The following is a 56,953-nucleotide window of genomic DNA, read 5'->3' on the forward strand; positions in this document are numbered from 1 at the left end:
TCATAAAAATGTTGATCCCCCATTCCTTTCCCTAAGACCCAGCCCTCCCTCAAATATTCCCTCCCACCCCTAACAGAACTGTGTCCTTAATAAAACACTTAAATACATCATAAATAGTAAATTATGAAAAAAAAATAGCAAGAATTCTTTCCTTCTTGTAAAAAAGAACATGGCAGCAAAGACAGGCAGCCAGAAAATGGCCGGGGGTGTCTAATATAGACAGTTATTTGGGGTATGGGCTAACATATTATCAAGGCAGGGTGGGACAGAGAAGGGATAGAACAAGAATTCAACAATCTGCCTGAGATACCAGGCCCCCTTCTTCCCCTGACAAGAGTGGAAGAATCAGATGGAAAACCACAACTCTTGTAGATGGGGAGGAGAGGGTATATGTAGCCCCCATTTCCAACTTCCCTGCATGAAGACAGGGGGGTAGGACATATGGTACAGCAATGACCTCACCAAGGCAAGAATCTGCTGTCTCCCCATGAGTTTAAGAAAATATTACTGGTCTCATAGATACGGACTGCCTGATAAGAGAGGTGTCCCCTCTTTACCTTAGCTCCACAAACAGGAGAACACTGTTGGAAAAGATGAGAAGAGCAAAAAAATCTCCTTTGGAGAATGACCTAAAATTCACTTAGTAAGTCTTCACATTTAAAAAATCAACCAGAATATATTTCAAATTGCAAAACAGTAATAATTATTATAGCCTGGCAGTGAACAGGATCCTGCCTAGGAAGGGCTATAATCTCCCAGCCCATGGCTGCCTCCTGTTTTAACAAAAGGGGTAAAGATTACCCCATGTCCCACTCTCCATTCCTTCAGCCTTAAGAAATTCATCAAGAAAGGAGGAGCTTAAAGAGGAGCTGCTAGGCCCGGCACGGTGGCTCAAGCCTGTAATCCCAGCACTTTGGGAAGCCGAGACGGGCGGATCACGAGGTCAGGAGATCGAGACCATCCTGGCTAATGCGGTGAAACCCCGTCTCTACTAAAAACATACAAAAAAACTAACCAGGTGAGGTGGTGGGCGCCTGTAGTCCCAGCTACTTGGGCGCCTATAGTCCCAGCTACTCGGGAGGCTGAGGCAGGAGAATGGCGTGAACCCGGGAGGCAGAGCTTGCAGTGAGCTGAGATCCGGCCACTGCACTCCAGCCTGGGTGACAGAGCAAGACTCCGTCTCAAAAAAAAAAAAAAAAAAAAAAACAAAGGAGCTGCTTCTGGCTGAGCAATCACTACTCTTCTCTTCACAAACACCATGGCTCTTCTGAGGGAACCCTACGAATAGGCATCTTGTCAACACTTCTGGAGTTTTGATCTGAAGCTGGCTTGAAACTGTGTGCTGTGCGCTTTTTCCTTTTTTCAGGAAAAAAAAAAAAGAAGAAAGCTGGGAGGTGGTTAAACTCCCTTATCCCCCCAAAAACCTTTACAGAGATTACAGGGGTATTCTTCCAGGGATCAGGGAGAAATAACTAAGGTGGAGATAATGTGCCAGCTATTCTGTCCTGAGGAAACTAAGAGTCCAGTTCCTGGTCAAAGATGAGGGGAAAGAAAACTGCCAAGTACAGCAATCCCATTTCCAGCATGAAGAATGGGGGGTCTGAAAAAAATTCAATTGTGGAGGCCAAGGGTTAGCCAGTTGAAAATCCGTACCAGCCAACTCTGGAGTGGAGGGGATGCTTCGGTCCTCAACTGTCTGAGGCACTAATGCCCATTCATGAGGAAGGGGAAGGAGAGGAGGTTCTTCTTCAGCAAGAAGATGGAGGAGGAACTCCCCTCGCTTCTATTACACTCCTTTTTTGATGACCAAGTAGAAGAAAATTCAGCATTGCTGGGGCAAGGGCTGACACATCTTGGGATCACAGAGATGGCAGAATCTTGTTCCAGGTCTTCTGAGGCTTTGCGCTTACTGTAAAAGGAGAGTGTAAAGTTAAGGATGTGGAGTATGAGATTAAGCAGGGATGGAATTCAAGCGTTAAGAAGTTTCTATTTCAGCTTCAGCCTCCAAGTATCAGGTACAGAAGATTTTTTTTAAAAAACAAGATGGCGGCCGAGCACGGTAGCTCATGCCTGTAATCCCAGCACTTTGAGAGGCCACTGCACTCCAGCCTGGGGGACAGAGCGAGACTCAGTCTCAAAAACAAAAACAAAACAAACACGATGGCTGGGTGCAATGGCTCACATCTGTAATCCCAGCACTTTGAGAGACCAAGGCAGGCAGATCACAACATCAGAAGTTCGAGACCAGACTGTCCAATATGGTGAAACCCTGCCCCTACTAAAAAATACAAAAATTAGCCAGGCATGGTGGCGTAGGCCTGTAGTCCCAGCTACTCGGGAGGCTGAGGCAGGAGAACTGCTTGAACCCAGGAGGCGGAGGTTGCAGTGAGCCAAGATTGCACCATTGCACTCCAGCCTGGGCAACAGAGTGAGACTCCATCTCAAAAAAATATATAAATAAAAAATAAAAACAAAATAAAAAATAAAAAACAAGATTTAGGAGGTACCCAGATCCTCTAATCTTGCCAATTAACTTCCTGCTCCAGGCCATCAGTGACCCTCTTTTTTTTTTTTTTTTTGAGACGGAGTCTCGCTCTGTCGCCCGGGCTGGAGTGCAGTGGCCGGATCTCAGCTCACTGCAAGCTCCGCCTTCCGGGTTCACGACATTCTCCTGCCTCAGCCTCCCGAGTAGCTGGGACTATAGGCGCCCGCCACGTCGCCCGGCTAGTTTTTTGTATTTTTTAGTAGAGACGGGGTTTCACAGTGTTAGCCAGGATGGTCTCGATCTCCTGACCTCGTGATCCGCCCGTCTCGGCCTCCCAAAGTGCTGGGATTACAGGCTTGAGCCACCGCGCCCGGCCCAGTGACCCTCTTTATACCCTGCAAAATGTTCACCTCCCACACATCCCAGACACTCACATGGGTGAACTCTGACTCTGCAACTTCAAGCTTTTCCAAGGTTGTACTAATAGGCGAAAAAAACAGAAGCACAGAGAAAAAGAATTAGAAGACAATAACAAAGGACTCCCCTCTTAAATCTTATACTGCTTCTCTAATTTTCACTTCAGAATCAATTTAGAATTTGGAAAGAAGAGGCTAAAAAGCTACTAGATTTTGAAGCATACTGTTTTATTTACTTATTTTTTTGAGACAGTCTCACTTTGTCACCCAGGCTGGAGTGCAGTGGCGCCATCTCTGCTCACTGCAAGCTCCGCCTCCCAGGTTCACGCCATTCTCCTGCCTCAGCCTCCTGAGTAGCTGGGACCACAGGCGTCCACCACCACACCCAGCTAATTTTTTTTTGTATTTTTAATAGAGTCGGGGTTTCACCATGTTAGCCAAGATGGTCTCGATCTCCTGACCTTGTGATCCACCCACCTCGGCCTCCCAAAGTGCTGGGATTACAGGCGTGAGCCACCAAGCCCGGCAAAGCACACTGTTTTAATTAACTATATTTGGCTTCTTGAATACTATAAAACATTTCCCAGTACCTGCCCTCTTCTGTTTCAATCTCCAGATGTGGTAGGTACCCTCTAAGATTCCCCCCAATGATCCCTGCCTCCTGAGATCCATGCCATTGTGTAATTCTCTCCCCTCTTGAGTGTAGGCTGCACTTAGTGATTCTCTTCTCGTGAACAGAATGCGGCACAGGAGATGGAATGTCAATTTGGAGATTAGATTATAAAAATACCATAGCTTCTTCCTGGACTCATGCTCTAGCCCCTGCTTGCCTGCTCTGAGGAAATTCAGCTCCTATGCTAAGAGCTGGCTATGGAGAGGGCGATGTGACAAAGGAACTGAATACTGCCAACAACCATATAAGTGAGCTGAGAACCTGATCTTCACTCAGATAAGCTTTTGGATTAATAGCTTGACTGTAATCTCCAGAGAGAACCCGAGCCAAAGGCATCCAGCTAAGGTACAGAAACTGGGATAACAAATTTTTGCTTTCTTTTTTTTTGAGATGGATCTCACTGTTGTCCAGGCTGAAGTGCAGTGGCACAATCATGGCTCACTGCAACCTCTGCCTCCCAGGTTCAAGCAATTCCCTCACCTCAGCCTCCTGAGTATCTGGGATTATAGGCACGCATCACCACGCCTGGCTAATTTTTACATTTTTAGTAGAGACGGGGTTTCACCATGTTGGCCAGGCTGGTCTCGAACTCCTGGCCTCAGGTGATCCGCCCTCCTTGGCCTCCCAAAGTGCTAGGATTACAGGTGTGAGCCACCACACTCGGACTGAGATAACAAATGTTTGTTTTTGACAGCTAAGTTTGGGGGGTAATTTGTTACACAATAATAGATAATACAGATTTTTGTACCTGAAATTGAGGTGCTGCTGTAACAAAAATCTAAAATTTGGGGGTGGTGGCCCGGTGCGGTGGTTCATGCCTGCAATCTCAGCACTTTGGGAGCCTGAGGCAGGCAGATCACCTGAGGCCACGAGCTCAAGACCAGCCTGAGCAACATGGCAAAACCCCGTCTCTATCAAAAATACAAAAATTAGCCAGGCCTAATGGTGCATGCTTATAATCCCAGGTACTCGGGAGGCTGAGGTAGGAGAATCGCTTGAACCTGGGAGGTGGAAGTTGCAATAAACCAAGATAGTGCCACTACATTCTAGCCTGGGTGACAGAGGGAGACCCTGTCAGCGGAGATTGCAGTGAGCCAAGATTGTGCCACTGAACTCCAGCCCGGGCAACAGAGTGAGACTCCATCTCAAAAAACAAAAACAAAACATTGGGGGTGGCTTCGAGGAGCATTTTAGTGAAAAGTTAGTGTCCTGAATATGCTGTTTATAGAATTTTGGACTTAAATGGGGTTACCAGTGAGGGCTTAAACTGAGAAAAATTTTATTGGAAATTGAAGGAAAGGAGATCCTAGTAAGGTAGCAGCATAAAGTTAGCAACAATGTGATTTGTGATTATGTGAAAAGTAGAATATGTGCCTGAAGAATTGGACAATCTAGCTAAGGAGATTTCCAAGCCAAGTCCTGAAGGTGCCACCTGGTTTTCTCTTGATGCTTATAGTAAAATGTAAGAGAAGAGAAAGAAATTATGGGAAGGACTATTAAACAAACATGCCAGAACTTGATAGGTTTTGAAAATTCTAAGCCTCTCCAGAGAGCAAACGATGCTAAAATTTTTTTTTTTTTTTTTTTTTGAGGCGGAGTCTCGCTCTGTCGCCCGGACTGGAGTGCAGTGGCCGGATCTCAGCTCACTGCAAGCTCCGCCTCCCGGGTTCACGCCATTCTCCTGCCTCAGCCTCCCGAGTAGCTGGGACTACAGGCGCCCGCCACCTCGCCCGGCTAATTTTTTGTATTTTTAGTAGAGACGGGGTTTCACCGTGTTAGCCAGGATGGTCTCGATCTCCTGACCTCGTGATCCGCCCGTCTCGGCCTCCCAAAGTGCTGGGATTACAGGCTTGAGCCACCGCGCCCGGCCAATGCTAAAATTAAGAAATGACAGGCCACATACTGTGGCTCACTTTAGGAGGCAGAGGGAGGAGGACTGTTTAAGACCAGCCTGGTTAACACAGTGAGACATCATGTCTACCCAAAAAAACGAAAAAGGCTTTTGAGTAAGGATAAGCTCCAGGGCACTGCCAAGAAAATGTGGTCTAAAGATGAAGCCAAACGTGACTGTGAAACATTTCATTAAGACCTCAGAAAAACAAAAGGTATTGGTTCAGAGTAATGTCAGCCCTCAGTATCTGTGGGGAACTGGTTCCAGGACCTCTCCTTGAATATCAAAATACACAAGCACAAGTCTCTTACATAGATTGCATATAACTTATGCACATCCTTCATATACTTTATTTTTATTTATTTATTTTTTTGAGAAAGGGTCTTGCTCTGTCACCCAGGCTGGAGTCCAGCGGCACGATTTCGGGTCACTGCAACCTCTGCCTCCTGGGTTCAAGCGATCCTCCTGCCTCAGCCTCCTGAGTAACTGGGACTACAGGCACATACCACCACGCCTAGCTAATTTTTTTATATTTTTGGTAGTGACGGGATTTCGCCATGTTGCTCAGGCTGATCTGAAACTCCTGGGCTCAAGTAATCTGGCCGCCTCTATCTCCCACAAGTGTTGGGATTACAGGTGTGAGCCATCATGCCTGGCCCTCCATATACTTTAAATCATTCCTAGATTATTTATAACTAATGCAATGTAAATGCTATGTAAATAGCTGTTATATTGTATTGTTCAGGGAATAATGACAAGAAAATTCTGTACATGTTAAATACAGACACAACCACTGTAGGCCTAACTGTACAGTACATGTCAGCAACAACATAACATTTTCAGAATTTTTTTTTTTTATTATTTTTTCTTTCTTTTTCTTCTTTTTTTTTTTTAAGGGACGGGGGTCTCATTTTATTGACCAGGTTGGTCTCAAACTGCCTCAAGCAATCCTCCCACCTCAGCCTCCCAAATGGTGGGATTATAGGCATAAGCCACCACACCAGGCTCTCAAGTATTTTCAGTCCACAGTTGGTTGAATCTGGGATGTGGAACCTGTGGATATGGAGGGCTGATTGTGCTATTCAATCATACAAAAGGCTGTTCAAAAGATTGTTTCACAGATCCTTTCAACCGAAAAGCAGGGTCTGTAAGAAGCTTAGGTCTCATGAAGAAGATATTTATGAGTGTGGCTTTTGTCTAATGGAGTAAATCCCAAGGAGAATCACAGGAGGCCCACAAAATCTTCTGTATCAGTAGAAACACTGCCACCTTGGATAAAAAAGACAGAAACAGTACAAAATAAAGAGACCACTAGTTCCCCCAAAATTCTACTGGAAAGAAGCAGACTGAGAAAAGAACTCAGGTAAAAACACACTCTACCTTTGATGAAAAAGGAAGACTCAGAAGACAAAACCAAGAGTCTAGAGGGTAGAGCCAAGAACCATGGAGAATTATTCTGCTTTGAGGCCTAATAAAAGAAACTCCAACATTTCCTGGATTTTGGAACAGCTAATAAAATCAATGACTCCTTTTTGTGCCTCCCATTCTCCCCTTTTACGTACAGAAATGTGTATATTGGTTATCTAATGCCTGTCTCACCACTGTATGCTAGGTATAAGGGGAAGGAATAACTGTCTCTTTAGTTCCACAAGTTCACAGATTGAGAAGAACTGTACTTAAGGAGCTGTGCTTAAAGAACTATACCTGGGGTGCTCATCCAAACCTGGACCTAATTTAAGTAATAAAACTCTGGACTTTGAGCTAACGTTACAATGGCATGAGAGTTCTGGAGATCCTGGAAGGGGTCAGTTTATTTTGGACATGGAGGTATGTAAATTACTGGAGACCAGAGGGCAGACTATGACAAGCAGTTTCTAAGATGGCTCGCAATGATCCCTGCGCCTCCTGGTATTCACACCTATGGGTGTGAATCCCTTCCTCTTGAGTGTGGGCTGCATTTAGTGAACAGAATATAGCACAAGTAGTAGAATGTCAATTCTGAGATTAAGTTATAAGAGGCTACAGTTTCTGCATAGGCACATACTCTCTTGTTCACTGTCAGATAGGCCAGGTGCCATGTTCTGAGCTGTCCTATGGAGAAGTCCATGTAGCAAATAACTGAGGGAAGCCCCCAGACAACAGGCAGCAAGGAACTAAGGCCTTCAGTTCAGCAACCCACAAGGAACAGAATCCTACCCGTAACCACATAAATAAGCTTAGAAGCAGATTCTCCTATTTGAGCCTTCAGATGAGACCCCAGCCCTGGCCAACAGCTTAAATGCCACCTCATGAGAAATCTTGAGCCAGAGGACCCAGCTAAGCTGGGCCTGGATTCCTGACCCACAGAAAGTATGATATATGTTTGTTATTTTAAGCCATTAATCTTTGGGGTAATTTATTACGATGCAATCATATTATAGAGGTTTCCAAGGACTTGAAAAGAGAAGATTATATGGAGAAAGGGGCCAATAAACAAACCTTGTAGTTAGCATTTGCAAAGTCTCTCCAACTATAGGTGAGAAACTGGGGTCAGGAATAGGTGAGCCCTCACTGATTTCCTCCAAAGGTGGAGTCTGAGGTAAAACATCAGGACGACCAAGGTGAACGCCTAGAAAAAAGAAAGAGAAGATAGGGTATGGTAAATACAAGGAAAACTATGTAGCAGCTTGGCTTCCTGGATAGAAATGGGAGCAGAGGTCCTAGCCGGACAAGGTAAAGGCTCAGAAGGAAGGGACGGAGTACCCAATCACATGGAGACCCCAGCCATAGTGCTGACCTGGCTCCACTTCCGCCTTTGTCGTCACTTGTGCCTTGTGTTCCCCAGAGACCGATGGCTGGTAAGTAATGCAGGAGTTGCCACTGGAGCCTACTCGCCGAGAGAAAGATGAGCCAGACCGAAACTTTTTGGAAGGAGAAGGCTTCACTTAAAAAGGGAAAGAGAGAGCCTACTTAGCAACCACTACCAAGACATCCATACAAGTAAATTGCTAGTATCCCCAATATATACCCAAAGTTGGTCTGAAAAGTGAAAAGGCTAATGTCAACAAAGATGGGCTCTATGAATTACTATTCAGAGAACAAGGTGTTAGCTCACTTCACTTTCCAAGAGGCATAAAACCTAGAGGAAAGGAAACATATCCACACCTACCCCTCCAACATGGAGCCTTGACAGCTGCTCTACTTCCATCAGATGAAATGTACCCTAATGCATAATTCCTTTTTTTTGAGATGGAGTTTTGCTCGTTTGCCTATGCTGGAGTGCAATGGCGCGATCTTGGCTCACTGCAACCTCCGCCTCCAGGGTTCAAGTGATTCTCATGCCTCAGCCTCCTGAGTAGCTAGGATTACAGGCATGCGCCACTATGCTTAGCTAATTTTATATTTTTAGTAGAGACGGGGTTTCACCATGTTGGTCAGGCTGGTCTCGAACTCCTGACCTCAGGTGGTCTACCCACCTCTGCCTCCCAAAGTGCTGGGATTACAGATGTGTGCCACTGCCCCCGCCCACTTTTTCTTTTCCTTTTTTTTTTTTTGAGATGGAGTCTCACTCTGTCATCCAGGCTGGAGTGCAGTGGCGAGATCTCGGCTCACTGCAAGCTTCGCCTCCTGGGTTCAGGCCATTTTCCTGCCTCAGCCTCCCAAGTAGCTGGGACTACAGGCGCCCACCACCATGCCAGGCTAATTTTTTTTTGTATTTTTAGTAGAGACGGGGTTTCACCATGTTACCAGGATGGTCTCGATCTCCTAACCTCGTGATCCGCCCACCTCGGCCTCCCAAAGTGCTGGGATTACAGCACTGCGCCTGGCCTCCCTTTTCCTTTAATAGTATCCTATAGTAAAACCTGAGAAAGATAACTTTTTTTGAGATGAAGTTTCTCTCCTGTCACCCAGGCTGGAGTGCAATGGCCCTATTTCAGCTCACTGCAACCTCTTCCTCCCGGGTTTAAGTGATTCTCCTGCCTCAGCCTCCTGAGTAGCTGAGATTATAAGTGCGCACCACCACCCCGCTAATGTTCATATTTTTAGTAGAGATGGGGTTTCAACATGTTGGTCAGACTTCTCGAATTCCTGACCTCAGGTGATTCACCTGCTTTGGTCTCCCAAAGTGCTGGGATTACAGGCATGAGCCACCATGCCCGGTCAAGAAAGGTAACTCTTGGCCGGGCGCGGTGGCTCAAGCCTGTAATCCCAGCACTTTGGGAGGCCGAGACGGGCGGATCACGAGGTCAGGAGATCGAGACCATCCTGGCTAATACGGTGAAACCCCGTCTCTACTAAAAATACAAAAACTAGCCGGGCGAGGTGGCGGGCGCCTGTAGTCCCAGCTACTTGGGAGGCTGAGGCAGGAGAATGGCGGAAACCCGGGAGGCGGAGCTTGCAGTGAGCTGAGATCCGGCCACTGCACTCCAGTCCGGGCGACAGAGCGAGACTCCGCCTCAAAAAAAAAAAAAAAAAAAAAAGAAAGGTAACTCTTTCACTCTACATCTTCTTAGCACGTATGTGCCCAGCACTAAATAACTGACCTTGTATATTTATCATTTTGTAAAGATTGAAATGATTTTTTTCCTTATCTTTTTAAAATTTTTTGTAGAGATGAGGTCTCATCATGTTGCCCAGGCTGGTTCCAAACTCCCGGGCTTAAGTGATCCTCCTGCTTAAGTCTCCCAAAGTGCTGGGATTATAGGTGTGAGACACTGCACCCAGCCTGGTTTTTCCATATCCCTTAAGACTATCTGGCATGCCTAGGTCCCCTCTCCCTTGCCATGTGACTAATGATGCCTAATAGGAGAAGAAGGGAAAGAGAAGTTAGAATTTGCTGTGGTAGCAGCATGGAAGATTTGCAAAAAAAGAACATTGGCACTTTCTAAACAAGAAAGTTGAGGAAAGAGACTAATAACATGTGCTAAGCAGAAATCAGTAAATGCTTCTCTAACCACTTGAGATAGAGTAGAAGATAAAACAGAGATACGCAATGGTAACCTCATTGTTTATCTCTGTACATAAAAGTCTGGCTCTGCCTATCTCTGTGGCATGGATCCTACATCCACAACTACACTTTTTTTTTTTTTTTTTGTAAATCCCAGTTCCCCAGAAATGGCCCTCACCTCATTGACATACGCAGGAAGAACCAAGGGGGAAACAGCAACTTGGAAACGACTGTGACAGACTGACTAACACAAAGGATAAGAAATGGCTCTCATGGGATGTAGGTGGGAGGAGAGGCCTCTGGCGTTGGCAGCTCCCTACCAGAGGTAGGAGTTGCCAACTGGGCAGGAGTAGGCAGTCACTTGGTAGAAACCACTTACAGGGAATCTTCTTAAATACTGTGTTGCACATGAAGCGCTGGAACCGTTCAGCGTAGAAGCCTGGGCGATGCACTGAGACAGTGTCCTGCAGAGCAGAAGAAAGGCTATAGAGTTAGAGGGAGGCCCAGCAAGAGGACCTGTAGTCCAAGTGCCATCTTCCCCCAGACTGAGCCCCTAGCAGAAGGCTAAAACCCACAAATGAAATAAATGGAAAAGGCCGGGCATGGTGGCTCACGCCTGTAATCCTAGCACTTTGGGAGGCCGAGGTGGGCGGATCACCTGAGGTCAGGAGTTCGAGACTAGCCTGTTCAACATGGCAAAACCTCATCTCTACTAAAAATACAAAAATTAGTCAGGCATCGGTGGCCGGGTACCTGTAATCCCAGCTACATGGGAGGCTGAGGCATGAGAATCGCTTGAACCTGGGAGGTGGAGGTTCAAGTGAGCTGAGATCATGTTACTGCACTCCAGCCTGAGTGACAGAGCGAGACTCCGTCTCAACCCAGCACTTTGGGAGGCCAAGGTGGGCAGATCACTTTGGGGTCAAGAGTTTGAGACCTGCCTGGCCAACATGGTGGAACCCCGTCTCTACTAAAAGTACAAAAATTAGCTGGGCATGGTGGCGTGTGCCTGTAGTCCCAGCTACTCGGGAAGCTGAGGCAGGAAAATCACTTGAAACTGGGAGACGGAGGTTGCAGTGAGCGAGATCACGCCACTGCACTCCAGCCTGGGTGCCAGAGTTAAGACCCTGTCTCAAAAAAAAAAAAAAGAAAAAATTGCAAGAAACCGAGGAGGCCAATCAGAAGTGATGGAGGCAGAAGTGGGTAAGAGAGCCTCTAGTATTGCTACTTACCCCATCATGTACCAGGGCTTTCCAAGAGTGCTCCAACTTCTTAACAAACCTGCAAGAAAAATGTACATCACCTCCTCATGTCATTTTTCAATAAATGATCTTAGTAACTTTATATTTTAGGGGGTTAAAGGGCTAATAGAAAACCTTGAAAAGACAGAAGCTGAGAAAGCACATCTACTAGTACACTGGTTTTCCCAAGAACAGACATAGCAGTGATGGTTCATCATGGAGACCAATGTTGTTTCTAGGTAAGTCAATTATTCCCCCATGGGAAAAGGTCAATTTATGTCCCTGGCAAATCAGGAACATGAATATTTATTATAAAAGGAGAGCTGAAGGAACAGATGGGCAAGACTGCAAAGGGTAGTTAAAACTGGATGATAATACTGAACCAACAAACCAAGTACTGTCCAGTCCTCATTAGTACTTAAAACCTTACAGGAACAAAACCCGGGTCTAACATTTCTAGCTCCTCCCTGATCATCACTTCATTGCCTCTTAGTTCCACAGGCTGATACTTTTTACAGAACACAGTGACCCTCCTGTTTTTCCTCCATGGAAAAGGGCAACATTTCGAGCTGTATCCCAATGTGGAGCATGACTCATCTCATAGGTTTTTGCAAAGAGCCAGACAGATGGCATATTCCACCCCGGTGCTTCCAAGACTGACTCAGCTTTCCACAGAAGGTATACATTATGTCTGGGGAGATGGGGAAGGGAGGGTTATAAAGGCCAGGGAAAGAGGCAAAATCAAGGAAATAAACCATCTGAAAACTAATGAAGTAAGTAACCAGACTGCAACTCACTATTCTTGCTTCTGGAAGAACTTGGCAACAAACCCATCTAAAAGAGAAACATGAGTGGTTATCTGTATCCACCCTCTCTTAATTTGGGATCCATATGCTCCTCACCTGTAAGACTGCAGAATGTCAATGATGCCAATATAAAGCAGAAGCCTTTCCCCTTTACTATTCCGGGCAGGGATGCCACCCATACTGGAAAAGGCAAAAAGGAAAGGGTGAGAAAATCTGTTGGCTAGTTTAGTCAGATCAGGACAGGGAAGTGAAACCTAAACATAACTGCCTCATCCTCCATAAACCAGGAGATCAGACAATAAGTGATCAAGAAAACAAAAAGAGAAAAAAATATATTAAAAAAACAGTAGAAAATGAGATCCTTTCTCTAACCCCAGGAACTCTCTAGAGTATGTATTATAATCTAGTTTTCTCCAAATCTCCTTGCCTACCTCTTCCACTCTGATTCCACCAAAGAGAATCTAAAATTCGGCCGGGCGCGGTGGCTCAAGCCTGTAATCCCAGCACTTTGGGAGGCCGAGACGGGCGGATCACGAGGTCAGGAGATCGAGACCATCCTGGCTAACACGGTGAAACCCCGTCTCTACTAAAAATACAAAAAACTAGCCGGGCGAGGTGGTGGGCGCCTGTAGTCCCAGCTACTCGGGAGGCTGAGGCAGGAGAATGGCGGGAACCCGGGAGGCGGAGCTTGCAGTGAGCCGAGATTGCGCCACTGCACTCCAGTCTGGGCGACAGAGCGAGACTCCGCCTCAAAAAAAAAAAAAAAAAGAGAATCTAAAATTCCACTACTCAGCAATTTTGGGAATGCTCTCCTAATTAACTCAACTTTAGTACTTTTGCTATCTTAATTTATGCCCACTAAGACACTCTTCTTGACAGTCATGTTACAGGATATCTTTTTTTTTTTTTTTGAGACGGAGTCTCACTCTTTCCCCGGGCTGGAGTGCAGTGGCCGGATCTCAGCTCACTGCAAGCTCTGCCTCCCGGGTTCACGCCATTCTCCTGCCTCAGCCTCCCGAGTAGCTGGGACTACAGGCACCTGCCACCTCGCCTGGCTAGTTTTTTGTATTTTTTAGTAGAGACGGGGTTTCACCGTATTAGCCAGGATGGTCTCGATCTCCTGACCTTGTGATCCGCCCGTCTCGGCCTCCCAAAGTGCTGGGATTACAGGCTTGAGCCACCGCGCCCGGCTGGATATCTTAAAAAAATAAACAATCTAAGATATTTGTGGTATTTCAGTAATTACACTTACTAGATAGATCCATGATGAAGAAGGATGCCTTCCACAAAGAAGTCTATAATAATTTTTTTTTTTTTTTTGAGACAGGGTGGGTCTCATTCTCTTTGCCCAGGCTGGAGTGCAGTGGCATGTACAGTGGCTCACTGCAGCCTTGACATCCTGGGCTCAAGCAATTCTTCTGCCTCATCAGCCTCCTGAGTAGGTGGGACCACAGGTGTTCACCACCACACTTGGGTAATTTTTGATTTTTTGTAGTGATGAGGTCTCATCATGATGGTCAGGCTGATCTCAAACTCCTGGACTCAAGTGATCCACCTGCCTCAGCTTCCCAAAGTGCTGGGATTACTGGCATGAGCCACTGTGCCCAGACCATTAATTATTTTTCATTAAGTTCTAATATATTACTAACAAAAAGAGAAGATTAAAAAACGATAATAAAGTTCTAATATAATTTGCAGACACGCATCTAAGACTATAATTTTTTAAGTCTTTAATTCTTGAATAGCTCTCCTTCCCACATACATTATAAACCCAAAATTAATCTTCTTTTCCTTTTACATTAAGAAAGCTCATTCAGGCCGGGCGCGGTGGCTCAAGCCTGTAATCCCAGCACTTTGGGAGGCCGAGGCGGGTGGATCACGAGGTCAGGAGATCGAGACCATCCTGGTGAACACTGTGAAACCCCGTCTCTACTAAAAAATACAAAAAACTAGCCGGGCGAGGTGGCGGGCGTCTGTAGTCCCAGCTACTCGGGAGGCTGAGGCAGGAGAATGGCGTGAACCCGGGAGGCGGAGCTTGCAGTGAGCTGAGATCCGGCCACTGCACTCCAGCCCCGGCGACAGAGCAAGACTCCGTCTCAAAAAAAAAAAAAAAAAAAAGCTCATTCAAACTCACTCTATACTTCTATAAACATTAATGTTACTGATCCAACTGCTGAGTCAAGGCTACTCCTTTCCAGAAGCTGGGTCCCTTCCTAAAGAAAAAGTGCTGTGGCAGGGCATGATGGCTCACGCTTGTAATCCCAGCACTTTGGGAGGCCAAGGTGGGTGGATCACCTGAGGTCAGGAGTTCATAGACTAGCTTGGCCAACGTGATGAAACCTCGTCTCTACTAAAAATACAAAAAATTAGCTGGTTGTGGTGGTGGGCGCCTACAATCACAGCTACTCAGGAGGCTGAAGCAGGAGAATCGCTTGAACCCAGGAGGTGGAGGTAGCAGTAGGCCGAGATCGTGCCATTGCACATCACCCTGAACAAGAATGAAACTAAAAAAAAAGAAAAAGAAAAAGAAAAAGTTTCGTGGGCCTATGCTCTCCTCCCTAGTGGCCCTGAGCCCACTCACTGGTCATCAGTCTCCATGGTGCCACCCCGTCGAGCCTCTCCCTGGATGGATTCCATGGCTGTGGAATACAGAGCCTTCTGGGGGGCCGGTCTTCGAGTGTCAACTGAGTACTGTGTTTCGCTGCTTAAGGGCTCTCGTTGTGCATGATCTATATTATGGATTGACATCAAGAGGCTATAATCCATTATCTTGAAGCTCTGCAGCACCTAACGGAAGGAAAAAACATGATCTGAGCCTTGGGGGAAATAAAAATATTTTGTAGGATCTCACCATTTTTTTGTTTTTTTTGAGAAAGGGTCTCAATCTGTCACCCAAGCTACAGTACAGTGATGTGATCTCGGCTCACTGTAGCTGCAACCTCCCAGGCTCAAAGGATCCACCTATCTCAGCCTCCCAAGTAGCTGGGACTACAGGCACACACCACTACACCTGGTTAATTTTTTATTTTCGTAGAGACAGGGTTTCACCATGCTGCCCAGCTGGTCTCTAATTTCTAGACTCAAGGGACCTGCCTATCTCAGCCTTCCAAAGTGCTGGGACTATTGGTATGAACCACCATGCCTGGCTTGACAGCTTTCATGATGTAATTATTTAATTTAGTCTTACAGTGAACCTGTAAGGCTAAACACAGGATTATCTTTTGCCTCTTCCTACTTTTTTCCCTGGAGAAAAGTATGTTAACCTCCTCTGGCTAGATTTTATTTATTTATTTATTTTATTTTATGCCCCCACCCTTTTTTTTTTTTTGGAGACTAAGTCTTGCTCTGTCGCCAGGCTGGAGTACAATGGTGCGATCTCGGCTCACTGCAACCTCCAACTCCTGGTTCAAGCGATTCTCCTGCCTCAGCCTCCCAAATAGCTGGGATTACAGGCACGTGTCACCACATCCAGCTAATTTTTGTATTTTTAGTAGAGTTGGGGTTTCACCATGTTGGCCAGGCTGGTCTCGAACGCCTGACACGGTGATCTGCCTGCCTCAGCCTCCCAAAGTGCTGGGATTACAGGCGTTAGCCACTACGCCCAGCCTGGTTAGTCTTTATTTACATACCCTTAGCTTTCTCTCATTTGAGTACACATAATTTTTCCAAGTCCCACTGCCTAGCCCACAAGATCGTCTTTGTTCTTTCCATGTATGTCTCCATGAAGAGAACACTACCTTCTCGAGAGAACAAGGAGTATGTATTTGTGCTGTGAAGATTCCACAATGAGGTTGTGGTAAAGTACACTTTGTGACAGAACAGATCTGTGGTAGGACCTTGTATGACTAGCTTCAATTGAGTTAAACATTTACTGAGTCCCCACCATGTACAGTGTACTTGCCTCCTTACAGAGATATAAAGATATTAAAGAGAGAGTTTCTGTCCTCAAGGACATTATACATTTAGAAAGGGATACAAATGTAAAATAAACACAGTACAGTTTAATATGTGCAACACCGGGAAGTGTTCACATGATAGAAGAGTACAGAGGTCAAGAGTGATATCTAGGCTGGGTGCGCTGGCTCACACCTGTAATCCTAGCACTTTGGGAGGCGAAGGCAGGCAGATCACTCGAGGTCAGGAGTTCAAAACCAGCAGGGCCAACATGGTGAAACCCTGTCTCTACGAAAAATACAAAAACTAGCCAGGCATGGTGATAGGCACCTGTAATCCCAGCTACTTGGGAGGCTGAGGCAAGAGAATCGCTTGAACCTGGGAGACGGAAATTGCAGTGAGCCGAGATCATGCCATTGCACTCCAACTTGGGCGACAAGAGTGAAACTCGTCTCAAAAAATAAAAAATAAAGTAAAACGTAGATACATTTATCTGTTAATGACAGGGGCAGCATGAGAGGATGAAATAGGATAAAAAGTTAAGGTAGCTTCTTAAGAAACAAAGCTAGGGAGATGACAGTCAGAAATGGTTAAGTGCCAAACATGTGAAATCCCTATTGAGAGCAACAGCAAATGGACTGAAGAACGATATTGAAAGCCCAAGTGGGGTTGGACATCATAAATCTGTAGAGATGCCAGTATACATGCTTGTATAATATTCTTCAGCAGCACTCAGCTTCCAAAATATAAATTTGGATTTGGCAGCCAGGACCAAAATCTGAGGAAGGATGATGCTGGTGTGAAAATAAGCAGAACATTTGACTATGAGGCCCAGGCTAGCTAGAGAAGGAAATAAATCCCACTGTGGGAGGATAAATGGGGAGAAAGTAAAACTGTAAAGGAATAGCAATGAACTAATTAAAAGTTATTTTAAATACAGCCCAGGACATACAGTGCTAAGGAACAGAGTCCCATCTCCCACAAACTTAATGCCTAAGAACAATCAAGCTGTTTTAGTAACTCAGATTTTTTGGTGTCAAAATAACAAACTCACCAAACAGTCACGCTGCAGGGTCTTACAGAGAGCATTGTACATGTCAGCATCCAAAAAAAGACCATCAGGGATGTCTTGTAAGAAGTCTAGGTCTTTAAATGTGGGAAGAGGCTTCTCTCGCTCTTTCTGGGAAGCCCGCCGTTTGTAGGTTGAGCCTTTGAGGTCATATTTGATATGCATTTTTACCGATCTTGGTAAAAGATTGTTCATCACCACAATTCGAATGTTCTTGCCACCTGCCTGCACACAGTACAGTCCATAGAATTTAGGCAGCAAAGTCCGAGGGTTCTGGTTGAGGTTCTGAGAACACAAAAGTAAACAGAAGTAGGAGAACAACTTAGCTGATTTTCAGTGAAACTTGAGGGCAAAAGTTACCACCCATCCTCCCATTATCTCCTATATGAGATTCAGACACAATCTGTCTGCCCGTAAACCTACATCATATATGCTTTAAATTTCCCTATACATCTATTTCAATGATAAGTTCACCATCAAGTTGTGCCACAGACTCTTCAATACAGAAATCAGTCAGGATACCAATGTAAGATGGATATATTTCTTCAGAGAGATCTGAGAGAAAACGACACCCTCTGCCCTGGGTATAGTATATTCCTGAGGGTAGTAAGGCAGGTAAGGAGAGTTACCTAACTTCTCCAGAACCTCCAATAGCAATCAGTCACAGTAAGGCTGCAGAGAGTATTATCAAGGGAAATAACCTACTTCGCTCCCCAAACTAGAAGCTGAACTAAGAACAGAAGACGAAAACAGCCAGGTGCAATAGCTCATGCCTATAATCCCAGTACTTTGGGAGGCCAAAAGGAGGATCACTTGAGCTCAAGAATTTGAGATCAGCGTGGGCAACATAGCAAGACCTCATCCCTACTAAAAATGTATAAAAATTAGGCCGGCCACAGTGGCTCATGCCTGTAATCCTAGCACTTCGGGAGGCCGAGGCAGGCGGATCACGAGGTCAGGAGTTCGAGACCAGCCTGATCAACATGGTGAAACCCTGTATCTACTAAAAAATAAAAAATGAGCTTGGTGTGGTGGCACATGCCTGTAATTCCAGCTACTCAGGAGGCTGAGGCAGGAGAATTGCTTGAACCCAGGAGGTGGAGGTTGCAGTGAGCCAAGATTGCACCACTGTACTCCAGCCTGGATGACAGAGCGAGACTCTGTCACGAAAAAATAAAATAAGTTTACAAAAATTAGCCAAGTGTGGTGGTGCGTGTCTTTAGTCCCAACTACGTGGGAGGCTGAGGTGGGAGGATCACTTGAGCCTGGGAGATTGGCAACACTTAAAATAGAATAGATAAACAAAACCTCTTTTACCATAGAAAGGCAAAAGAAATGGGGTGAAAAGCACAAAACTGAACTACACTCTTTTTTTTTTTTTTTTTTGAGACAGAGTCTTGCTCTGTTACCCAGGCTGGAGTGCAGTGGCACAATCTTGGCTCACTGCAACCTCTGCCTCCCGGGTTCATGCCATTCTCCTGCCTCAGCCTCCCCAGTAGCTGGGACTACAGGCCCCCGCCACCACGCCTGGCTAATTTTTTGTATTTTTAGTAGAGACGAGGTTTCACCATGTTAGCCAGGATGGTCTTGATCTCCTGACCTCATGATCTGCCTGCCTCGGCCTCCCAAAGTGCTGGGATTACAGGCGTGAGCCACTGCACCCGGCCTGTACTACGCTCTTGAGATAGAAGTGCTGACACAGTTTTACCCTGCTGAAGACAGCCTGCCTAGTCCTGCCCAGAAGTGGGCAGCACAGGTGGACGGTGATTCTCTCTCCCTTACCATGTAGTATCCTGGAAGCAGCTTCTGCAGAAACTCCGCCTCTTTATGTTGGACTGTCTTAATAATGAACTCATCGTCACTGGACACATAGAAAAGGGAACCACTAGCTCCAGAGCTGCAGAGTTCAATCAGCGGCTCACTGCAGAGTGAATACTGGGGCAAACAGAGAAGAACTAAGAGATTTAGACACATCAGGGCCTTGCCCAACACAAAAATCATCTACAGATGCAATTCTTTTCTAAATAAAAACCAGAGCAAGACTGTGGAAAAAAGGGGCCTTCCTTTGGGAATATCCCTCTGATACTGGAGTCACAGGGTCCTGATATCCAGATGCTTACCAAGTAATCATCGGGCCGGATACCAAATAGCTCCCGGAAGTAGCGGAAGGCAACAGGTGCATAGGTCTTGAAACGAAAGTCATTGTAGTGATGAGCAGGGGTCAGGTTGCTCCCTTCACTGTGGGGTTAAACAGAGGTAGCCATAACTTGCCAGTCCTATCATCCAGAAAATCTACCTTGCGAAGACACTCAAGAGTCACCTCATGGTGGGGGGAGTGGGGGAATACATTCCTCCTAAGAGAATCAGGGCCCTTAGATGAGTCACTTAGTGAGACAATGGCACGGCATGGACAGCAAGACACAAGAATAAGAAGGAGTCACACTGCCTCCTATCCAATGCATGAGGTTTTTTTTTACAGGTCAATCCATAGGACAGAGGCTAATGGAAACATCTAGAGGATAGCATCTGCTCTCCGAACTCTCTAGTCCTACATCACCCTGATTATAACCAGGTTAAGAATTGGACACATGCCTAAACTGTCAGACCTGAACCCCTAAAACTGCCCTGGGCTGATTTGAAAAGGCCACATTTCCAGGACATACTCCTGAACATTAAACCCTGTACCTGGGGAAGAAGATACTCTCCACCACGTAGAAATCTTGCATGAGGACATCACGCTCTGGTTTGGTACTCAGGCTCCCCACAGTGTGGGTAATGCCTAACTGGATGGCACCTTTCAAGGCTGATGAGGTTGTCTGAGAAACAAGAGAAATTAGAAGAAAATTCCTACTATAAGTAGGACCATAACAATAAAAATTCAGAAGGGAGAAGCTAGAAGAAACACTTTTAAAAAATGTCCTTTAGTCTGAGCAATAGTTCAGATAAAACTGGGACAATCCAGTTTCCCCATCCCTATGCTGTACTCTGCAATTAAGCTTAGTAAAGATTGGAAGGACAGTGAGGATACAGAATAGCAAAGCTGGACTCTCTGAGCCAGCCTCAGCTAGGCAAGGTGCTCCTGTTGGCCCGCCTAAACAAGAGTTCCTTATCTGTATTTGGAAGACACATAGTATTGACAGAACATTCTTAGTTCTCACTCCTAAGGTTTCTGCCCCCAGAGTGTATCTGGAGCCCTCTAAACATTTCCTTCATCTGATATAGAATGTAACTAAAATTAACCAATATTCCTGTTTTTTTTGTTTTTTGTTTTCTTTGAGAATGAGTCTCGCTCTGTCACCCAAGCTGGAATGGAGTACAGCAGCGTCATCTCGGCTCACTGCAAACTTTGCCTCCCCAGTTCAAGCGATTCTCATGCCTCAGCCTCCCAAGTAGCTGAGATTACAGGCATGCACCATGATGCCTTACTTATTCTTTATATTTTTAGTAGAGATGGGGTTTCACTATGTTGGTCAGCCTGGTCTCAAACTCCTGACCTCAGGTGATCCACCTGCCTAGGCCTCCCAAAGCTCTGGGATTACGGGCATGAGCCACCATGCCCAGCCCTAAAATTAACTAATATTCTGATCTGACTGGCTGGTGGCAGAAACTTCAGTCCTCTAAGGAAGAGCCTGACTAGTGACTCAAGGACAAAAAGGTGGGGTGGGTGCGGTGGCTCACGCCTCTAATACGAGCACTTTGGGAGACGGAGGTGGGCAGATCACTTTAGGCCAAGAGTTCAAGAACAGCCTGGCCAACATGGTAAAACCCTGTCTCTACTAAAGACACAAAAATTAGCTGGGTGAGGTGGTATGCACCTGTAGTCCCGGCTACTCGGAAGGCTGAGACAGGAGAATTGCTTGAAGCTGGGAGGTGGAGGCTGCAGTGAGCCAAGATCACACCACTATATTCCAGCCTGGGTGACACAGCAAGACTCTGTCTCAAACAAAAGGACAACAGTGTGGTAAAAGAGCTCCTAACTGAAGAAGAAAGCATGAAAGACAAATTATTTCTGAGAGCAGTATTCAGATTTAGAATTACCAAACTATGGTCAAAACACAAATACAAGAGCCCCACTCTTACAATCCAGGATTCCAAGCCCATGGGAAAGTATCGCATCATCTAGATCTTTGCTGTCTGATAACAGTAGCCACCAGGTACACATGGCCATTTAAATTTAAGTTAATTTAAATTTAAAACTTCATTTCCTCAGTCTTACAAGTGTGGCTTTTAGCTACCATATTAGATAGCACAGATACAGCACATTTTAATCATCGCAGAAACTTTGATTAGACAGCTTTGCTCTGTTTGCCTCATCCCCAACCTCTACCAGACATTACTTATATTTCTACTTGGTCCTCAATGGGCATTAAATTACAACTAGTTTTGGTTTTTTTTTTTTTTTTTTGAGACGGAGTCTTGCTCTGTCGCCCAGCCTGGAGTACAGTGGCGTGATCTCGGTTCACTGCAAGCTCCGCCTCCCAGGTTGACACCATTCTCCTGCCTCAGCCTCCCTAGTAGCTGGTGGGACACCAGGCGCCTGCCATCACGCCCAGCTAATATTTTGTATTTTTAGTAGAGACAGGGTTTCACCATCTTAGCCAAGATGGTCTTGATCTCCTGACCTCGTGATCTGCCTGCATCGGCCTCCCAAAGTGCTGGGATTATAGGCGTGAGCCACCGCGCCCAGCCTACAAATAGTTTTCTTAATGTACAAATAGGTCAAAGGAAAATAATTACTATTGTTTTTAAGTGTCTGCCTCCCCAGTTAGAATAGAAACTCATCTTTTTATTTCACTATTCAACATATAAAAAGAGCTGGCTGGGCGCGGTGGCTCACGCCTGTAATCCCAGCACTTTGGGAGGCCAAGACAGGCGGATCACGAGGTCAGGAGATCGAGACCATCCTGGCTAACATGGTGAAACCCTGTCTCTACTAAAATACAAAAAAAAAATTAACCGGGCATGGTGGTGGGCGCCTGTACTCCCAGCTGCTGGGGAGGCTGAGGCAGGAGAACGGCGTGACCCGGGAGGTGGAGCTTGCAGTGAGCCGAGATTGTGCCACTGCACTCCAGCCTGGGCGACAGAGCAACACTCCATCTCAAAAAAAACAAAAAACAAAAAACAAAAAGAGCTAAATGGTCGAGTGCTGTGACTCATGCCTGTAATCCCAGCACTTGGGGAGGCTGAGATAGGCAGATCACCTGAGGTCAGGAGTTCAAGACCAGCCTGACCAACACAGAGAAACCCTATCTCTACTAAAAATACAAAATTAGCCAGGCATGGTGGTGCATGCCTGTAATCCCAGTTACTTGGGAGGCTGAGGCAGGAGAATCACTTGAACCCAGAAGGTGGAGGTTGTGGTGAGTGGAGACAGTGCCATTGCACTCCACCCTGGGCAGCAAGAGCAAAACTCCCTAGAAAAAAATAAAATAAAATAAAAAAGCTAAATAAGCCAGATGTGGTGGCTGAGGCCTGTAGTCCCAGTTACTCTGGAGGCTAAGGTAGGAGGATGGCTTGAGCCCAGGAGTTCAAGGCTGCAGTGAGCCATCAACGCACTCACTGTATTCCAGTCTGGGCAACAGAGCAAGATCCCATTTCTCTTTTTTTTTTTTTGAGACAGTCTCGCTCTGTTGCCCAAGCTAGAGCACAATGGTGCAACCGTGGCTCACTGCAACCTCCACGTCCCGGGTTCAAGCTATTCTCAGGTCTCAGCATCCCAAGTAGCTGGGATTACAGATGCCCACCATCATGCCCGGCTAATTTTTGTATTTTTAGTAGAGACAGGGCTTTGCCATGTTGGTCAGGATGGTCTTGGACTCCTTACCTCAGGTGATCCACCTGCCTCGGCCTCCCAAATGCAAGATCCCATTTCTTAAAATTTTTAAATGAAGAGCTCAGTAAAAGTAATTGGCATGAGCCTCAGAGCCCATTCTGGGGACTGTCAGGTCCTTGACTGAGAATGAGTCAGTTCACCTCTGCTACTTGGGACAATGAAATAGAGAACGAACACAAAATTTACATAGACCAGAAATATATCTCCAAGAAATCTTCACACCCCATATTAGACAAACTACAGTTGCTAAATGGGAGACTGAACACTGTCCCCCAGGAAGCCTAAACCATCTGCAAATTAGTCCAGAACTCAAGAATCTGGATCCCTCAAGGATCCAGGATGCTTCTGTTTTCCCTTCACCAGCTCACTCTCCACTTTTTCACTATTACTGCTCCTTTCCAGTCCATTTGATATTCAGAGCTCAAAAAAGCAGATGTTCTAGGTACTATTCGCCAGCTAAATGACTGTCTTTGTGGGGAAAAAAAGGGGGCGAAACACAGTCAATCACCCCTGTGACTCCAGCACTTTGGAAGGTTTAGGCAGGAGGAATGCTTGAGGGCAGGAGTTTGACACCAGTGTGTGCGACACAGTGAGATCATCTCATAAAACTAATTTTTTATTAGCCACATGCGGTGGTATGCACCTTTAGTCCCAGCTACTCAGGAGGTTGAGGCAGGAAGATCACTTGAGCCCAGGAGTCGGAGGTTACAGTAGCCTCCCGCTACCTGCCTGTGATCATGCCACTGCAATCCAGCCTGGGTGACAGATTGACACCCTGGCTCTAAAAAAAATTAAAGAGGAAAAGAAATCTGACCTATTGCCTGTATTTGTATAAACAGGCTGGGCTGGGACCTGGCCCTCTATTGATATATATCCAGCAATGGAGAAAAAGAAAGACTGTGAGAGACATGGCTCCCTATGGTAAGATAAGAATGGTTTTCATGTTCTTCTTACATATTTATACCTAACAGGGAAACCCAGTTTCTTCAGCTCAGTAAAATAGCAACCAAAGCCAGATTTGTTCACTAAAAAATTCTTTTTTTTTTTTTTTTTGAGATGGAGTCTCGTTCTGTCACCAAGACTGGAGTGCAGTGGCACAATCTGACCTCACTGCAACCTCCACCTCGCAGGTTCAAGCGATTCTCCTGCCTCAACATCCCGAGTAGCTGGGACCACAAGCGTATGCCACCCGGCTAATTTTTGTATTTTTAGTAGAGGCAGTTTCATCATATTGGCCAAGCTGGTCTTGAACTCCTGGCCTAAAATGATCTGCCTGCCTCGGGTTCCCAAAGTGCTGGGATTACAGGCCTGGGGCACCATGCCCAGCCAAAAAAATTCTCATTTAAACATTCTTCTTTTTTTTTTTTTTTTTTTTTTTGAGACGGAGTCTTGCTCTGCCACCCAGGCTGGAGTGCAGTGGCCGGATCTCAGCTCACTGCAAGCTCCGCCTCCCGGGTTTACGCCATTCTCCTGCCTCAGCCTCCCGAGTAGCTGGGACTATAGGCGCCCGCCTCGTCGCCCGGCTAGTTTTTTGTATTTTTTTAAGTAGAGACAGGGTTTCACCGTATTAGCCAGGATGGTCTCGATCTCCTGACCTCGTGATCCACCCGTCTCGGCCTCCCAAAGTGCTGGGATTACAGGCTTGAGCCACCGCGCCCGGCCTCATTTAAACATTCATATACAAAAAGGAGGCAATTTACCCTTTGAGAAATAAATTCTAAAGTCTAAGCTGTATTATGCGCAAAAGCTTAGGATACCAAGAAACAGGACAGTCAGTAGGTAGAGAGTAATTTCAAGGAAACTGAGTTCCCAGAGTAAGCTGCTGAGCTCCTGGAGTAAGATGAGAAGGTTCCATCCAGACATACCTTTTTGTATGTTGTCTCTCCTGAGGAATCAACACTTCGATGGCCTATTTTCTTGATGGGCATGCCAGAGGCATAAGGCACCTAGAAGAAGAGTCAAGATTATAATACAAATTCCCATGTAAGATACCAAATAGCTACCACAATGATGCATCAAAATAAACTGAAACAATATACTCTTTCTAGATTAAAAACATTTTACAAAACCTTCAGAAGATCTATCCCACACAAATATACAGCTATAATGTTGGTTCCCAATGAATTAAGTGGCTAAAATACCACAGAAGAAAACTCCAAAGGACACATATTTTCCCTTTGGTCCTCAGAAGACACAGAAAATAAAAGTGAATATTTTTATTCTTTATTTTTTTGAGACTCTGCACAGGTGTGAGCTACTGCACCCAACCAAAGGTGAGTATTTCTAAATACCAGCAGAAACATAGCCAGGTGATGGCCGGGCACGGTGGCTCACGCCTGTAATCCTAGCACTTTGGGAGGCTGAGGCGGGTGGATCACGAGGTCAGGAGTTCAAGATCAGCCTGGCCAAGATGGCGAAACCCCTGTCTCTACTAAAAACACAAAAATTACCCAGGCACGGTAGTGGGCACCTGTAATCCCAGCTACTCAGGAGGGTGAGACAGAGAATTGCTTGAAACTGGGAGGGGGAGGTTGCAGTGAGATTGCACCACTACACTCCAGCCTGGGTGACAGAGCGAGACTCTCTCAAAAAAAAAAAAAAAAAGGAAAGAAACATAGCTGGGTGCTGTAATCTCAGCTACTCAGAAGGCCAAGTGGGGAGGATCATTTCAACCTAGCAGTTTGAGACCAGACTGGGTAACATGGTGAATCTCCAACTAAAATATAAAAAATTTGCCTGATACGGTGGCATGCGTCTGTAATCCCAGCTACTCAGGAGGCTGAGGCGGGAGAATCACTTGAATCCAGGAGGCAGAGGTTGCAGTGAGTCAAGATCACACTACTGCACTCCAGCCTGGGCAACAGGGTTCGACTCTGTCTCAACAAAAAAAAGAAAAGAGGCCAGGTGCAGTGGCTCACACCTATGATCCCAGCACATTGGGAGGCCAAGGCAGGTGGGATCACCTGAGGTCAGGAGTTCAAAACCAGCCTGGTCAACAGGGTGAAACCCTGTCTCTACTAAAAATACAAAAATTAGGCGAGCATGGTAGCGTGCACTTGTAATCCCAGCTGCTTGAGAGGCTGAGGCAGGAGAATTGCCTAAACCTGGGAGGTGAAGGACACAGTGAGCCAAGATCGAGCCCAGCCACTGTACTCCACACTGGGCAACAGAGCAAGACTCCATCTCAAAAAAAAAAAAAAAAAACCAGGCAAGAAAGAAGACAGGAGTAAACCAGTACAGCAGTCTAGAAAGCTAGAACGTTATCCCTAAGAGCCAAGATGCCAGAGCAACAGACATGAAATTCCTCTTCATGATATCAATACGCATTAAGTTAATAAGCCAGAAGACTGAGAGACTAGTGGAAACAGGATGTCACAGGTTTTTTTTGAGATAGGGTCTTGTCTCTGTCACCCAGGCTAGAGGGCAGTGGTGTGATAATGGCTCACTGCAGCCTCAACCTCCTGGGCTCAAGCAATCCCAAGTAGCTGGGACTATGGTGTGCACCTGGCTAATGTTTTATTTTTTGTAGAACCAGGGTCTCACTATGTTGCAAAGGCCTGTCTCGATCTCCTGGCCTCAAGCAATCCTCCCACGTCAGCCTCCCCAAGTGTTAGGATTACAAGCATGAGCTACCGTGACTGGCTGGATGTCCCAATCTTAAGACGTGATATTCAAGTTCTATTCTTTCAGCCAAGGCCCTTAGTACCAGAAAACTCTCAGTATATCACCTGACAGATGCTGGAAGATGTTCTGAGAGAAAGCTTCAAGTCCCAGGTCAAAAGGGCCTGCATTCTGAGGCCCATTTCACAAAACCCAGGGGAGAGGCAAGAAGTGAGAAGAGAGTTAGGAAATACTCCATGGGAAGAAAGTTGAGCAAATTGACGATATTCTGGACAAAAAAGAGAAACCTGGGAAACTAATAGTTTCTGCATATCTCAAAGAAGTTCTTCATATTCACCGAAGGTATGCAATCAGGAGGCTATAACAGCAAAACTAAGAAAGTGAGCTTTAGTGTCAGACTGCCTGGGTTTGAATCCCAGCTTTACTAATCTCACTTAATAACTATGTAATCCTCACTTTCTTCATCTGTAAAACAGGTAACAGTATTTGCCTCACTGTAGTTGTTTGCAGGATTAAGTAAGAATATCTTAAAGGGCACTTAGGTACCGTATTTACTTTTTGGTACAGGTTGCATTTGGTACATTAAAAATACTCAATAAATGTGAGATATTGTTAATATTTAAAATAAACTACAATAAAAGTTGAGTTGCCTAATTTCTAGCCTACCAATGAGAGGTAAGAATCCTGTTTAGCTTCCGAGACCTAAGTAGATAAAAAATAAAAATGTCATAAACAGGTTCCTTCTATCTCAGAATTAAAGTTTTAGTAACCATTGTATCAATATGAAACTCACCTCAGGTGCCACGGGTCTCTTGATTCCAGATGCTGTTAGGAAAAAAAAAAAAAACACACACACACCATCATGAGAGTGTATCACACACTCACATCTCTATCAAGCACACTGAAGGCATCAGAGTTTGAGTCAAACTAAACATGAGTATAAACTCCTGCCTCTTGCTCAGTGATACCAGATCCTTTTGGATAGCAATTTTATATGTCCCTCTCTCCTTCTCCATACTCACATAGGCCTTGTGCATATTCCATTTTTATTCTAGCCCTCTTTCTTACTCAAATATTCATATTTCCTCTGGGAAATAATCACTTTTTTTTCTCTCTTTTGAGATGGAGTCCCACTCTATCGCCCAAGCTGGAGTGTAGTGGCATGACCTCAGCTCACTGCAAGTGATTCTCCTGCCTCAGCCTCCCGAGTAGCTGGGATTACAGGTGCCTCCCACCACATCCAGCTAATTTTTGTGTTTTTAGTGGAGGCGGGGTTTCACCATGTTGGCCGGGCTGGTCTCAAACTCCTGACCTCAAGTGATCCATCCACCTCAGCCTCCCAAAGTGCTAGGATTACAAGCATGAGCCACCACACCTGTCCCTTTATTTTTATTTTTATTTTTTAGATGGAGTCTTGCTCTGCCGTCCGTTTTTGTTTGTTTGTTTGTTTGAGACAGAGTCTCGCTCTGTCGCCCAGGTTGGAGTGCAATGGCACGATCTCGGCTCACTGTGACCTCCACCTCCTGGGTTCGTTCAAGTGATTCTCCTGCCTCAACCTCCTGAGTAGCTGGGATTACAGGCGTGTGCCATCACGTCTGGCTAATTTTTTGTATTTTTAGTAGAGACAGGGTTTCACCGTGTTAGCCAGGATGGTCTCGATCTGCTGACCTCGTGATCCGCCTGCCTCAGCCTCCCAAAGTGCTGGAATTACAGGCGTAAGCCACCACACCGGGCCTTTTTTTTTCTTTTTGAGACGAAGTTTTGCTCCTCACCCAGGCTGGAGTGCAATGGTGCGATCTTGGCTCACTGCAACCTCCTTCTCCCGGGTTCAAGCGATTCTCCTGCCTCAACCTCACGAGTAGCTGGGATTACAGGTGCCCACCACACGCCTGGCTGATTTTTGTATTTTAGCAGAGATGGGGTTTCACCACATTGGCCAGGCTGGTCTCGAACTCCTCACCTCAGGTGATCCACCCGCCTCGGCCTCCCAAAGTGTTGGGATTACAGGTGTGAGTCACTGCGCATGGCCAATTTTTGTATTTTTTAGAAGAGATAGGGTTTCACCAACTTGGCCAGGCTGGTCTTGAACTCCTGACCTCATGATCCACCTGCCTTGGCCTCCAAAGTGCTGGGATTACAGGCGTCAGCCACCGTGCCCACAAAAGCAAAGTTAGGCTCACAGCAAGGTTTAATTTTCAATTTACGTAGACCTTCATGAAATTCTAATCATCATCTCAAAGATCACGGTTCCTGCCAAAACCCTCAGCTGCCCCCTCCCGCAACATACCCACATGCTTGTGCACAATAGCAACTACGGAATCTGATTCTCAGTGAGGTACCCTGCATGCTTTCAGTTGAGAATAAAAATGCTGATTCTAGAGTCTTTGGTCAGCGCCTGGCCTATCCTCTCCTCTTTTAACCCAGAGGAAAGGATTTAGAAGAGACCAGGCAGAACCAATAGCCAGCATCTGCTTCTAGTCTGGTAGTTACCACCCAGAAAGTAGGCTCCTCTGTATGCAAAAAGTCACTGAATAAAGTTAAACAAGGGAAAAAAAGCAGATAAGTAATTTCAATGTAGAGTGGCTTTGAAGCTTTCTTACTCCCTAAAAAGTTCTGCCTTGCTACCTTTCCTAGTTTTATCACACAAACATGTAGCTCTAGGGCTGCTACACTCTTGCAAAGTACCTAGAATAAAGATGAGAAGATGTCGCTCCATGGAATTTTGGTGCCAACTGCTTAGCTATCTGCGACTGCAAAACTGGGACTAATTCCAAGAGCACGCAGAATGATGATGCTATCACAGAGTCTAAGTAATAATACTCAGACCAAGTGACAAAGAGAGGAGCAGAATCAGGACACAACACCTACTACTCTCTTCCTTGCCTAAAGTTTTGCCCCTGTGGCACATATCAGAGATCCAACCTACCAAGGAACAGAAGAGAAAAATATCATACCTATTTTATATCCAAAAAAAGGAAAAAATATATATATATATACACACACACATATATATATAAATATATATATATATTTTTTCCTTTGAGACACGGTCTCACAATGTCACCCTGGCTGGAGTAGAGCAGTGCAATCTCTCTGCTCACTGCAGCCCCTACCTTCTAGGCTCAAGTGATGCTCCCACCTCAGCCACCTGAGTAGTTGGGACTACAGGTGTATACCACCATGCCCAGCTGATTTTGCTTTTTTTGCTATTATTCTTTTTTGTAGATAGGAGGTCTCACTATGTTGTCCAGGCTGGTCTCAAACTCCTGGATTCAAGTGATCCTCCCACCTCAGCCTCCTGAGTCGCTGGACTATCAGCCTGCACCACTGCACCTGGCTGTTAGGCAAACAATTTTTAAAGAGAATGAGATTCATCCCTATGGATAAAACCAGAATACTGTTCAACAGAAAATGTTTTCTAGTGTCTTTGTGAAAAATACTGTAGGTATACATTATCATTTTGTAGTCCATACATGATTTATATATATCATTATCATTTTGGGTAGAGAGATAGCATTAAAGTTTATTCTTCCCTAGAAGAAAATATTTTGTCTGAGAATCTTGAGACCTGCATCCCCCCATCTAAGGCAAAACTCTCGAAGGGCATTATTTGAATGTCTTTATTATCATCAGTACACACTTGGAAGTGTGGCATGTACTATAAGAGAGGAGAACCTATTACCCAAGGGTGGGTATATAGGTGATAGCTTGGCTATAAATGCTGATAGCTTGGCTATAAATGCTACAGAGAAGGTCCTAGGCCAGCTTCTCTACACTGGCTCAATTTTAATATATCTCAGCCTCAGTTCAATGCCAAATTATTCCTGCTTTTTTCTCCATCACTCAGGCATCTCCACATTCTCTCATTTCTCTTTAATGCTGACTATTAACACTAAACTGCAATGCTGATATATTTTTAGAAACGTTATTTCTCTCCTATGACCGAACAACTTATGTTTGTATAAACACTTTGGAAACTTACAAATACATCTCATTTGTCCCTCAAAAAATACTACAGGGTTTGGAAACTATTTTAATTAAGGATTTCAGAGAGAAATAACCAAATATAATGTGCGAAACCTGTTTGAGTGCTGATTAGAAAAAAGTAAACCGTAAAAAGACATTTCTGAGAAAAGAGCCTTGAGAAGAAAAGTTAAATATTAATTTTATAGATGCGACACTACTATTGTAGTTACATTACACTCTCCCATCCTTACCTCTAAAAGATTCCTTAAGTGTATTAATACGTCCTGAAGTATTTAGGAATGAAATCCCATGAGGACTGGGCTTGCTTTAAAATATTCCAGGGAGGTAGAGGTTGAAAAATGAAGTACAGATGTAAGAAGATTGGCAAAATGCTGCTATCAAAGTTAGGTGATAGGCCGGGCACAGTGGCTCACGCCTGTAATCCCAGCACTTTGGAAGGCCAAGGCAGGTGGATTACCTGAGGTCAGGAGCTCGAGACCAGAATCGCCAACATGGTGAAACCCCATCTCTACTAAAAACACAAAAAAATTGGCTGGGCAAGGTGGTGGGCGCCTGTAATCCCAAATACTTGGAGGCTGAGGCAGGAGAATCGCTTGAACCCAGGGAAAGGAGGTTGCAGTAAGCCGAGATCACACCACACCATCACACTCCCGCCTGGGCGAAAGAGCAAAACCCTGTCTTTAAAAAAAAAAAAAAAGCTAGGTGATAAGTACATGGAAGTTCATTACACTATTCTCTCTACTTCACGTGCATCTGATGATTTTATAATGTAAGTAAAGGAAAAAAATACCACAGAAGAAAATAAAACAAGTCTGGATAATCAAACTTCTTGATCTGAGCTGACTTTTTTTTAAAGAGACAGGCAAGCCAGGCACGGTGGCTCATGCCTGTAATACCAGCACTTGGGAAGGCCAAGGCAGGCAGATAACAGGGTCAGGAGATCGAGATCATCCTGGCTAGCAAGGTGAAACCCCGTCTCTACTAAAAATACAAGAAAGTAGCCGGGCATGATGACACCCACCTGTAGTTCTAGTTACTCAGGAGGCTGAGGCAGGAGAATCGCTTGAACCTGGGAGGCGGAGATCGCAATGAGCAGAGATCCTGCAACTGCACTCCAGCCTGGGCAACAGAGCGACACTCTGTCTCAAAACACAAAATAAATAAAAACAGAGACAGGCATTGAGCACAGTGGCTCACATCTACAATCCCAGTACTTTGGGAGGCCAAGATGGGCGGATTAAATTGAGCCCAGGGGTTCGAGACCAGCCTGGGCAACATAGGAAGACCCCCATCTCGGGGAAAAAGAAAAAAAAAAAAAGGAAAGAATATGTAAAGACAGGGTTCAGCTATGTTGCCCAAGCTGGTCTTGAATGCCTGGGCTCAAGCGATCCTCCCACCTCAGCCTCCCAAAGTACTGGGATTAGAAGCATGAGCCACAACACAAGGCCTACTTTCCAATTTTGTTTCTTTGTTTTTTTTAAGATGGAGTTTCACTCTTGTCGCCCAGACTGGAGTGCAATGGTGCAATCTCAGCTCACCACAACCTCCGCCTCCCAGATTCAAGCGATTCTCCTGCCTCAGCCTCCTGAGTAGCTGGGATTATAGGCATGTACCACAATGCCCGGCTAATTTTTTTGGTATTTTTTGTAGAGATGGGGTTTCACCATGTCGGTCAGGCTGGTCTCGAACTCCTGACTGCAAGTGATCTGCCCGCCTCGGCCTCCCAGAATGCTGGGATTACAGGCGTGAGCCACTGCACTCAGCCCTTCTTTTTCTTTTTGAGATGAGAGTCTTGCTCTGTCATCCAGGCTGGAGTGCATTGGTGTGATCTCAGCTCACTGAAACCTCTGCCTCCTGGGCTCAAGTGATTCTCCTGTCTCGGCCTCCCAAGTAGCTGGGATTACGGGTGTGCACCACCACACCCAGCTAATTTTTGTATTTTTAGTAGAGACAGGGTTTTGCCATGTTGGCCAGCCTGGTCTCGAACTCCTGACCTCAAGTGATCTGCCCACCTCAGCCTCCCAAAGTGCTGGGATTACAGGCTTGAGCCATTGTGCCTAGCCTACTTTCCAATTTTCAAGCTAAAACCACTTATTACAAGTCAATAACTACTTATATTAGAACAAAATCATTCAGAAAGAGATTGTTAGTCTTTTAGCCTAATCCCTTTCATTATAAAAACACAGAGGAAGAGGTTAAGGAATGGGCTCAAAATCAAAGCATAGGCAGTGGTAAGAGCCAAAACTAGAACCCACATTCATGATCCCTAATTCAAAACTTTCTTCTGAATCATCTTTGGCTTTTTTTTTTGAGTCTCACTCTGGTGCCAGGCTGGAGTGCAGCAGCACGATCTCAGCTCACTGCGACCTCCACCTCCCAGGTTCAAGCGATTCTCCTGCCTCAGCCTTACAAGTAGCTGGGACTACAGGTGTGCACCACCACGCCCAGCTAATTTTTGTATTTTCAGTCGAGACGGGATTTCACCATATTGGCCAGGATGATCTAGATCTCTTGACCTTGTGATCCACCCGCCTTGACCTCCCAAAGTGCTGGGATTACAGGTGTGAGCCACTGAGCCCGGCCTCATCTTTGGTTTTTAATTTCCTGGCCGCCTAGAAAGCAGCTGGAACAATAAAGCACCAATGGAACTAGAATGCTCTAACAAACTAAACAAATCTCAGATTTGCTAATGGACAACATGAACACATATATATCACAGCACTGCACTCAAGGTACCCCTTCCTTTTCCTTGAGACAAGGAAATGTTTCATTTTCACTGATAGGATTAAGAGTATAGTTGTCCTCCTTCAGGTCCTCTCAAGGAAATTAACAACACTGTTCCTCTAGCAACATTCATCAACATCATTTGCAAAAAGAATATGAAAGTACCTTTCTTTCAGTGAGATTACCTTTGTTCTGAATTAGGCAATGCCAGTATTCTAGAGGAGCAGAAACTTTCGAGTCTGATACTTGAAAGTGCAGTTTCACAGTTTTATAGATGTTAAGGTCCTCAGTAGCATAGAAAATACCTTTTTGACTGTGTAACAAGACATTAACAATTTTAACACTGCCAGGTGCGGTGGCTCACGCCTGTAATCCCACCACTTGGGGAGGCCAAAGTGGGCAGTGGATCACCTGAGGCCAAGAATTCAAGACCAGCCTGGCCAACATGCTGAAACCTCATCTCTATAAATACAAAAATTAGCCAGACGTGGTGGCATGTGTCTGTAATCCCAGCTACTTGCAAGTCTGGGGCAGGAGAATCGCTTGAACCCAGGAGGTGGAGGTTGCAGTGAGCTAAGATCATGACACTGCACTCCAGCCTGGGCAACAGAGCAAGACTCCATCTCAAAAAAAAAAAAAAGAAGAAGAAGAAAAAGAGAAAGAAAAGATAATTAGCTGGACATGGTGGTAAACATCTGTAGCCCCAGCTACTTGTGAGGTTGAGGTGGGAAGATGGCTTGGGCCTGGGAGGTCAAGGCTGCAGTGAGCTATGATTGTGCCACTGCACTCCAGCTTGGGTGACAGAATAAGACCCTGTCTCAAAATACATAAATAAATTAATACATTAATAAAATAAAAATGCTTCTGAAAGAATGAACAATAATTCCACCTACTGTACACAAAAGAGCTCAGAATTTTGTTGATTTAGGAAGGCTAAAGTCAGAAGGAGAAGTTCCCTTCTGTACTACCCTGTCCTTCAACCCAAGGACTCTTGGTTCAGACAGTAACAACATATATTTAACCCGGTTTTAAGTAAAGTTAGTTCACACACAGACTTTCAAATTAGTGAGGGGAGCAGCAGCACAGTGGGTAGGAATGCAGGCTCTGAAATCAGAACACCTGAAAATCTATAGCCCAGGGAAAAAAAAAAAAAAGAAGAAGAAACAAAAAGAAATCAGAACACCTAGGTTTGCTAGGTTTGAATATTAGATTTAACATTTACAGCTGTGCACAATGGCTCAAGCCTGTAATCCCAGCACTTTGGGAGGCCTAGTGGGTGAGTCGCTTGAGGCCAAGAGTTCAAGACCAGCCTGGCCAACATGGAGGAATCCCGTCTCTACCAAAAATTAGCTGGGCATGGTGGCACTCACCTGTAGTCACAGCTACTCTGGAAGCTAAGGCACAAGAATTGCTTGAACCCAGGAAGCAGAGGTCGCAGTAAGCTGAGATCACAGCACTGCACTCTAGCCCGGGTGACGGAGCAAAATGTTGTCTCAAAAAAAAAAAAAAACATTTACTAAGTAGGTAACCTTGGGTAGGTTGGTTAAAATTTCTCTAGAGCAGACTGGCTACCTTATCTACAAAATGTGGAAGAAACAACATGTACCTCATAAGGTTGTTATGAGAATTAAACAAGTTACATATAGGCTTAATCTATAATAAATGCTCTACTTAATCTATAATAAATGCCTATAAATTCTAGCAATTATTATCACTGTGAATTATGAAATACCATCTACAGAACAGGAACGGTCAGGGGAAATGAGAGGTACAACAGAAAGAGAAAAGGAAAAGAGTTGAGACAGGTTTACTGAAACAAAAGGAAATGAACATGAAGTTACAGGAAAATTTCAAGGGAGAGAAAAGGTAGTCACTGATTCATAATATACTGAAGAATTCTAAGAAAAGATAGTTCCAGGTAAGGAAAACATCTTTTTTGGAGAGGGCAGTGAGATATGGGAGCTAGAGTCAAATAATGCTTGTAAGGCATCCACAGCCTTCTTAGAAGACCAAGAACTACCACTCCAAGAAGTCTGCAAATGTTATGGGGAAGAGGAGTTGGCTGCTAGTTACTGTAAGGAGCTCATGCTTCTTTAGCACAGATACACATCAAATCTACCTCTCTTATGGCTGACCCCACAGCACAGAAAGTTGAAACCTAATGAGGAAAAACAGAAAGTTATCACTTACTCCTGGGGTTCTACTTGCTTAAAGCATAAGCATACATGTTTTTAAAACTCTAAAGTTTAAAATTATGAACTGGGCCGGGCGCGGTGGCTCAAGCCTGTAATCCCAGCACTTTGGGAGGCCGAGACGGGCGGATCGCGAGGTCAGGAGATCGAGACCATCCTGGCTAACACGGTGAAACCCCGTCTCTACTAAAAATACAAAAACTAGCCGGGCGAGATGGCAGGCGACTGTAGTCCCAGCTACTCGGGAGGCTGAGGCTGGAGAATGGCGTAAACCCGGGAGGGGGAGCTTGCAGTGAGCTGAGATCCGGCACTGCACTCCAGTCCGGGCAACAGAGCGAGACTCCGCCTCAAAAAAAAAAAAAAAAAAATTATGAACTGGACCTGGTCAGATTCCTAGCAACATACTGTGAAATGTGGAATGATTTTTTTGTAATTCTAGGAAAATGTTCAAAAAACGGCAGAAGGAGAAGCCTCTGACACAAAAATTCTAGGAGTAGTCACAAAACTTGTACTTCAAGTCATTTCACTCTGGAGTGAATTCAGACAGCAAAACATTTCAGGTATAAAGGTTCCTCTGCAGCCAGACTCTTACCTTTTAAAAAAGAATGCCGGGCGCAGTGGCTCACACCTATAATCCCAGCACTTTGGGAGGCGAGGAGATCACCTGAGGTCAAGAGTTCACAAGACCAGCCTCCTGGTCAACATGGTGAAAACCCGTCTCTACTGAAAATACAAAAATTAGCCGGGCACGATGGCAAGCACCCGTAATCCCAGCTTCTCAGGAGGCTGAGGCAGGAGAATCACTTGAACATGGGAGGCAGAGGTTACAGTGAGCCGAGATCGTGCCATTGCACTCCAGCCTGGGTAACAAGAGCAAAACTCCGTCTCAGGAAAAAAGAAAAAGAAAAAGAGGCCGGGCGCGGTGGCTCAAGCCCGTAATCCCAGCACTTTGGGAGGCCGAGGCGGGTGGATCACGAGGTCAGGAGATGGAGAGCATCCTGGCTAACACGGTGAAACCCCGTCACTACTAAAAATACAAAAAAAAAAAAAAAAAAAAAACTAGCCGGGCCTGGCAGCGGCGCCTGTAGTCCCAGCTACTCAGAGGCTGAGGCGGGAGAATGGCGGGAACCTGGGAGGCGGAGCTTGCAGTGAGCGATCGGGAACCCGCGAGGCGGTGCTTGCAGTGAGCTGAGATCGCGCCACTACACTCCAACCTGGGCCACAGAGCGAGACTCCGTCTCAAAAAAAAACAAAAAAGAAAAAGAAAAAGAATGCACAGGCTGGGCGTGGTGGTTCATGTCTGTAATCCCAGCACTTTGGGAGGCTAAATCAGGCGGATCACTTGAGGCCAGAAGTTCGAGACCAGCCTGGGCTACGTGGCAAAAACTGGTCTCCACTAAAAATACAAAAATTTAGCCAGATGTGGTGGCGCTACTCAGAAGGCTGAGGTGGGACGATGGCTTCAGCCCAGGAGGCAGAGGTTGCAGTGAGCTGAGATCACACCATTGTGCTCCAGCCTGGGCGAGAGTCACAAGGTAGATTTTGTTTTCAGGGTCTTCCGCTCCTTGAGGGCAATTTGGTACTAACTTGCAAAAAGTCGGCAGAGTGCGGTGGCTCACGCCTGTAATCCCAGCACTTTGGGAGGCTGAGGCAGGTGGATCACTTGAGGTCAGGAGTTCAAGACCAGCCTGCCCAACACGGCAAAAACTGGTCTCCACTAAAAATACAAAAATTTAGCCAGATGTGGTGGCGCTACTCAGAAGGCTGAGGTGGGACGATGGCTTCAGCCCAGGAGGCAGAGGTTGCAGTGAGCTGAGATCACACCATTGTGCTCCAGCCTGGGCGAGAGTCACAAGGTAGATTTTGTTTTCAGGGTCTTCCGCTCCTTGAGGGCAATTTGGTACTAACTTGCAAAAAGTCGGCAGAGTGCGGTGGCTCACGCCTGTAATCCCAGCACTTTGGGAGGCTGAGGCAGGTGGATCACTTGAGGTCAGGAGTTCAAGACCAGCCTGCCCAACACGGCAAAACCTCATCTCTACTAAAAATACAAAAATTAGCTGGGCCTCGTGGCAAGCACCTGTAATCCCAGCTACCAGGGATGCTGAGGCATGAGAATCGCTTGATCCTGAGTGGCAGAGACTGCAGTGAGCCGAGATGGGATCACTGCACTCTAGCCTGGGCGACACAGTGAAACTCTGTCTCAAAAAACAAAACAAAACAAAACAAAACAAAACAAAAAGCCTTAAAAATCATTATGGACAATCTGGCCGGGCGCGGTGGCTCAAGCCTGTAATCCCATCACTTTGGGAGGCCGAGACGGGCGGATCATGAGGTCAGGAGATCGAGACCATCCGGGCTAACACGGTGAAACCCCGTCTCTACTAAAAAAATACAAAAAACTAGACGGGCGACGTGGCGGGCGCCTGTAGTCCCAGCTACTCCGGAGGCGGAGGCAGAAGAATGGCGTGAACCCAGGAGGCGGAGCTTGCAGTGAGCGGAGATCCGGCCACTGCACTCCAGCCTGGGCGACAGAGCCAGACTCCGTTTCAAAAAAAAAAAACAAAAAACAAAAAAACAAATCATTATGGACAATCTGACCAAGAAGTACCAAGTTATCCTAAGTAATTAGTAAAGCCAACAAAGATGTATATACAAGGATATACAAGGATTAGAGCAGTGTATATATAACTAGAATTGCACAGATTCCATTATTGCAAAGAATCTAAATGAACAATAGGGAACATAATATATATCATGGTGCAGTCATAAAATGGAACACTATATAACCATTATTTTTACATATATTTATGGATGTCAATATATTGAGCGGAAAAAAATTATATAGCATAATACAAGTTTTTATAAAACATTTATCTACAAATTCACATGTATTTATACACACAGAAAAGGTGCACACAATTACATACCAAAATGTTAAAAGATGACCATTTCCTGATAGTGGAAATAGGCTTATTTTATAACTTTAAATTTATATTTTTCCTTACCTATATAAACTACACAAATATTTTAATGTGTATATTACATAATTTAACAAAGAAAAGGAATGGCTTTACTATCATTTTCTTTGCTTAATAACCCATTTTTCCCAGTAAACCACTACTCAAACCACCACACATACAAACCACCACACTCCCCACACATACATTAACTCAAGCTCATTACAATCATGTTATGCTACTGTAAAGATAAGGAACAAGAAAAAATATGAAAAGAAAATGCCAGAAATGTTGCTAATGATTCTAAGCTAAAAATAAGTCTTATGTTCTCATATCCTCTTTCTCAACTACACATTACTTTCAGATGCCTATACAACCTGAAACATACCTGTATCAGCACAATAAAGAGATTCTCTCTTAAAAAGGGAACCATATCCCTCAAACATCAACAGTCTCCTATAAAACAGGGATTCCCAATTTCAGCATATCTCCTGGATGCCAAGACTTCAAAAATATTAAAGAACTAGCTTCTAAATTATGAAAATAAGCTAGGAAATCATTTTTTTTTTTTTTTGAGACGGAGTCTTGCTCTGTCGCCCGGGCTGGAGTGCAGTTGCCGGATCTCAGCTCACTGCAAGCTCTGCCTCCCGGGTTTCCGCCATTCTCCTGCCTCAGCCTCCGGAGTAGCTGGGACTACAGGCGCCCGCCACCTCGCCCGGCTAGTTTTTTTGTATTTTTAGTAGAGACGGGGTTTCACCGTGTTAGCCCGGATGGTCTCGATCTCCTGACCTCGTGATCCGCCCGTCTTGGCCTCCCAAAGTGCTGGGATTACAGGCTTGAGCCACCGCGCCGGGCCAGGAAATCATTAATGTTACTAAAATAATTCCAGAACAGCAGAACCAGTCAAGTCAAAAGCCAAAGTGAAAACAATCCAGTCAATTCCTGCTAAATACAATGTCCAGGCTACTCCGGACACATTGCCTATAAGGTAGCCCTGCTCCACAAGGAGCACTACCACAAAAAAATACAAATTTTATTTTTTTAAAAAAAGCAGGCCAGGCGCGGTGGCTCACACCTGTAATCCCAGCACTTTGGGAGGCCGAAGCGGGTGGATCACGAGGTCATGAGATCCAGACCATCCTGGGTAACATGGTGAAACCCCGTCTCTACTAAAAAAAAAAAAAAAAAAAAGCCGGCATGGTGGCGGGCATCTGTAGTCCCAGCTACTCCAGAGGTTAAGGCAGGAGAATGGCATGAACCTGGGAGGCAGAGCTTGCAGTGAGCTGAGATCCACCACTGCACTCCAGCCTGGGCCACACAGCCAGACTCCGTCTCAAAAAAAAAAGGCAAAGTCAGCTGGGCCCGGTGGCTCACGCCTGTAATCCCAGCACTCTGGGAGGCCAAAGCAGGCAGATCACAAAGTCAGGAGATCGAGACCATCCTGGCTAACACGGTGAAACCCCGTCTCTACTAAAAACAAAAAATTAGCCAGGTGTGGGAGCAGAAAAAGATATTTTGTTCACGTTATCTCTTTTTTTTCTTTTTTCTCTTTTTTTTTTGAGATGGAGTCTCACTCTGTCGCCCAGGCTGGAGTGCGGTGGCATGATCTCAGCTCGCTGCAGGCTCCGCCTCCCGGGTTTACGCCATTCCCCCGCCTCAGCCTCCCGAGTAGCTGGGACTACAGGCGCCCGCCACCACGCCTGGCTAATTTTTTTTTTTTTATTTTTTATTTTTGGTGGAGACGGGGTTTCACCATGTTAGCAGGATGGTCTGGATCTCCTGACCTCATGATCTGCAGGCTTCGTCCTCCCAAAGTGCTGGGATTACACGGCGCCCAGCCTTTTTTTCTTTTTTTCTTTATTGAGAGAGTCTTGCTCTGTCGCCCAGGCTGCAGTGCAGTGGGGCGATCTTGGCTCACTGCAAGCTCCGCCTCCCAGGTTCACACCAATCTCGTGCCTCAGCCTCCCGAGTAGCTGGGAGTAGCTGGGACTACAGGCGCCTGCCACCACCCACACCCGGCGGAGAGGGGGTTTCACCGTGTTAGCCAGGATGGTCTCGATCTCCTGACCTCATGATGTGCCCGCCTCAGCCTCCCAAAGTGCTGGGATTACAGGCGTGAGCCACTGGGCCTGGCCAACAAAATATCTTTTTAAGTTTTTTGGGGTTTTTATGGTCTTGAGACAAAGTCTCACTCTGTCACCCAGGCTGGAGGGCAGTGGTAGGAACACAGCTTACTGCAGCCTCAACTTCTCAGGTTCAAGTGATTCTCCCCTCAGACTCCAGAGTAGCTGGGACTACAGGCACACACCACCATGCCCAGCTAATTTTTATATTTTTTGTAGAGACAGGGTTTTACTGTGTTACCCAGGCTGGTTTCACACTCCTGAGCTCAAGCAATCTGCCTGCCTCAGCCCCCCAAAGTGCTGGGACTACAGGTGTAAACCACTGTGCTCAGCCAAATAGTTCTGAAATGAGTTCCCCTCACCCTAGTGTGTGGAACAAAACAGAGTTGGCCTTAATAGCACAGCCTCTCCCTGCACTTTCAGAGCAGAAGCATTTCTGTCAGAGATGCAATGACATCATCTACTGATGAGAAACCAACAAGCAGTGTGTGACTGACTTTAATGTTTGAAACACACATATAATTTGGGGATGCTAGAGGCTAGCCGGATATGCATTCCTCAGACAACTGGAGTGTTGCCCAAACAGGTCATAGGGAAACAATCCCTAAGGTCCAATTTAATTACCTACCAACACTACTACATAAATATGTCAATAAGGCCGGGCACAGTGGCTCATGACTGTAATCCCAGCACTTTGGGAGGCAGAGGCGGATAGATCATCTGAGGTCAGGAGTTCGAAACCAGCTTAGTCAACATGGTGAAACCCATCTCTACTAAACTACAAAAAAATTAGCCGGGCATGGTGGCACATGCCTGTAATCCCAACTATTTGGAAGGCTGAGGCAGGAAAATCATTTGAACCCAGGAGACAGGAGGTACGCAGTGAGCCCAGATTGTGCCACTACACTCCAGCCTGGGCAACAGAGCAAGACTCCATCTCAAAAAATAGATATGTATGTCAATAGTTCCTACATAGAGCACAAAAAGATAAGCAGCTTTTTTGGAATTAAAATGCTAACTCTCAGTGAACTCTTGGTTGATAAAGATGGAGAGCTACACCAAGCAGGGTGACTCATGCCTGTAATTCCAGCACTTTGGGAGGCTGAGGCAGGAGGATCGCTTTAGGCCAGGAGTTTGAGATCAGACTGGGCAATATGGTGAGACTATCTCCGCTTAAAAAAAAAAAAAATAGCAGTGTGGTGGCCCATGCCTGTAATCCTGAGTAGGCTGAGGTGGGAGGATCACTTGAGCTAGGAGTTTGAGGCTACAGTGAGCTATCATCATGCCATTGTACACCACCCTGGGTGACAGAGTGAGATCCAGTCTCGAGAAAAAAAAAAGCGGGGTAGGGGCCAGACGCAGTGGCTCACACCTGTAATCCCAGCACTTTGGGAGGTGGAAGCAGGCAGATCACCTGAGGTCAGGAGTTCAAGACCAACCTGGCTAACATGGCAAAACCCCATCTCTACTAAAAATACAAAAACTAGCCAGACATGGTGGCAGACGCCCATAATCCCAGCTACTTGGGAGGCAGAGGCACAAGAATCTCCTGAATTCAGGATGCAGAGATTGCAGTGAGCTGAGATCACGCCACTGCACATCAATCAGCCTGGGCAACAGAGCAAGACTCCATCTCAGAAAAAAGAAAGAAAAAAAAATGCAGGCCAGTTGCGATGGCTCACGCCTGTAACTGCAGCACTTTGGAAGGCTGAGGCAGGCAGATCACGAGGTTAGGAGTTCAAGACCAGCCTGCCCAACATGGTGAAACCTTGTTTCTACTAATAATACAGGCTGGGCATGGTGGTTCACGCCTGTAATCCCAGCACTTTGGGAGGCTGAGGTGGGCGGATCACCTGAGGTCAGGAGTTCGAGACCAGCCTGACCAACATGGAGAAACCCCGTCTCTACTAAAAATACAAAATTAGCCAGGCATGGTGGTGCATACCTGTAATCCCAGCTATTCAGGAGGCTGAGGCAGGAGAATCACTTGAACCTGGGAGGCAGAGGTTGCGGTGAGCTGAGATCATGCCATTGCACTCCAGCCTGGGCAACAAGAGCAAAACTCCATCTCGAAAAAAGAAAAAAATTAGCCAGGCATGGTGGTGTGTGCCTGTAATCCCAGCTACTAGAAAGGCTGAGGCAGAATTACTTGAACCCAGGAGGCAGAGGCTGCAGTGAGATGGGATCATGCCACTGCACTCCAGCCTGGGCAACAGAGCAAGACTTTGTGTTGGTCTGGGGGAAAAGAAAGCAAAACCCCTTCCAACATAATAGAACAAAAACAAAATCTACCCAGTCATTTGCTGGACTATCTGAGGCAATCTCTCTGATCCTAGTTAACTTGCAATACTGAAAGACACTCTGTACGCCTGCAGGTGGGAGACACAAATTATTCTTCAATTGAAAATACTCTTGAAATGTCAACCTGCCTCCCGAGAAGTACTGCTGAACACACAGCTCTAAGGAAGTGTGCTTAAAAAAAAAAAGTGTACCATCACAACATCCTCAATAATGACTGGATCAAGCCAATTAAAACCAAGTCAGCCGGGCGTGGTGGCTCACACCTGTAATCTCAGCACTCTGGGAGGCCGAGGCGGGCAGATCACGTGGTCAGGAGATCAAGACCATCCAGGCTAACATGGTGAAACCCCATCTCTACTAAAAATACAAAAATTAGCCGGGCATGGTGGTATGTGCCTGTTATCCCAGATACTCAGGAGGCTGAGGCAGGGGAATCTCTTGAAAGCGGGAGGTGGAGCTTGCAGTGAGCCAAGACTGCACCACTGCAGCACTCCAGCCTAGGCGACACAGTGAGACTCCATCTCAAAAAAAAAAAAAAAAAAAAAAAAGAAGAAGAGAAAACCAAGACACATCTCAGAGAAAAGCTAAATTCTGTTTCTTAGCTGGTGTAAATTTTTCCTAAGCCTCCTCTACGAAAGAGTCAGAAGTGCAAGGATGCGCCTAGAAACAAAAGTTTGAAAGCAATTTGATCTATCAGTCCTGGGGTCACCTCAGCTAATAGCCAACTAAAAGCAGTGTATCGAAGAATGAGCCGGCCAGGCACGGTGGCTCATACCTGTAATCCCAGCACTTTGGGAGGCTGAAGCGGGTGGATCACCTGAAGTCAGGAGTTCAAGAAGAGCCTGACCCAACATGGAGAAACCCCATCTCTATTAAAAATACAAAAATTAGCCAGGCATGGTGGCGCGTGCCTATAATCCCAGCTACTAGGGAGGCAGGAGAATCACTTGAACTCAGGAGGAGGAGGATGCAGTGAGCCAAGATCGAACCACTGCACTCCAGACTGGGCAACAAGAGTGAAATTCTGTCTCAAAAAAAAAAAAAAAAGATTAATCTTGATGGCCTGGCACGGTGCCTCATGCCTGTAATCAACCTAGCACTTTGGGAGGCTGAGGTAGGTGGATTACAAGGTCAGGAGTTCGAGACCAGCCTGGCCAACATGGTGAAACCCTGTCTCCACTAAAAATACAAAAAGTAGCCAGGCGTGGTGGTGTGCGCCTGTAATCCCAGCTACTCAGGAGGCTGAGGCAGCAGAATCACTTGAACCCGGGAGATGGAGGTCGCAGTGAGCTGAGATCACGCCACTGCACTCCAGCCTGAGGGACAGAGCAAGACTCCATCTCAAAAAAAAAAAAAAAATCTTGGTAATATATAGCCTTTATGCAACATCTTTACCACAGTTTCCCAATTTGGAAAATGAGGCGGTTAAATTAAAATAACTCTACATTTCCCTCTAGTCAACTTTTGCTTCTAGTCCTACAAAACAAGTTTCACGGTTCTCAGACCTCAAATTTGTATCCCTTGGCACAAAAACGTTCTTTGAAATTATGAAAAAAATCCAAGTCCTTCCTTAAAAGACTTGGGTTTCCTGAATAAGCTACCCATGGCCAAGAGGCACCTGAAATTTTTGGCAGATAGCCACCTACCAATTCTATTTCCAAATCTGGTTCTATCTATCTTGAAAAAGCAATGAATTTTGCTGGGTTAACATCAACATATTTGGCTGGGCGCGGTGGCTCAAGCCTGTAATCCCAGCACTTTGAGAGGCCGAGACGGGTGGATCACAAGGTCAGGAGATCGAGACCAGCCTGGCGAACATGGTGAACCCGTCTCTACTAAAAAAAAATACAAAAAACGAGCTGGGCGAGGTAGCAGGCACCTGTAGTCCCAGCTACTCGGGAGGCGGAGCTTGCAGTGAGCTGAGATCCGGCCACTGCACTGCAGCCTGGGCCACACAGCGAGACGCTGTCTCAAAAAAAAAAAAAAAAAGAACATATTTCAGACTAGGCACGGTGGCTCACGCCTGTAATCCCAGCACTTTGGGAGGCCAAGACGGGCAGATCACTTGTGGTCAGGAGTTAAAGACCAGCCTGGCCTACATGGTGAAACCTCGTGTCTACTAAAAATACAAAAATTAGCTAGGCATGTTGGCATGTACCTGTAATCCCAGCTACTAGGGAGGCTGAGACAGGAGAATCGCTTGAACCCAGGAGGCAAAGGTTGCAGTGAGGGTTGCCTGAGGTCAGAAGTTCGAGACCAGCCTGGCCAACATGGTGAAACCCCGTTTCTACTAAAAATACAAAAATAGCTGGCATGGTGGCTCACGCCTATAATCTCAGCACTTTGGGAGGCTGAGGTGGGCGGATCACCTTAGGTCAGGAGTTCAAGACCAGCCTGGCCAACATGGTGAAACCCCGTCTCTACTAAAAATACAAAAATTAGCCAGATGTTGTGGCACGCGCTTGTATCCCCAGCTACTTGGGAGGCTAAGGCTGGTGAATCACTTCAACCCAGGAGGTGGAGGTTGCAGAGAGCTGAGATCCCGCCTCTGCACTCCAGCCTAGGCAAAAGAGTGAAACTCCATCTTGAAAAAAAAAAAAGGGTTAATATACTATAATTAAATATCCTAAAAACAAACAAAAAAGAACAAAAAACCCTCTTTCCATTTCCTCCCGCCAACTTCCTTTGCTCACCTCCCCTTTGCCCACCCCCAACCAACATCTCTAATCTTTTCGGATAGCTTATTCTGGATTACTTCCATATTGCTCAGTTAAGTATACAAGGTAAATAATAAGAATATGCTGAACTCCCTACAACAGACCTACCTTCCTCTCTTTTTGCCAATGTCTTCCTCAGATTCCAACAGAGAGACTTTTCAGGAATTAGATATTTGTAAATTAATACATACTGAATACAACTATTACAAATAAACAGACTGAAATTTCACAAGAAGATAAAGAAAAATGGAGACAGTTTAACAAGATGGAGCAGTTGAGGGAAAAAAGTTCACTTCAAATAGAAAACAGTAACGGAGGCCGGGCGCGGTGGCTCAAGCCTGTAATCCCAGCACTTTGGGAGGCCGAGACGGGCGGATCACGAGGTCAGGAGATCGAGACCATCCTGGCTAACACGGTGAAACCCCGTCTCTACTAAAAAAAAAAAATACAAAAAATTAGCCGGGCGAGATGGCGGGCGCCTGTAGTCCCAGCTACTCGGGAGGCTGAGGCGAGAGAATGGCGTAAACCCGGGAGGCGGAGCTTGCAGTGAGCTGAGATCCGCCACTGCACTCCAGCCTGGGCGACACAGCGAGACTCCGTCTCAACAAAAAAAAAAAAAAAAAAAAAAGAAAACAGTAACGGAATAAAAGTTTATAAGAGATATGAACAAAACAGGATAAACATGTGGAAATTAAACACTCTATTTAGATGGAAAAGGGCAGAGAAGTGAGGTGCAATAGGGGAAACGGGCTTCTTAGGGTTTCCTCTAGGAAACACTATCGGTGGTGTTTCATTCAGTCTCTCTGGGCTGGGTCTGGAGCTCAGAAAAACAAAGATTCCCTCTCTACCTGGCCATCAGGAAACAGTATATATTCTTGAAGTATACTTTTGTCCTTGATCAAGGAAACCCAGCAAAAAAAAAGAATAGGGAAAAATAAACTGATTAACTTTCGTTTTCTTGTTCCCTTTTCTTTTTTCTGAGACAGAGTCTTGCTCTGTTGTCCTGGCTGCAGTGCAGTAGTGCAATCTAAGCTCACTGCAACCTCCGCCTCCCGAGTTCAAGTGATTCTCTTGACTCAGCCTCCCTAGTACCTGGGATTACATGAGCACACCACCACACCCCACTAATTTTTGTAATTTTTGTAGAGATAGGGTTTCGCCAAGCTGGTCTGGAACTCCTGACCTCAGGTAATCCACCTGCCTTGGCCTCCCAAAGTGCTGGCATTACAGGCATGAGTCACCACGCCCGGCTCTTGTTCCCTTCTTTATGTCAAGTAAGAATATTCCAGGCCGGGCGCGGTGGCTCAAGCCTGTAATCCCAGCACTTTGGGAGGCCGAGACGGGCGGATCATGAGGTCAGGAGATCGAGACCATCCTGGCTAACACGGTGAAACCCCGTCTCTACTAAAAATACAAAAAACTAGCCGGGCGAGGTGGCGGGCGTCTGTAGTCCCAGCTACTCGGGAGGCTGAGGCAGGAGAATGGCGTAAACCTGGGAGGCGGAGCTTGCAGTGAACTGAGCCCCGGCCACTGCACTCCAGCCTGGGAGACAGAGCAAGACTCCGTCTCAAAAAAAAAAAAAAAAAAAAAGAGGCCGGGCGCGGTGGCTCAAGCCTGTAATCCCAGCACTTTGGGAGGCCGAGACGGGCGGATCACGAGGTCAGGAGATCGAGACCATCCTGGCTAGCATGGTGAAACCCCGTCTCTACTAAAAATACAAAAAACTAGCCGGGCGAGGTGGCGGGCGCCTGTAGTCCCAGCTACTTGGGAGGCTGAGGCAGGAGAATGGCATAAACCCGGGAGGTGGAGCTTGCAGTGAGCTGAGATCCGGCCACTGCACTCCAGTCCGGGCGACAAAGCGAGACTCCGCCTCAAAAAAAAAAAAAAGAATACTCCAAAGTTCTAGGAGAGAGGCTGGGCAGTGGCTCACGTCTGTAATCTCAGAACTTTGGGAGGCCGAGGCAGGAGGATCGCTTGAGGCCAGGAGTTCAAGGCCAGCCTGGCCAACATGGGGAAACCCTCTCTACTAAAAATACAAAAATTTTCTGGGCGTAGTGGCGTACGCCTGTGATCCTAGTGACCCAGGAGGCTGAGGCAGGAGAATCGCTTGAACCTGGGAGGCGAGGGCTGCAGTGAGCCAAGATCACACCACTGCTCTATGCTGGTCTGTAGCCTGGGCGACAGAGCAAGACTCTGTTTCAAAAAAATAAATAAAATTCTAGGAGAGAACAATTTAAAGGATAAAATTACCACCTTCCCTCTCCCCAGTTTGCTGGCTGTCCTGGTATTATCTCTGTTGTTCACTTCAAAGGCTATAGTTTCCACTTTATTATCAAAGAAAAACAGGCAAATAAAATATTTAATAGCTATTAGGTAGCATATATTTGAGCAAAGGTATTAATCAGAAGAGTTTTTTTGTTTTTTTTTTTTGAGACGGAGTCTCGCTCTGCCACCCAGGCTGGAGTGCAGTGGCCAGATCTCAGCTCACTGCAAGCTCCGCCTCCCGGGTTTACGCCATTCTCCTGCCTCAGCCTCTGGAGTAGCTGGGACTACAGGCACCCGCCACCTCGCCCAGCTAGTTTTTTGTATTTTTTTTTAGTAGAGACGGGGTTTCACCATGTTAGCCAGGATGGTCTCAATCTCCTGACCTCGTGATCCGCCCGCCTCGACCTCCCAAAATGCTGGGATTACAGGCTTGAGCCACCGCGCCCAGCCTAATCAGAAGAGTTTTAAATCAACCTAAAAAAGCCCACCAACATTAACAAGCAAAACATACAATTCTGATATTCAACACTAACATGTAAGTACACATTATCAATTAATATCAGAAACTGGATACCTATTAGACTAGTTAATTATACTTGACAATGGGCTTCAGCAGTCATGGCAGAAATAAATCGATCAGAAGCAATGACATTCTGATACCAGTTTTCTGGCAGAATATACCAAGGTGACAAAAGGAAAAAGCGGTGGAGGATGTCAAAATCCCTATAAAGAGTAAACAGAAAAACACCTCCCTACTTATAAAATATCAACCAAAATGGCACCTGGTGATATTCTGACATTGTGTCCTATGTTTACGTTTCTAAATTTCAGTTTCTCATTCAACATGATCTAAACTGCTTTACTTTTCACTGAGAGAAAGAATTGGGAAAGAAATCAGCCCACAAATGGCTTACACTGTACACAAAAGAACACAGATCAAAAAAACATCAACAGTCTGGGAATGGTGGCTCACGCCTGTAATCCTGGCACTTTGGGAGGCTGAGGTGGGTGGATCACTTGAGCTCAGGAGTTCCAGACCAGCCTGGCCAACGTGGTGAAAGCCCGTCTCTACTAAAAATACAAAAAGAAAATTAGCCGGGCGTGGTGGTGGGTGCCTATAATCCCAGCTACTTGGGAGGCTGAGGCAGGAGAATGGCGTGAACCCGGGAGGCGGAGCTTGCAGTGAGCCGAGATCCGGCCACAGCACTCCAGCCTGGGCGACAGAGCGAGACTCCGTCTCAAAAAAAAAAAAAAAAAAAAAAAAAAAAAAATGTTCTAGTCTGAAGCAAAAGGAACTACAGCTCATGATTATCTAGGGTTTCAAGTGCTTTTCTTTTTTCTCTCTCTTTTTTTTTTTGAGACGGAGTCTCACTCTGCCTCCAGGATGGAGTACAGTGGCGCAATCTCAGCTCACTGCAACCTCCACCTCCTGGGTTCAAGCAATTCTCCTGCCTCAGCCTTCTGAGTAGCTGGGATTACAGGCACCTGCCACCACACCCAGCTAATTTTTGTATTTTTAGTAGGGAGGGTTTCACCACGTTGGCTAGGCTGGTCTCAAACTCCTGACCTCAGCTGATCCACCCGCCTTGGCCTCCCAAAGTGCTGGGATTATAGGTGTGAGCCACCGTACCCAATCTCAAGTGCTTTTCCTTAAGGAAGTCACACATGATTTCACTCCACAACTCTTATTTCATAGAAGCAGTGTATACCTTAGTATCCTATCCCTTCTAACCCAACCACTAACTTCAAATCAAGCCTCCAAGACAGAAATTCTTTACTCTCCTCATGGTGGTTTAAAAAGGGCAAAAAGCACCGCCAGGGGCGGCGGCTAAAGCCTGTACCCCAGCACTTTGCGAGGCCAAGGTGAGAGGATAACCTAAGGTCAGGAGTTCGAGACCAGCCTGATTAACATGGTGAAACCCCAACTCTACTAGAATACAAAAATTAGCCGGACGTCATGGCGGGTGCCTGTAATCTCAGTTACTTGGGAAGCTGAGGCGGGAGAATCGCTTGAACTCAGGAGGCTGAGGCTGCAGTGAGCCAAGATTGCCCCACTGCACTCCAGCCTGGGCGAGAGAGGGAGACTTTCTCTCAAAACAAAAAAAGACTTTACTGGCCAGGCATGGTGGTTCATGTCTGTAATCCCAGCACTATGGGATGCCGAGACGGGTGGATCACCAGAGGTCAGAAGTTCGACACCAGCCTGGCCAACATGCTGAAACCCCGTCTCTACTAAAATTAGCTGATGTGGTGGCGGGTACCTATAATCTGTTACTTGGGAGGCTGAGCAGGAGACTTGCTTGAACCCAGGAGGCTGAGGTTACAGTGAGCCAAGATCACCCCACTGCACTCCAGCCTGGGTGACAAGAGCAAGAGTCCACCTCAAAAAAAAGAAAAAAGATTTTATTTGTGATTGGAACAGAGTGTTTCTCTGTCTGCATGGTACCAGAGAAATTAGAAAGTTGGCAGGAACAAATGATGGTTTATGATTTCCTAAATTGTTAAAGGCTAGAAGGCTAGCCCTGTAGAAATTCAACAAGTGTGTGTGTCAACCATCCTAAAACCATCTATTGTTCTTAGCTGTTTAGCTGAACTCCACTTAAATTCTGGTGAAACTCTGAAATCCTAAAGGACAAGTTCTCTGACAATGCTGAAAATGGATATAAAACAAAAATGTCATAGCCAAGGACAGATTGACAGTTTTCGATAAACCACTCATAATTTTAGGCACTCCAAATCTTCTGGCATTTAAATTGGGAAGGAGAGGTTATTTAAGAGAGTTTGTTCCCCACCAATATTAAACCTCTGTCTAGATAGTTTCACAATTAATCCAGAGCCAGTCTTTCATACTGCTGACAAGTGAAATACACAGGATAAAGCAAATCATAAGCTTTAAGAGATGTTTAACTACTTTTGCTATTGGAGCAATTACCATGTTTGGATTTGGAGAAGACCATTATAATTTTTCTATGGTCCATCAACAGTGTGAAATGTAGCCACTTTTTGCTTTTTTTTTTGAGACAGAGTCTTGCTCTGTTGCCCAGACTGGAGTGCAGTGGTGTGATCTCAGCTCACTGCAACCTCTGCCTCCTGGGTTCAAGCAATTCTCCTGACTCAGCCTCCTAAGTAGCTGGGATTACAGGCCTGCGCCAATATGCCTGGCTAATTTTTTTGTATTTTTATAGTAGAGATGGGGTTTCACCATGTTGGCCAAGCTGGTCTTGAATTCCTGACCTTGCAATACACCTGTAATCCCAGCATTTTGGGAGGCTGAAGTGGGCGGATTACTTGAGGTCAGGAGTTTGAGACCACGCTGGCTGACATGATGAAACCCCATCTCTACTAAAAATACAAACAAAAAAAAAATAGCCAGGCTTGATGGCACATGCCTGTATTCCCAGTTACTTGGGAGGCTGAGTCAGGAGACTCATTCGAACCTGGGAGGCAGAGGCTGCAGTAAGCCAAGATGGCACCACTGCACTCCAGCCTGGGTGACAAAACAATACTCTGTCTCCAAAAAAAAAAAAAAAAAAATTATACAATTTGTATTATTAACTGTTAGCGAGAGCATCTGACAGAAAACATAAAGACCTACAAAATATCAAACAGTACAGAGCAAACACCTGACTTAATAGTTGAGAAGTGCCGGGCGCGGTGGCTCAAGCCTGTAATCCCAGCACTTTGGGAGGCCGAGACGGGCGGATCACGAGGTCAGGAGATCGAGACCATCCTGGCTAACATGGTGAAACCCCGTCTCTACTAAAAAATACAAAAAAACTAGCCGGGCGAGGTGGCGGGCGCCTGTAGTCCCAGCTACTCAGGAGGCTGAGGCAGGAGAATGGCGTAAACCCGGGAGGCAGAGCTTGCAGTGAGCTGAGATCCGGCCACTGCACTCCAGCCTGGGCGACATAGCGAGACTCCGTTTCAAAAAAAAAATAGTTGAGAAGTTTGTTTACGGACCATACATAACCTTTCTTCTTTCTGGGTTGGGGATTAGAGGGGGAACAGGTTTCAAATTAAGGAGCTACTCTATTAAAAATAAAAACGCTGTCACTTTTACTTTATCCTATTTCATGCTTATAATGCAGCATGAGTTGTTCTGGTTCCCTAATACTTTTATAGGAAAGGTAAAAAAATCCCCTCTCAACAAACTAAAAATAGAGATACACAAATAAAACTGCAGCTTACAAAGAAGATATGTGTGACTAGATATTCCAGCATCTGAGCTGGAATGTGAAAGGTGGAAGGAATCCTATTCAGCAAATTCTAAATAGCAAAAACGCAATACCAGGCCTGAGGAAATACCAAAATCTCAAGCAAAGCATCCAACATCTGCCAGCGTCTATTCACAGTGTAAAAGCAGCAGTTACCGTGAAACATCAGACACTTCTGTTGGAAGCGCTCAGTTTCTGACTCATCTCCCGCCCCCCACCCCCCCACACACACACTTTCTCTCCTACACACAATCTATTGCTTTCCTTGTGAGCCTCCTCAGCCCTCCCTCAATCTTCATTCGTTTCTAACTATTAATACACTGAACTCTCTACATTAACCTGGCTCCATTCTCCAAATTCCAATCTCCTGATACAGCCTAAGCATTCTTCCAGTCCATTTTCTATTATGCAATACTCCCCCACAACACTTACAGTCACCCTGCGCCCATCTTTCTTCTCAGGCCTAATTTCCAAAACATCACTTCTCGCAGTCTCTACTGCAATTCAAGACTCCATTCCATCTTTCCCATCTGTTTTTAAGGTCTTTGACCTTAATTTCCTACATTCCTTAGGCTCTCTTCAAAATTTCCATTCCTTCCCAAAGTTGGGCAGTTTAGAGTTGGGAATTACCAAAGGAGTTAGTCTGAGAAAATGTGTATGTGTGTCTGTGTGCCTGTGCGCGCCTAAGGGTGGGGGTGCGAAGTGAGAAGGGGTGACACATTAGGGGAGTATCTGACGGAAAAGATGGCTTCAACAACTCCCAGCCACCGCAACAAAATTCACGATTCCCTACCTCTCCAGAAATCGAAAGCGTCCAATAACTCTTAAATATCTTTTAAGTCCCATGGCTTCTCTTCAACATTTTCATCCAATTAGCCCACAATCAACTTAGATTCTACCTGCCTCTCCCACTAAGTAGTTCCTCTCTACTTCTTAGGCCTCCATTTACTTTCTTAAGTTTCTCTATTCCCTTCCGTTTCTCTTGTTTCCTACCCCCTTTTTTTTTTTTTTTTTTTTTGAGACTGGGTCTCACTCTCTCCCCCAGACTGGAGAGCAGTGGCCCAATCTCGGCTCACCGCAACTTCTGCCTCCCAGGCTCAAGGGATTCTCCCGCCTCAGCCTCTCGAGTAGCTGGGATTACAGGCGCACGCCACTACTGCCCGGCTAATTTTTGTATTTTTAGTAGAGACGAGGTTTCACTACGTTGGCCAGGCTCGTCTCGAACTTCTGACCTCAAATGATCCAACCGCCTCGGGCTCCCAAAGAGCTGAGATTACAGGCGCGAGCCACCGCGCCCGGCCACCTACCCCCACCTTCAATCTCCATCTCTCCTTCTCAAAGACAACCAACGTTTTCGACAACTTCTTAATCAAACTTATCTTTTCCTCAAACTCCTCCTGCCCGCTCGGAAATTCCTATCTGAAAGCCCCGTTCGCCCCCGCTTACCGGTAACCCCTAGGACATTCCCAGCTACAGGTACCCTCTTAGGTCTCGTTCTTCCTCCCATCCCATATTCCTCACCAGCTCCCTACCCACGCCCTGTCCGGCTTACCTGAGGACGAGGTACAGGAAGGGACCGCGGGATCAAAGGATGAAAAACCGACCGAAGACGACGGCCCGGAGGAGGCCGACGCCATCTTAGCAGCCCCCTCCCACTCAGAGGCCTGGCTCTCTTTCAATCCGGCGCTTCCTCTTCTCGGAATCGAATCTTCCCAACGTCTCTTTACAGAACCCGTGTTCTCAGGGCCACCTCCCCGCCCCCTCTGGGGCCTCCCTCAGACACGTAGAGCCGGCTCCTGGACCAGCTCAAGGCCACACCATTCGCCTGGCATGGGGGAGAACTCACGTCTCGCACTCCCTCCACAAGTTTAACTGCTTTCCATAGGAGATACTTTCCTCTTTCACAAAAGAGTAAGCTTAAGCTGGCTGCTGGGACCTTGCGTCCAGACCAAGCCACATCTGGAAAAAAAAACGAGGCATGAAAAGTCCAAGAGGAGCGAACGCCCCCCTATTCGTCCTCCCTAGCCACGGCCTGTTTATCGCCCAACCCGTTCGCTTCACTCCGGGCAGCCAAGCAAAATCCGAGCACTGCGCATGCGCCCGACCTTCTCGGTGCATCAGCCCACTGATTGGGGAGAGAAAAGGAGCAAAACCAATCGGGAGGCTGCTAATGGTCACGTGAGGTGGGTCCTCACGCCCTGACGAGTCTACGGGTGGAAGATGTGCGCGCGCGGTTTGGCCGACCTTTCCTATGGTGGCTCGGCAGATTCTGTTAGGTTCAGTTTTTTGCTAGGACTGGGCTGAGTGATCTGAACTCGGGACAAGAGTCGGTCAGCCAAGTCCTCTGAAATTCCTAACCCAGGAAAGAACTCTCTGCGTGTGTACTGGTGTCAAGTCAGAGACGTTAAGGTGTCGAATATCACAAAACATTTAATGCCACCAAGAACTCTTCTTAGTCTTTTTCCTGTTTTACTACTCTGTTTACTATTTAGTTAAACGTGCGTGCCTGTCTTACCTTCCTCTGAATGGCATTCGAAAGAGATGTGTGTTTTGTTTGCCTCAAGCACAAAGCTAGGCACAGTGACGGAGTTTAGCAAATATTTGATGCATGAATCAGTGAAGACCTGTCAAAAAAGGGCACGGGAGGCAATCAGGGACTTATCACAACCTTCCTGGGACCCAAGCCCTTTAGCCTCCAACTGTCAATTATCTGTGCTCCAAAGGGCATGGAGATACACAGAAAAATTTCTCCCATTTTAGTTTTCGTAGTAACCTTGCTCTTTTTTTTTTTTTTGAGACAGAGTCTCGCTCTGCCGCCCAGGCTGGAGTGCAGTGGCGGGATCTCAGCTCACTGCAAGCTCCGCCTCCTGGGTTTACGCCATTCTCCTGCCTCAGCGTCCCAGGTAGCTGGGACTACAGGCGCCCGCCACCTCGCCCGGCTGGTTTTTTTGTATTTTTTAGTAGAGACGGGGTTTCACCGTGTTAGCCAGGATGGTCTCGATCTTCTGACCTCGTGATCCACCCGTCTCGGCCTCCCAAAGTGCTGGGATTAGAGGCTTGAGCCACCGCGCCCGGCCACCTTGCTCGTTTTTAACAAAGTACCCCGTAGGCTATGAACCCTGGTGGGAAGACTTGTCTCTCTGAACAGACTGTAAAACTTCTGGTGAGCAAGGACTGTGTTTGGTTCACTCTTGTATCTCCAGCTCCTCCCGTGACTTTGTACATAGTAGGGGCTCCATAATTATCTGTGGAATGAATAAATGAAGAGAAATGGGAAGACATTCGGGGCAAGGGTTGGTTAGATAGATCCTCTCAAATTCATAGCCCGTGAAAGAACTCCATTAAAATAGGTTTTGTGGCCTGGCGCGGTGGCTCACGCCTGTAATCCCAGCACTTTGGGAGGCTGAGGCGGGTGGATCACGAGGTCAGGAGATCGAGACCATCCTGGCTAACACGGTGAAACCCCGTCTCTACTAAAATACAAAAAATTAGCCGGGCGCGGTGGCGGGCGCCTGTAGTCCCAGCTGCTCGGGAGGCTGAGGCAGGAGAATGGCGTGAACCTGGAAGGCGGAGCTTGCAGTGAGCGGAGATCGCGCCACTGTTCTCCAGCCTGGGCGACAGAGCGAAACTCTGTCTCAAAAAACAAACAAACAGGCCGGGCGCGGTGGCTCAAGCCTGTAATCCCAGCACTTTGGGAGGCCGAGACGGGCGGATCACGAGGTCAGGAGATCGAGACCATCCTGGCTAATACGGTGAAACCCCGTCTCTACTAAAAAAAATACAAAAAACTAGCCGGGCGACGAGGCGGGCACCTGTAGTCCTAGCTACTCGGGAGGCTGAGACAGGAGAATGGCGTGAACCCGGGAGGCGGAGCTTGCAGTGAGCTGAGAGCCGGCCACTGCACTCCAGCCTGGGCGGCAGAGCAAGACTCCGTCTCAAAAAAAAAAAAAAAAAAAGAATACAAAAAACTAGCCGGGCGACGAGGCGGGCGCCTGTAGTCCCAGCTACTTGGGAGGCGGAGGCAGGAGAATGGCGTGAACCTGGGAGGCGGAGCTTGCAGTGAGCTGAGATCCGGCCACCGCACTCCAGCCTGGGCGACAGAGCCAGACTCCGTCTCAAAAACAAACAAACAAACAAACAAAAAACAGGTTTTGTAACCCCCAGAATGGCCTGATTATCCTCTTTCCAGATGTCTTGTGGGTCCTCATAAAGTAAGCTAGGACCCGAACATCCACAGAATATCACCATGCAGGCCGGGCGCGTGGCTCACGCCTGAAATCTCAGCACTTTGGGAGGCCAAGGCGGGTGGATCATCTGAGCTCAGGAGTACGAGACCAGCCTGGCTAACATGGTGAAATCCCGTCTCTACTAAAAATACAAAAAATTAGCTGGGCATGGTGGCGGGCGCCTGTAATCCCAGCTACTCGGGAGGCTGAGGCAGGAGAATCGCTTGAACCCAGAAGGTCGAGGTTGCAGCGAGCCGAGATCGCGCCATTGCACTCGAGCCTGGGCAAGAAGAGCGAAACTCAGTCTCAAAAAAAAAAAAAAAAAAAGGCCGGGCGCAGTGGCTTCACACCTGTAATCCCAGCACTTTGGGAGGCTGAGGCGGACGGATCA

At 46.2% G+C, this 56,953-nt stretch overlaps 1 protein-coding gene across 10 annotated transcripts; it reads right to left on the bottom strand.

Moving 5' to 3' along the window:
- Nucleotides 1–1,116: 1,116 nt before the first annotated feature.
- On the bottom strand, nt 1,117–54,462 carry PIP5K1A (phosphatidylinositol-4-phosphate 5-kinase type 1 alpha). 10 transcript variants are annotated; one of them, XM_033196356.1, is made up of 17 exons: nt 53,889–54,462; nt 35,687–35,725; nt 27,650–27,681; nt 27,523–27,558; nt 25,101–25,181; nt 20,088–20,218; nt 19,523–19,640; nt 19,185–19,337; nt 17,388–17,687; nt 15,021–15,226; nt 12,536–12,619; nt 11,625–11,673; nt 10,772–10,856; nt 8,242–8,388; nt 7,944–8,073; nt 2,920–2,965; nt 1,117–1,909 (listed from the first exon to the last, which is right to left on the bottom strand). In XM_033196356.1, the coding sequence occupies exons 1-17, from the start codon at nt 53,971–53,973 to the stop codon at nt 1,907–1,909; spliced, it is 1,725 nt and encodes a 574-aa protein (XP_033052247.1). In that variant the 5' UTR covers nt 53,974–54,462; the 3' UTR covers nt 1,117–1,906. The 10 variants fall into 10 exon arrangements, with proteins under 10 accessions (XP_033052247.1, XP_033052250.1, XP_033052248.1 ...); XM_033196349.1 differs by lacking the exon at nt 1,117–1,909 and adding an exon at nt 2,414–2,561 and having other exon boundaries at nt 2,869–2,965; XM_033196352.1 differs by lacking the exons at nt 1,117–1,909; nt 35,687–35,725 and adding an exon at nt 2,415–2,561 and having other exon boundaries at nt 2,869–2,965.
- Nucleotides 54,463–56,953: the final 2,491 nt, after the last annotated feature.

The sequence above is a fragment of the Trachypithecus francoisi genome, unplaced genomic scaffold, assembly GCF_009764315.1.
Source record: "Trachypithecus francoisi isolate TF-2019V2 unplaced genomic scaffold, Tfra_2.0 Lachesis_group5, whole genome shotgun sequence".
Classification (NCBI taxonomy): Eukaryota; Metazoa; Chordata; class Mammalia; order Primates; family Cercopithecidae; genus Trachypithecus; species Trachypithecus francoisi.

What these genes read in the sequence shown, in the direction of transcription:
- PIP5K1A (XM_033196349.1), bottom strand. Translation starts at nt 53,973, where the DNA reads ATGGCGTCGGCCTCCTCCGGGCCGTCGTCTTCGGTCGGTTTTTCATCC. An exon ending in AAGCCCTGGTACATGATGGG is followed by an intron (nt 10,857 to 11,624) that starts GTAAGTAGCAAT and finishes TCTGCTCTGCAG; the next exon opens with GACACTGTCTCAGTGCATCG. An exon ending in TTTTGCAGGGTATAAAGAGG is followed by an intron (nt 2,562 to 2,868) that starts GTCACTGGGCCG and finishes AAAAAAAAAAAG; the next exon opens with AGGGTCACTGATGGCCTGGA.